The following is a 72,089-nucleotide window of genomic DNA, read 5'->3' on the forward strand; positions in this document are numbered from 1 at the left end:
AAACAGACAAGCCCATAATAAAATGTTAAGGCAGACAAAGCGTCGCATAGGGGAGGATGTAAGGCTACATATCTCAATCACTTTTACGATTATAATTTGTGGAATTATTTACTCGATTCCAGGGGAAAGTGCCTTATTTTCCCCCTTTCTGTGGACGTCCATGACCACATTATTAAATGTTTATCCATGTATGAAAGTTTTGAGAGTGCATAGTGCATATGCGCTCATCTGAATTGGTCCAATGCAATTAATTGAAGGATAACCTTTGAATACTTGTGCGTAGAGTGGGGGAACAATCTGTTTGCTTTAGGATTGATTAGAAAACAACAATGAAGGAGAATGCTATATTTGGTTGGTATATTTGAATACTCAAAGACAAAAATAACTGAGCAATCATTCTCACATAAGACAGGTGAGAATAGGAAATGAAAGGAAAGAATAAGTGTGAGTAGAAATACTTTCATTAATGGCAAACGATTTATTAATAATTAACGTTTATGATATGTATGTTCTATAAGTTCCTGGGTAGAGTGAATAGCACAATCCTATAAGGGCAAGACGTGAATAAGTGAATTTATGATGGCATAATTAAAATTTAAAAAAAAACTTACAAAGAGATGGAGAATATGGCAGGAATAAATATGGTTTGATGGAGCAGCAAATCATGTTGTAAAATTTGTTGCACATGTTAGGTGTATTTCTCTGTTTGTGTATATTTTGCTGCATTTTCTAAGATTTTTCTTTTGTTTACTGAGACTCAATATACATAACATCTGATCATTATCGGAATTATCCATACTTTCGGGAATCCTACATTGATTAGTTTTTTTTTTCTAGTATCAGCAGTTTTTCTGTCTTATGAATGTCACATATGCTCGTATTTTGTTGTAGATCAACAACGTCTTATAATACACAGAAGTATTCATTTATATTCAGGAATAGATATTTTTACTGTTGTTTTGAAGGCTAGAATAAAAATGTCTCTATATCTTAAAACACGTTGCAATCTTAACAGATGCTATACTGCAAAAGAAAGAGAAACCTTAAATTTTTTCTGCTAACATCCATTTTCAAATTTTCAGTTCTAGAAAACTTGTGTAACAGCTGTTTGTAATACAGCCATTGGATACAGAGAGTGCTCAACTCATGACAAGTGACAACATTCAATGGATTTTGTGACACAATAACCAATCACAGCCTCTATGTTCTATTGTCTCTGAGCTCACCCAGCCTCGCCATCTGAGCTGTTTAAAAATATTAGAACGCTAAGAATTTGACTAGCTGCGCCCTCTTTACATCTTTTCAAAGGGCTCAAAGGTGTATGCATGTTGAAGGCACACTGGAGCTATTAACGCGAATGTGACGAATTCTTTATGCATCGAAACGTGTCCTCCTCATGAAGCACTAATGCTTCATTATCCTCGTGAACAGGGCAATGAAACATTAGTATACTGTATTTAATTTTAGGAATCACGCGAAGTCTGCAAACAATTAAACGAGCCTTTATCGGGAATAAATGCAAAAATACAATGTCGGTGATACTGATATGTCATGGATGAGACCAGACACCTAGCACACACGGAATATTTGCCCATGGTAACAACAGAGATACATATCGCATAACAAGATCCTGCAACAACACTTTACATCCCTAGAACCTTCAACAACTCATAAGGTTCTTTTTTGAGATCACATCTGATACCCATGCTACTCAACAACCTACCATGAAATTTAAAACATAGAAATCTACAGAACACTAAAACACGAATTCTGGAAACTATACTAACACAGTTAAAATAGCATTAACACTTATGTACACATGACAAATCACCAGCATCCAACGCTTATATTCCATCCATATACAGTACCAAAGAAAATAAATAGTAAAGGCTAATCCTACTCTGTTCATAAAAGCTAACCCTAGTTTCAAAGTAGGGGGAATTAGACAGACTCATTCAACTAATCCTCATAATCATAGTCTGCAAATTATTGTAATGTACAATATATGTCAATACCATTTATAATAATAAATGATGATACTGATATGAAAAAAATGTGTATTCATATTTAAATAAAATATATTAAAAAGAAATAAGGTACTTTAATCTGCATACAGAATTTTGTACAGAGCAGAAAATGTAACATGTCTTAATTTTACATATATAAATACTCTGTATCACGATAACAGAAAAAAATTATTAAAAATATTATAGAGTAATACTCTCTATAGTTATTGTATATATGGAGTGTGAAATGCAAAAAAAATCTGTAATGATCATCATTGTTACTATTACAATAATATACGTTGTGTAATCAATTAATATTGTTATTATTATTTATTATTTTAAAAAAATATCATGACCGTGCAGGTATCTGTTATGCATAATTGTGTTCATGTAATTTATTATATATATATATATATATATATATATACGTTTGTTTGGAACTCAAGCTTGGATTTTGTTTTCAAACACACTATTGTCTTTTTGTACTTGTTCTGTTATTACAATTTTAATTGTCTGTAATTCTTTATATATTTCTTTGATTGTGATACCTGAAGGTGTTGATCTATTCAACGAAACTTGTTAACTAGTAGTATCTTTTTAAATATACCATGTCATCTTTTTATCTCTCGATAGCAGTCATTAAAGCTTTTTGAATATATATATATATGTGTATGTATGTGTGTGTGTGTGATAATCGGGTTTTACTCGGTTGTTGTGATACATTTTAAAAATTTATATATATATATATATATATATATATTGTTACTATTACAATCATTGTTACTATTACAATCAAAATTTATTGTTAAAATAAATTAATTTTGTTGAAATACAACTTCTTCAGGTATCATGGGCGAAGAATTATTGAATCTAAAGAAATATCGCTTGATTCGTCTCATATTAATAACAGCCTTAGCTAATATATTTCTGATGTGCACATTGCCGTCCAATACTGGCGCACTAATACCAGCTCACGCACGTAGTCAACTTCAGTTGAAACTCTAGCACGCATTCTTCTTTTTTTAAATGCATGTTTTATACTAGATCTGTTAATGTATTTTTTCATGTGTCTGTTATTTTTTATTTTATTCTTTACCTGTGATACCTGAAGAAGTTGTATTTCAACGAAACTAATTGTATATTAACAATAATTATATATATATATAATTATTGTTGTAGGTATACATGTAATTTATTTGAGAAATAATAAATGTTAAATATTAACAAAAAGAACAGCTACTAGGAGATTATAATATAAGATTAATCAATTTAAGGAATATATAAAAATTGATATTATTATCTAGACTCTCATGGTAATGCTATGAAACATTATTAATATGTTTCATTGCAGTTCCAGCAACACTTTTCTCAGTTTTAGGTATTAATATGTATAAGGTATAATATTTGTTTCGTTCAGAACATAACTGGCTAGAGATTGATTGTCAGCACAGCGTTTCCAGTTTTTTTAATCATATTCCAGTATATCAATGTGGGATTATTGCTCCTAAGACTACTTTGATGTCTTGCTTTTGGTTGCATGAGAAATCATCCTGTTTTCAAGATGTAATTGTAAACTCATCGTGATAGAGAGGCCCCTATCTCATTAAGTGCAAGTTTTCACGGCTTGATCTTCTTGGAACGTCAAACTATGGTGTATATGTATTATTTCATTTAAATAAGTTTTTAGCTAGTTGGCAGTGGGGGTCTACTAATAGCTTGCAGTCTGTAATTATCAAGTAGATTGACCGCGTTTTTAAGATGAGATTAGATTTTGAGAAATAACATTGATTTGCAGTGCTGTTATTCCAAGTGTGAATCAATGATATATACTTTCTAGCTGGCAGAATGCGTTGATACATACTTCCGCATACGCTGTGGAGAAGAAGAATGAATTGCATACAGAATAAAGATGAAACTCAGTAGAAATTCCATCACCTATTTCGGAAAACTTGTCTCTGGTAGAGAACTGCAGGCTTTTGTAAAACTGTTAAAGTTGCAGTGAAATTGCATTAGGTCCTCTTTGATGCTTCCTCCCTTTGGTATTAGGACAGACAATTTGATGGTTGCTTGCTTTCTGATGTCTTCATAACGAGAGAAATATTTTGCAGATGCATCAGTGAAGTGATATTTACGATCCTGGTAGAGATGTCGTTCATGTCCCTCTTACAGAATATTCAAAATATGAAACGATCCGCTTTCTGAAGGGTATTTCCTGTCATAAGTAATCACACGAACGCTCATGTTCTGAATTAGTTTTGGAAGAACATCTTTGGAAACCTGGACATGTAAGTTGACCACAGACTGTGATCGATTGCGATGTAGGCATGTTTATATGCGATATTCGAAGCTGCACTAGTCTGTATCCTGTAACAAGCTGTATTTTTAGAGATTCATCGCGCTTTTTCTGAATGTTGAATGTGATCAGTAATGGAATATTGATGAGAACAAACCCACGGTCTATTGTCGCAATGGTTGTTGTATGCATTGAAGAAATTGTATGCTTGCTTGTGAAATACATACCCAAACTTTCCTGATATGTTTATGATGAAACACAAGCTCTTCAGAAGGTGAAAAAAGATAAAGATGTTTTCATGTGGGTGTTTTTTCTTCACATCATTAAATGTTGAACTAATTAAAACGTATTCTTAGTATTGGCGCCGCTTGATGTTAGCGACGGGGTACATGCAGGGGTAAGATTTTTCTTCTCTTCAGACAGAAGGCTTGTACAGTTGTTAGTGTGGCCTTCCACAATAGGAAAAATATGTCGTTATTATTATCATTAATTTTTCACTCAAAAACTGAAGAAGCAGATTCGCCTCAATCCTTTCTACAAAGATAAATATTTTATATGTGCTGCTATAGACGAGGTGATGGAATAGATGGTGGAGAAAGTATGCATAAACAAATTGATGAAATGAGTGGAAGGAGGGTAATTATTATGGAGGATTTCAACTATGGTAACATTGATTGGAAGGAGGAGAGGACACGTGTGAGGAAGAAAATGGATTTTATTCAATTATTAAGGGATACCTATCTGAGACAGCATGTAATTGAAAACACTAGGGGTTTGAGAGTGCTTGACCTGGTAATAGCATCTGAGAATTTGACTATAATGAATATGACCATGTTGCCACATTTTGGTGAGAGTGACATAAGATCTTTATCAGGGAGGTGGCTAAAGGTGTGGAATTTTCGATTAAGACAGGGTATATATGGAATTACCGTGCTGGCAAGTATGACAAGCTTAGGAGATTGATTTGATAAGTGCCATGGCATGTAAAACTACAAGGACTGGATGTCGATAGTGCATGGGAAGTGGTCAATGAGCATTTACAGGCTGTTATAGCTGATTGTGTAAATAGGGTCCGAATAGTAAAACAAGTAGGGGTTAAATGGATGAATAACACCATTAAGCTTGAGCTGCAAAAAAAGAAACAACTGTGGAGGGAATTTAAAAAGAAAGGTGACCTGCAGGCACACGAACAGTATAAAGCGCAGGCTAGAAGCGTAACGAGTGTGGTAAAAACAAAAACAAAAGCGGATTATGAAAGAAAACTAGCTGTGCAAGCTAAAGAGAATCCCAAACAGTTCTTTCAATATGCTGCAAGCAAAAAAAAAAAAAAACTGTACACGGCAGAATGATTTTAAAGAATGACGATGGTAAGGAGGTCACCGAATCAGTCGATAAAGTGGAATTACTGAGCGAGCACTTTGTAAGAGTGTGTTATCCAGGTGGTGACATTGAAAAAATGAAGGAACCATTAGTTTATACGGGGATTGTGATGAATGAAGTGGAGGTGAATAGTCTGTCACAGAACCTTAATGTGAATAGATCTGTGGGATTGAATGGTATACCGGCACATGTCTGACGTGAAGCGGCTAAAGAATTCTCAGTGCCCTTGACCATGTTGTTTAATCTGAATCTCGGGTCTGGTTTAGTCCCGAAGGTATGGAAAGAGGGGAAAATAGTTTTACTGCATAAAGGAATTGATCAGCATATCAGGAGTTGTTGTCAAGGTCTTGGAGAAAGTAGTCAAGGGAAAAATACAGGAATGGATTGATGAAAATGAGATAGTGTACGGGGGACAGCATGGCTTTGTGAAGGATAGATCATGCCTCAGTTACTTGCTCAAGTTTTATAACACAGTGACAGCTGAACTGGATAAGGGTAATGGGTTTACAGTGATACTGCTGGACATGGCTAAGTCATTTGACAGGATACCACATGGAATTCTAATCCGTAAGCTACAACATATGGGAATGGATATAAGGTTGGTGAGATGGATAGGTGGGTGGTTGATGGAGAGTAGTTTATTCAGGGGTAGAGTCCAAAAGACGGCCTGTGACTAGTGGTGTGCCGCGGGGTTCTGTTCTTGGACCACTGCTGTTTAATTTGTTCATTAACGCTATAGGAAAGGATCTAAGAGGAACAGTTCATTTTTTCTCTGATGATGCAAAATTGGGTAGGGCAATAGTGAATGCAGAAGATATCAAAATCTTGCAGGATGACTTGGATATATTGGAGTTCTGGGCTATGGAGAATGGATATCAATTTAGTGTGACAAAATGTAAGGAAGGTTATGCATTTTGGGGTGAAAAAAATAACCAGCAGTATACCACATTGGTGGAACTGTACTTCAGGAGATTGATGTGGCCAGGGACTTGGGAGTACTGGTGTATAGGAAGGTGAAGTTTAGGGGGGCACATTGCAAAAGTGGCTGAATCAGCCCATCAACTCACTTGGTTGTTGAAAAATACTTTGACGAGCAGAGATAAGCAAGTTATTGTACCTTTGTACCGAGTCTTGATAAGACCTCATCTCGACTACTGTGCCCAGATTTGGTCACCTCGGTTCCTTCTTGATGGGGAGGAGGTGGAGAGGATCCGGAGACGAGTGACCAAGATGATAACAGGTCTATGGAATGAACCTTATGAGAACAGGTTCAAGATTTGTGGGTTGCAGAAATGTTGATAGGCGGAAAAAGGGAGATATGATTGAGACATTCAAATTACTAAAGGATTTCTATAGGATTAATTTAGAGGATATATTTGAGATCAGGACTGGTGGTGGGAGAACTATGGGACACCTATGGAAGCTGTGCAAGAGTGTGGTGAGCAAGGGTGTTAGAACTGTGTACTTTAGTTTTAGAGTTGTAAATGAGTGGAATAAGCTGCCAGAGTCTGTTGTAGGTGCTATGACGGTGAGTAAGTTCAAGGCAAGGCAAGGTATGGTAGATACTGTGAGAATGTCGTATAGGTGTGTGGACATGGTGTTTAGGGCCTCCCTCGATGAGTCTAAGGACTCCCTGGAGTCGACCGTAATAATAATAATAATAATAATAATAATATCATTATTATCATTAATATTCTCACTGCCTTTCGTACTGTGTTCTAATGAATTTGTTCTTCGCCTTTTCTTGAGAGAGAGAGAGAGATTGCCAAATATCAAATTACTTTTTTATGTCATTCTAATATGATTACGATATGCAAACATTGCTTTTCGCTCATTTTCTAATTCAACACTGAGTTATATTTTTGACAAAATGAACGAAGAGAGAAAAGAATTAAGAAAATCAAAGACAGTATTTCCAAACTTAGATGTCATCGAAATGTCTGCGTTAGATCACCAGTTTTAGGGTAACGCAAGAAAGTATTGCATCAAACTTTCCCATACATATATTGCAGCAGATAGTGAACATTCGAAGCGGAATAGCTAATTTTAGAGCTCTTTTTCCATTTGACTGAAGTTTAGTGGCATTGCAATATCTTAACAATTCTGTGACGTGCGGCGAGAAACGGTTAATGCTTTCACCGGGTTAAATGCGTATTTCTTTCTATGGAGAAATTAGTGTATAATGAGAAGGTCTAAAATTGTAAGACTAGTTAAAATAATACAGTTATGAAAATATCTTAAATCAAGTTATCATTGAATTAATGAAAAATAAAAAAAAATGCTTCTTTCGTAATGTTCTTAAACATCTAATCATCCGTTATTTCAATCACTATATCTCAATTGCAATGAAAACCGGTATGCTAGGTGTTTGTCATGTTCTCATGTGATACGTTTTTTGGGCAATACTTAGGGGACAGAATCTTCCTTCTGGATATAGAAATTTTCATTCCTCAAAGCAAGAAAACCGGATTGTGATCCTCACTTATTAGCAGCACCACCACTATAGCTGCTTTTGATTCCTAAATAACTTTTGCATCCTCATGTATTCCGAGTTGACCAATATAAAATACATATTGCATTGAAATACGTATATAAAATATGAAATATGAAAGCACGTATATATTGTAGGTTCACGATAATGCAATACACATTATGGTGCTTATTTGTAATAAAGTGAGACTGATTATAAACATGAATGTATATAAATTTCTATATTCTTTTAGAAACGCCTTCTGTGTTTACAAGATTTCTAAGATGATAATTATATAAATTTATCAACACTGAAATCGATTTCACTTTCAGAACGAGTTACTCAAACATATTGAATTAAAAGCGATGTGCAATGCTGCCACGTAGGGAGTATTTTATGAAACACCTGGATAGCACACATTTTAGTACTTCAATATCGTAACCGGCTTTGTTTTCCTCATGATATATTTGAAGGTGGTGTCACACAGAAAGTGAATTATTAAATTTATATAAAGCAAATAAATTCCTTCTTCAGTAGTAATAATCTCAATATTAATCATTAATCAGACAACTACATTTCTTTTTCGGATAGTTTAATAACTATACGAAAATTTTTTTTTTCTTTCCTGTAGTCAAAATTATTCATCTTTATATCCTCATCGTTAACAGCAAGTAGATGTTACCAGAAGTTTAATAACCAAGCATATCCAATCATTAAATTGGACTGTCTTTTGTTAGAAAAAGTAAACAAAACCACTCTGATTGATTTGGATATGACTAAGCCTACTTTCAAAGAATCTTTGATAGCAGTCATCTCGGAAACAGATTGCAGTCTGTTTCCGATAATTTGTTATGACCTTTTTTATTATGGCCAGATTATTCAGTTAAAGAGTTCACTTAGAGGAGAAACAAGGTATAATTGAATTTTCCAAGTATTGAGGTGCTGATATAATGCAAACTTGACATATGTAATGATTCCTCAAAATTAATTAGATTTTTGTATTTTTACTCAGCTCAGGTCACCACACGCACGCACTCACATTTTTATGATCGTATATCAATTGAATTTGCTGCTCTGCATCAGCCCTTCCAGAGAATTGAAGACAGTTTCTGGATAATGTTATATAAAAAATAAACAAGAAATCTGAAATATGAAATGCAAAATTCATTTCTTTTATTATCTGCATACAGGAAATGTAGAACAGAGACTATAATTCTGAACTTAAAATTATTCCATAAAACCTAATACATTTGGTATTGAACCTACTCTAATAAAATACTAATATTTGTTGGCATAAAACCGTCAAAAGCAACCAGAATTCTACATTTATGGGAGACACTTTCCTCTTCTAATCTGTTCTCTACAGGTCCGTGGAAAATTGTTTTACCATTGGCCGATCGCAAGTTTACTTCCATGAAAATGACCGAAATCTGAAAAAAAAAAAGAAAAAGAAAAAATAAATAGAACAGATTTAACAGTATGACAAAAAATCTTCAACTGTAACTATCATCGTTCTTAATTGAAATATTGTCTGGGCGGTTAGCTTAGTGGCTATGCGCTTCGCAACCATATGTCTGGGGGAAGGAGTGTCCTAGGTTCGATTCCTGTCGACGACGTGAAGAGCTCAAGAATCTTCTTCAGTCATAGCCAAGTTAGCCGGTCTTGGGCATGGACAGCAGGGTTTTTCTCCTGAGTTTAGCTTGGGATTTTTCAACCCGAAAACAGGCAAAACCGGCAACATGAACACGCGAGGATACAGTCAGGAATACCTAAGACCATCCCTCTAGCCATTGGTCTAAATTGTCAGCTATGCCGGTCCCAAGCCCGGTTAAAAATATGGGGGATTGAGGTGGTGCCTTACTTTAAAAGGAGCTCAAGGCCGTCGAATCACCATGTGAAATAAAATAAAATTGAAATATTTAGGAAATAAGGGAAAATTCTGAAATATTCCTGAATATCTATTATTTGGTTAGTATGGTTATGGAACGTATGCATATATCATTACTACAGATTTTCAGAGATACATATTGCAAGAAGGAATTTAAATTAATACCTTCTATAAACACAATATTTTAAAGGTTGTGTAGCCACCATAAAACTTGCGAATTGACGACGATTCCTATAGCATAATATTAATTCAGTCTGTCTGCGAAACTCCTCCCATACTTCTTTTAAGACAGTTTCTGCTTATTACGTGTGATAATATCATGTCATTCAGGAAAAGACACTCCATCTTGGAAGCTTATCTCAGTCTCTCACTATCCTATAGTCAAGCTACCGATGACTTTCAGAAAGGTTACTAAAGATTACCTGGGAGATCTACAAGCCAGGAATAATATGAATGAACTGCTGATTATTATAATGTATATAAGTTGATTTCTATTCCACCGATATTTAAATCTCGCAGTCACAAACTCTTTTCCAGAGGACAAACTATCTTACTCCAGTCCTGAAGATATTTTCAGGCACAAACTTTGTTTGCTTACACTTGGATAAAGGATTAAACTAAATTTATTAATGACAAACACCTAACTTTTTTACAATTCCTTCAGCCTCCAATAAGCATAAGAACTAACCACGGGGGTCTGCAAGAACATTGCTGCCAAATTAGCATAGAATATCATGTTGTACATTTATCCGCCATCAGGAAAATATCCGAAACGATATTGTGCCAACGTCGAAGTGAACGTCATTCAGGAATGGTTATTAACAAATAATATTTCTTTAACCTAACATCTGTTATTTCAATTACTGTATCTTAGTTGCATTGAAAAACCGGTACACTTGGTGTTTATCGTGTTCTCATGTGGCACTTTTTTGGGAAATATTGAGGGGGATAGAATCTCCCGCCGGGATATGGGAATTTTCATTCCTCAAACCAAGAAAACCGGATTGTGATCGTCAGTTATTAGCAGCAGCACCGCTACAGCTGCTTCAGATTCCAAAATAACTTTTACTTCCTCATGTATTCCGATTTGGCCAATATAAAATATATATTGTAGGTTCACGATAATACAATACACATTATGGTGCTTATTTGCAATAAAGTGAGACTGACTATAAACATGAATGTGTATAAATTAAAAAGAATTTTCTATACTCGTCACGACTGAAATTATAAACTCATTAAATAACCTTGCAAAAGAAATGAAGCAAATGAGAAGAACAGCAGTTTGTATATGCGGTTCCGTAAAAAAGAATGGATTTGTATAGTGATTGCAGAGACAGAGATAGCTGTTTGAAAATTTACTGCTTAACATTTATAGATAAAGGAAAAAGGAGAAAAGAAGGTTGTCTCTCCAAAATATATCGGCTCTCATTAGGAAAAATATATAGATCAATTAATTAAATAGAAATAAATTAACTGTATACCATTCCCTCTTAATTTCAAAATGTACTTTTTTGCACCATTTTATTGGTTAACGTATACTAACTTGGTCTCATAATAGGATTTTTTACAGAACATAAGATAAGTGCATAATAAGAATAACAAAATACTTACCTGTTCTGATTTATCCAGTTCAGCGTTTACCTAGTAATCCTAGTAGACCACCTACTAGACCACCTATCCCACCTATGGGACCAGGTGGTTTGGTTACGCCACCAATACCTCCTCCACCAATTGTGCTTGGTACAATTGAATTCACAATGCATAGCTGAAAAGAACATCAAAAGTTAATGACCAGAATTAAACGTTTTATAAACATTAAAATTTTACATTCCGTGGAACTAAGTTTTCGATTTCTTCGTACATATTACGGTGTGAGATAATTATTTGTTTAGATATAAAGAGATTGGATTTAGATTTCCAACAGGGAATATTAAAATTCAGATGAAAGTGAATGCCAACAGATAGGTTTTGGAATGTTTTAATTATATACAGTAGGTCATACAAATTACGCAGTGAAAAAAATTCTAAGATTATGAGAACACTTGTAAGTATACCTTGAGAGCAAAGTGTTCTTTCAATCACAGTATGCATGCATATAAAGTATCTTGAATTACTCATAATGCTTAAATAATTTTAAATTGTCTTAATATTTCGTACCAGTGTGATGTCATTATCTTAAAAGAAAAGAATGAAATAACTAGAATATAAGGAAAATTGTTAGGAAATATATTAAATTTACTTTTTTTGCTTAACGTTCAAACAATGAGCTTCTTTCACTATGAAGTATTTTACAAAAGCTGTTAAGAGATAAAGTTGTCTTACCCTGAAGAAAAGTAATATACATAGTATATGACATAATTATGCCTTTAACCAAACTCATAAACAGTTTAATCTAACATAAAATTTCGAACATGGATTCATATATGACTCAATTTCTGGATCATTCTTCTGATTGTTCTTGTTAGTTATTTATATAGCATAATAACAGATCTGAGTGCATGCAAAATAATCCCATTTTCCAAGCGATAGAAAACAAGCATAATTATGATATAGCACAAAGTCAAATTATGAGACCAAATTTCGGATCTCATCAAACAACTTTTCTTTACCACTTCCTCCTACCTCCAGTTGACAATGCTCATCATTTATGCAAGAATCTGAACATTCATCAAGTTATCAGTCTTGCAAACATCTTGCACAAAATTGAGTTTAATTTATATGATATCAGAAAATTGTCAGTGTTAACTCCAATTATTAAGAAATGAATGGAACACCTATTAACTGAAATAATTTCTTCTACAACTCAATAGACAGTCATCTTAGTAGCAAAGCGCATCATGTGAGCTTTACTCTGAAAAAACTGACCGTTCAGCTTCCAATAATCAGAAATATCACTGAATGCTTTATCGTGCTTCTTTAGGAACAAATGTATTTCTTAAAATTTCCCGCATATTGCAGAATTATTAATCTGACATTGCTCGTCTGCACAAGAATTTTCTAGCAGATATCTTCTCGAGTGCTTTATCTCATATCTCACGTGAGGAACATTTTTTTTTCTTTCAAAAATTAAGTTGTTATATACCAAAGTAAATTTGATGCATAATCATCAGTGGGGAAATGGAAATTAGTGTCCGTTGGGAGGCTTATTGGTTATCTCTTATTCAAACCTTAAAGACTACCAAATATGGTTCGTATTCAGTCCATTCCTGGCTTACTAGAAGTCATGCGTTGGAGATCCGAGCATTAAGGTGCATGCGATGGTTAAAACTCATTATTAGGTTTAATGGAATGAATAGAGCACAGAGAAATAAATAAGCACAATTCTAATAGGTCTATCTTTCGTATCAGTCACAAAGACATTATCGGGAATAAAATGATAAAATTGTAAAAGCGAACAAGACACATAAAACAATAAATCTTAAAGACTATAAGCATAAAATCTTGTTAGGTATACCCTCTGTCGGTGCTACAGGGCAAAAGGCCTAAGAATTAAAGTTTACAAAATCTTGAAAAGTTTACAGAAACTATTTGTGTCTATTTTTACCTATTTTACCTTCTTTACTACTTTTAACCTATTTTAAGATGACGTTATTTTTTTTTTACATCTGCTGCTGATTTTACCTTTTTCGATTTTCCATTTGTTGCGGTGAAGTATAGAATTTTCAAATTTGATTCTGTGCAGAGTATATAAGTCATGGTCCTCCATACCTAACTAAACAGGTATGGATAACTATGCATCCATACTGTAGATATACTTCTGTCACCACCACCACCAGTTATGGCTGCAGAAATATTTCTTGTGTTCTTCTAGGCGTGTGTTGGAAGATCTCCAAGTTTGACAATAATAGGATAAGATGCAAGACAAAGGAACCTTGTAGACATGTGGAACAGAGACGGGGAGGAAGTGGATCCTGAGGGAGCAGATAAGGGAGGTTAGCTTTAGCTAAGGTTTAAAAGTAGTGCAGAAATTACATTTCTTTAGAGTCTTCCCTAATTACTCCGAGGAGCTCCGAATATAGTGAAGAGTAAATAGCATTTCCGTAGTCTATGTATTGGGAGGGATTTGAGAAGATGGGAGGAACAAGTAATTTTTTAATCTTTTTTTTTTGCACTGTATCCATTTTCCAGGAAAAACGAATAAAGGAGAGTTCCGCAGAAAGTGAATCCAGAGTTAAACTGAAATTAGCGGATCTGTTGACAAGGATTTTGATAACGTTGGGAGGGAGAAGATGTTTGGAAAGCTCTTGTGCATATCTATTGCTGTGGATGGATTTTCTCTGAGAACCTTTGGGAAGAGGCATGATTAAAGTATATAGAAAACGCAGGCTATTATTATGTTAGATACTAAACATATTCTGGGGGTGATGGCTGTTGAGGAGGAGTTGCAAGGAATCTAATGTATGTGAGAAACTATCATCACTCCCAACGCCTGCTAGAAGAACACAAGAAATATATCCACGGTGTAACTGTGGTCAGTCAGCTAAAGATTACTACGCCTTGAATAACGTAAATAGAATCGAAAGGGAAAAAATATACTTCCTCAAACAAATGCAAACTGGAAAGGCTTTTGAATTAGCAAGAGATTCAAAAAAAAAAAAAAAAACTAATCTGAAATCTTCTAACCAATCTGGGAAAAATTTATTTCCTAGGCCTTCAGCCGAACACCTAAGGCTAGCTAACATCACCAATAGACAGCGTCCCTCATTGGACATTACCTGCATTAGCATTCTAATCTAATTATTTAATTTACTGCTTTGTTTGTTTTTTCCTTTTAAAATGTCAAGATTCTATTTCCGATGATATCTCTGTAACTGGGTGGATGAAATGAGACTAAATATAGAATCCATTAAAAGTGTATTTATTTATTTCTCTGTGCTGCATTCATTCCAGTTAATATGATAACAAGTGCGATTGAGAGCAAATATGCTACCTATTTGAATAGCTATTCCAGAGGGACTCATTTTAAAACAGGTGCCCGCAAATAGCGTAAATAATTGTGAAAACATCTGAATAACTAAAATATGTCTATAAGGTCCGCTTCGAAGTGGAAGAGCATAAATTATCGAGTAAATGCGGTTATCATGGAAAAGAAATTGTGTACATGTGTTCGAACAATGATCGAACACTTTCTAACGGGATGTTTCCCTTGCGTACATTTAGTCTTACGTTGGGATTTTTGTCTTCAACATAGCTTCCTTTATTTTCTGTTATTAAAACTGTTAAGATGACGGGACTGTTACCTATTAATAATTCGAAATATATAATAAAAATTCGGAACTTATTTAATATCTAAATATATCTAATATATCTTAATATCTAAATAGATATTAAGAACTAGCTGCGGCATTGCGTATAGTAATTCTTTGAGAAAATATCATGCTCTTAAATGTTATTATTAATTACATTTAACTATTAAGAATGATTTAATTTATTTTATTCATTTTTGCAATTATAGCAATTATATTCAACACTGAATTAATTGAGAATAAAGCTAAAGAGCACAGGTATACTATTACACTCATTATCGATTATGAGGTAGAAATTATGAAATTACGACATAAATCTATCACAACAGTTTTTCAATGTTGTTCAATGCCGAATTTCATGCTTTGTTGTTGTCTATTTTGAAAAGAAACCTCTGCAACTATGTCATCCAAACAAATTCTCCTTTACTGGAAAAGTAATTGTAGTTGCAAAATATACAGAGAAGAAGGCTTCAGTTTTGTATGATTAAATATATATAATGAGAGTATTAAATATCCTTCGTCCTTTTAAAATGAAATAAATAAAATCGAAAGATATTGACTATTACTTTTAGGTAATAAAACAATTACTGAAGGTTGGTTTTCGAAAATTAGGGGTTTATGACAATAAACTTGGAATATGTGTTACTTTAGTCTTCAGTAATTAAAAGACGCGTACCTTTTCAAAATAGTCGGTAAATTCACCTTTCATTAATACAGTGAGTACCTTTAACTGGACTAAGACAGCTAACTTGAATTACTGGCCTTCATTGGAGGTCAGCAGGGCAGAGAGTTGAATTCTTCATAAATAAATTCTTTCCAGGTGCATAAATATAATAAGCTATACAGCCTAAAATGCTTCAATTTAACAAAATTAAGAAAAGATAATGAGGAAATTAAGTATAGTTCATCATTTTAATAATAAATAAGTGAAACACGAAAGTTTTGAATTTTAACAGAGTTCCTACGAATAAACTTTCAGGCATGGGAATTTTGCCTTCACTTGAACTATATAAACGACACAGACTGTGGTTTCGCCTTTTATTAGTGAATAGATTAATTCCCACTTGTCTGGCAGTTTTTTAAAACTATAATGTTATAAATCTAAGAGGTCGAAACCACCTTCTTTTCAGTACACAGCAATCTAATGTCAAACAGCTGCATTCATCATGAGGCTCTTAGGCTCTGTATTTTGGAATTATAGTTGTTACCAGCTATATCCAAGCAAAAGGCATTATCACTTGCAAAACAGAAGATTCTTGATTAATTTGAAATACGTTCAATTCAAAGTAGTTAATTATTAAATGGTTTAAATATATTTTAGTTAACTTTTTAACAATTCACCTAAGAGAGAGAAAATTAATTTTTACTTACCAGTAGGTCCAGAACTGCACAAATGAGAGCATTGATAGGTTTTAGAAGGTCCTTTATATAAAATGAGAGAAACTATTAGAATTTTTGTATCACTTTCAGATATACATTATTAAATCACAAATAAAGAGATAATAAATCCGCTAAAGAATTTTATCTCCATATAGGGAATCTAACATTTAGAGACCGAGGGGAAAATTCGATACTATACATATAGTAGAACCGTGCTGCAGAGAAGCCAACAGACACCATAGTGTGAGGAAAAATAGCCATGGAAAACATCTCGATAAAATCTAGAATCTGCTGTCGTTGCGATGATTGCAGATGGGAATATTTTCCAAACGCGATCAATGAGAACTTTCCACCATTCTTCATGTAGACGTGTAATGAGGTCTTGGACTGTTGTGGGGGTTGACGTCATATGACTTTAGCCGGTAATCCAGTCCAATTCATCCCACAGACATTCCATAGGGGATGATATCAAGGTTGTGGGGCAGCTAGTCAAGTGCGTTAACGTTCATGTCCACAAACCACAAAGTTACTACAGGAAATTTATGGCATGGTGCATTACCTTGCTAAAAGATACAATGGACAGTTGCGTAGAAAAGCTACAAAGTAAGAAGCACTGCATTGTCACAAATGTTCAGATAACTGTCGGAGTTCAATATTTGTGGCAGCTGAAACAGAGGTCAGAAGCAAAACCAGGAATTCAGTGCCATATCATCACACTGCCACATCCGAATTTCATAGTTGGGGGATATACACTCTGGTAAGAGACTTTCAGAGGGTAATCCTCCACACCCATCCATGTGCTCGGTATAGGACGTATCGTGATTCTTCGCTGCATAACACGGCTTTCCGAGCTTCCATGTCCCACTGTACACGCTTTTTTTTATTCCACTGAAGACCAGGCTGCATGTTGATTCGGCTAATACATGACTTGCATACTGCGGTCATTCCATGGATACCTGTGAGTCTCGGGCCTCAAAGTTTTTGTACAGATTTGTGTTCCAGCATATGTCCATATTCAATGTGTCGGCCGAAGAATGGCGTTTTTATGTATCGGTCGAGGCACCCGATGGTCACGTTCGGTGAGTGTGGTGGGTGGTCCAATGCGGTTAGCATTTTCAGTTGACACCCTCCGCTTCCATCTCAGCATTGTGTGCTACTGATTCCCACGGAGGAAGCGATGCATCTTTCCTATAGGAGTGTCTGTTGAATTCTTTAAAAGCAGTGTATATTCAAAAATGGAATAAAATTACGGTGAATTCTGTTCAACGTACTAATCATTTTAATAAGATGACTAATGATTTTATAGTCATCTTAATTCTGAAATAATCATTAACAGCTTTTATTCTCTAAAGGGGAAATGCAAGGTTTTGAGTAAGTTTTTAAAGATGGAGTGCTCACCATCTTAAAAATATGGTCGTTGTCAGCTGGTCCAAAGCTATCAAGGATTTTCTAGGCATGAGGCAATGAATGGAGTATGCCAGAAAACTACAATTCTGTATAAAGGAAGTGAGATAACACACTCTCTATTATTGCTGAAAAAAGTGTGTCTAGTGATTTTCTTGAGTTGTGGAGTGCAAAACTCGAGTTTCCTTTAGAAAATCATATATTCCTGCCAAAATAGAAATTATTCGTGATCCGTGGAAAAACGAAAACGACCTAAATCGTATGCTTGCGCGCGTTATTTCTGAGATATGAAACTCTTATTATTGTTGCGTGTTCGTGGTGAGGGTAAACTATTTTTTGTAAATCTTATTTTATTTTGTTAAAAGAACATATAATTATTTATTTATTATAGATACAAGGCTGAACTATGACGAGTGTCCCTGTTTGAAAATATGAAAAGAATTTATATTTTAAATTACCGTTACACAAAACAAATGCACTGCGATCTAACGCAGTATCAGAATTATCGCATTCGGCCAAATGCAGCTTGACTCGCCAATATTCATCTGCGCTTGTCATTGCACGTTACAAGTGATTCCGACACTGCTCGTTTACGCAGTATTGCTTATTTCTGTGAGATACGAAAATTTTATTATGTATTTGTTCGTGGTCAGGATGAAATATTTTTAATAAAGCAATTTTTTAATATGTAAATTTATTTATTAATAAATTGGTTACTGATTAGGAAAAAAAGAATTTTTTTATTATTATTATTAATATTATTATTATTTTTATTTTGTATATGCAGCACCCCCACTTAAAATTTTCACACGACTTACATAACTAATCATTAACAAAGAAGCAATAAAATATAATATACTCACATCTTGCATGCCAGAATTCGATGAATTACAAACACAATTTAGCGCCTGAAAAAAACAAAAAATAAAACCTGAAATACTAACCTTCACTTTAAAATATTTTTATGTTTATGATTAATCTTAGGCCTATCCTTTTATGTTATATTAAAACTAATAAAGGTTTCATAATTTCACAGATTAAAATGATTCATCCAGCATATCTTTAGAACTTGGTTACAACATATTATGAAGAGTATTTTTAACTGGAGTTAAAATTTACATAAATACTGATATTACATAAAAAAAGAATAAATTCAGTACAACCAATAGGTTGATACAAATGTTTTGCAGTTTCTAGACAGTCCTACAGTTAAGACAAATATAAACGGGGTTCCTGTGCGTTAAAAGAAAAAACAAAAAAAGAAAAATATAATTTAAATTATACTAGATGTTGAAATTTGAAGTCAGGTGTTGAAAATTTTATTTTTTCTGTTGATTATTTAATTTGCCTTTTCGAGATTTCTGTAAACTGCGGGATTAAAATGACACATCATTTGCTGAACCATTTTCATAAGGGATGCAAACTCGAGCCATTATTAATATTATTGGCTCTATATAAGTATATGGTTTCACCAAGTTTCTTAAAACTATGATAAGGAACTGTGCTGCAAATATGTCCTATTATCAGGGTTCTTATTCGTGCAGAAATTATTTGATATGATAACGAAATATTTTGTCTATTTCATCATAGAAAATTTGTGAACAAGAACTTGTTTAATACACGATAATCGATGTTTTTATAAGTTATGTTTTAAGGCATTTTAGCTTTGTAAGTATTGCCAAGTTAAAAGATGTGAGTAGTACTACTTTCCGACATTTAAAAAGCTGTAATTAGATATTGAAATTTATTAGGTGTATTTCACTGTTCTTTCATCGATATACGATAATAAACAGAGGTTCATTTAAAAATTGGGGTAATGCAGCTTTCAACCGTTTAGTTAGTAATATTGCTTTGACGCACGAAGAAAGTTGTTACTGAAATGAGATAATTGTATAACTAAGCACAGTCAAGCATTTTTAGAATAATTTTACTATCCAAGCCTCAGAGGTTAGAGAATGTTACGGTGATCTCATTAACCTCCTTCAGAATAATGATCTGTTCACATAGACGCTTAGATCTTTAAACCTTTACTTTCAAAGAAATTTACATCTATTTATGGATACCGGAAATCCATTAATATCATGCAAGGTAGGCGTGATAAAATAAATCATATCTCCTGAAATAGGGGAGGTTTATTTCCATTAGTGCGATTAGTTTATTCGCCAGTTTATTGCTCCTGCTAATGGCTCCTGATTGAAATATAGCAGGAACAATGGGTTCATCAGGGTAATAACACTGCGAGAAGAAATTATACAAATCTTTGTGTGATTTATTTATCTGAGTTAAATTTCAAACTATCGGTTAACATAGTTTCTATTCAATAGGCTAGTGAAACAGTCATTATTTTATAACACTCACTGATTCCAATACCCCCAATTAAAGTACAAAGTGACAATTTAATTTAGCTTCAGAAGCAAGTGGCTTCGAATTTGCTTTCCTGAGAGTTTTAAATATCTTAGAGCTGTTGGATTTCCATAGCACCTCTTTCACTGCAGCCTCATCTATTCTGAAAAAGAGGATATTTTCCAACGAATGCTTTCCACTGTGGTTTAAATTTTGGATTAAATATTAACTTTAAGGATTACGATTGGTAATAAACTTAATTCCATTGTACTCTACTATCTTGAGCAGACTCAATGTCATGACTTAAGGAATGGATAATATTAAAGGACCTTCATTATTGATAAAAGTTTTCGTTTAAACTATTGCCAGCAGTCTTGTCGATAATACTGTAATATGAGTTAATTATATAGAATTTGTCCCGTTCGTTATTTTAGAACAAAATACAACAAACCAATGAGTAATATTCAAAATTATAGTTTCTATTGTGTAATTATCTAGGCCGCGACATCTGACTAAAGTTTTTGACTGCTATTTATTTACAATACATGTTGAAAAAACATGTAATATTAATGCTCTGCATGATAATATTATAGTATTTTCACTGGACTATATAAAATGCACTTACAGTAGTATTAGTGGTACCACATGGCATGTTTGTCATCGTCTGAAATAAAAAAATAATGATGCATTTATATTATTTTAGCAATAAGCTTAAAACTTTAATTTTATAAAATGTAAAAAGTAAATATTAATTGCACATTACTTTGGTATTATTATTATTATTATTATTATTATTATTATTATTATTATTATTATGTGTGTACACACAGATCTTTGTGTGCTGCACACAAACATTACACACAAAACCTTGTTAAGGAAACTAACACATATCGGAAGCGAAGGTCGTCTACTCCAGTGGTTTAAAAAATACATGAAAAAACAGGAAGCACATCATACGCATAGGATCAGCGTACAGCAAATAGGTACTGCTAACCTCTGGAGTACCACAAGGAGCTGTTTTCTCTCTCTTCCATTCTATTTAACATGTACACACAAGACATAAGCCATCTTCCCCTAAAAAGTAAATTCTTGCAATACGCAGACGACACGGCCATGGTATCCATTCACAACAACGCAAATATCGCTTACATAAATATGCAACACGACATCAATCAAATCACTAACTGGTTAACCGTAAATGGCATTTATATAAACCCTGGAAAAACAAAGCTAATTATATTCAAAAACCCCCAAACCCTATTCATAGAAACTAAATATCTCACTCTCCGATATCCATCCTCCTATACACAAAGCACCGATCCTAAAACCACAACCATCATACAGGTGGAAACAACACGCTATCTCGGACTTCACTCTTCGATGCTGATCAAAATTGGAATAGCCACATAAATTACCCTCACAACAAACTCAGGATAATAACAAACAAACTATATCGATTAAAAGACATTGCCCCGACACACACAAAATACTAATCTAAAGCATTATATGAAAACATTTTAAGGTACAATTACATCATACGCATTTTGCGCCGACTATAGACTTAACAGGTTACAATGGTTGCAAAACAAAATGGTAAAACTGATATTCTTTGAACAACCCACTCTTATGCGGGCAGCATGAACAGAACACAAAATATTTAATGTGAAACACTTATGCCACTACACAGTCATGTTAAAACATTACTTCAGTACAATCTCTAGAGTAACCAGAACGACATATCAGATAACAAGACCACAATCAACAAAGTACATAATATATAAATACAATAATGACAATGGCAAAGCCACCCGTAACTTCTAGGTAGCTGACATGATAAACAAACTGCCGTTCGACGACAGAAACCTAGGGACCTACAGAGAGCTAAAACAGGCGCTATATAAATATTATAGCGAGAATGAAAATAAGAGAAATCTCTCTCTCTCTCTCTCTCTCTCTCACACACACATACACACAAACAAAGAAAAAACCTATAACAAACCAGCCCCTCGCAAAAATCACCATTACAAGGACACAAACACATCGTATCCAAATTTGCAGAAAAAGTTACACCACGGGCAAGCAGTAGTAGTAGTATTCCAATCATCTAGCTACAAACAGTGAAATCAACGCCTTGCTATCGACGGGTATAGAAATAAAAACACGAACCCACCGCCATCTATTGTCTTCTCCAGGTAAGCTCTGCAAAGCTTTGAGGAAGAAATCAGAAATGCAAGCCAAATAAACAAGTAAATATTATATTCCATTTAATAAAAAGTGAATGATTCTAAATTTAAATGAATCATTGTAAATACGTATGTGAAGAAAGATGTAAAACACATTGTCACTATCATTATTTATTCAATTTAAATAAGATATTTTCCTAGCATTCTATACTGAAAAAATATATATATAGATAGATAGATAGATAGGTAATCGTGTAATCTCTATCCTGTGTAAATGAACTATAATTGATTGTAAACTATTACATATTGAATTATCTATTAAATTACATGCAATTATATTAAATTGTATGTATTATATAAATATGTGTATTATATGTGCTACATAAGTTGAATGTATAATTAAATTGTAAGTATATGTATGCAATTTAACTGACAGATAATAAAGTAATAAAGAATATATGGTAATCCCGTTGGACTAAGGTAGTGCAAAGTACGATGATTAGTTCTCGCATTCAGAAATGGGTTGGCAGAGAATCTCTGCTTTGCAACGAACAGCATGGATTTACTAACGGAAGGCCATGTTTTAGCAACTTGCTCACATTCTATATTAATGTTACCATTAAGCTTGACAAGGGGAAATGGATACACCATGATACTTTTGGATTTTGCTAACGTTTTTGATAGAATACAGCCCGAAAAACTGTTGCATAAACTGAAGAATTTGGGACTGGATTAAAATCTCTTGGGATGGATAAGAGGATGGCTGATTGACAAATATCAGCAAGTGGTATGTAAAGAGGTGTGTGAGTCTGCAAGATGCAAAGTAACGAGTTGTGTGCCTATTAATGATGTTTGACATGCGACATAAGGAAATCGGTTGATATGCAGTACTTATAGAATGATTTAAATATGCTGGAATTGTGGGCATGGGAACATGGCTATCAGTTCAATGTTAATAAATGTAAGATCATGCAGTTTGATGTGATTACATATCCAGTGTCGTATTATATTGATGTAGTTATGTTTAGAAGAAACTGATCAGGCTAAGGATCTTGGAGTGTTAGTAGACGACAGGTTGAAGTTCAGGGGCCATGTAGCAAAGATTCCAAATACAACTCTAAAGAAAATGTCAATGCTGAAACGAACTTTCACTTGTAAGGATAGGGATATCATTTTGCCTCTTTACAAAGCCTTGATAAGACCTCATTTGGATTATTGTGCGCGAGTCTGGTTTGCGCTGTGATTCTGATACAGTAGAAAGAGTACAAAGGAGAGTATTAAAATGATATTAGGATGGTGGAATATTGATTATGAAAAAAGATTGAGAATTTGTAGACTGCAGGAGAAAGAGGGGAGATATCATTGAGACGTACAAACTTCTGAAAGGGTTATACAGCATTTCAGTAGATGGAAGTTTTAATTTTATGCAAGGTAGGAAAAGGATGTGAGGCCATCCATGGAAGTTGCGAATGAATGCTGTCAAGAAGATGGTCAGGGCTAGATTTTTCTCTCATAGAGCGGTGCTTGATTGGAATGGATTACCGTCTGGGCAAGTACCGTGAATGAATTGAAGAACAGGTTTGAAGGCGGGTGCAAATAGTATGGCCTATCTGGATGAGTTCCGACTCCCGGATGTTTCTATTTATAATGATAATAATAATAATAATAATAATAATAATAATAATGAATTAGTATAATGTACAGAGCATCAAGTGTAATATTCGTTAATTGTAAATATGTAAATACTCTGTACGATGAAAATAGAAAACTTGTAATTTTGTACATAATGTATAAACATGCAAAAAATATCTGTAATAATCATATCTATGTAATTTATATAAGACTTTATCATATTATTATTATTATTATTATTCTCCATTATTCAAAAATTTCGTGTAATCTTCATTGTTAATATTAGAAGAACGTGTGTGTAAATATAGATGCAAAAAAGTATTAACATCAAAATTTTAATTAAAATGCAATGTAGAAAATGAATCATATATGCAGGTGCTGAATTTTGTAAAAATTACAAATTGGAATTTCACTAAAGATGATTATTGTAATTGTGTAAAAAAGATTTCCGAAATCAATGTAATTTTATAATCTTTAAATTTTGTAATCTCTCTCTAATTTATAATGTAATTATTATATGTATGCAAACGAAATAGAGTGTTTTTAATATATATATATATTATAATACATTCATAATTTAAATTTATCCGCAGTGTTGTGATTCATTAATAAATAAATTCTGTAACGCTTTTCATTTCCTAAAGAATGTAAGAGGAGCCCCTTTAACCCTAACTTCTTAATTTTTATATTGTTGAATATTTTTAATTTTAAAGATAGACACAATGCTTCAAATTACTCACCAGACTGTTAATCAGGCAATTCAGAATTCCACCCAATCCATCGTTAACTTGGTACAAAAGGCCTAGAAAGGTAAATAAATCAGAAAATTATTAGACAAGTTGCAGATGGTCAAAAAACAGAAAAATGCATGTGATGTTGAATATCTTATATAAACTTCAGGAAAGAAATCATCCGGAAGATTATTTATAAAGATGCATTTTCTAATAACATTCTTGTACGGCGATAGCGTTCGCTTTAATAGCGATGGACTCTAGAACCATTTCATTTGCATGTGCTTTGGGAAAATTTTTTTTTTTACTGTTTCGAACCATTCCGAAGTCGCATAAAACTACTCCCTTTAATTCAGATATTACATTACTCGCGAATTAATAAATTATTATTATTATTTTATTTGTGTATTCTATTTTTGTGTGTGAATCTCTCCTAAGACATATTTTGTGCTACTACTAGTACTGCACATCGAGAAATAAGGGCTGAATAATCCCGAAAATCTGGCTGTAGAGAAATCACCGAAGCTTTTCGAAGTCACTTCACTCTTCCGTTAAGCAAGATGATCGTTTTAAAAAAGAGTGATGCAACGCTTCCACCATCTGAAGTCATTCAGAAACATATGCAACCGCAGTGAGTTTGGGAGGTTAGCTTGTTGGTACTAGAATGAAAGGACTGCTACTCGCTCAACTATGTTGACAATTGTTAATAATGCTACACACGTTGAAAAAATATATTCTAAAAATGTTACCCAATTCTCCGTATTTAGATGTTACATGCATGTAAGATGAGTAGAAATAATTCATTTCCCGAAAGAGAAAACATTTCTCATTTTGAGTTCTACCACAATTGTTCTAACGTAATCAATATGAACGGAAGTTAAAAATACTTCGATACTTGTGTTATCAAAGCTTATTAGACAGCATTCATGGAAATATTGTCAGTTCATGTGTGAAAAGAAAAAAAAATATATATATACACACACATACACACACATTATATATATATATACACACATTATTTGTCTGTTTGCTTAATTGGGAAAATTGAGTAAAACCAGGTTTAAAATAGCTTGGTATCTTTAACATTTATTATTCCCAAGGTAAAATACTTTCTGCATTTATATCTCCTCCTGAGATTTTTATTTAATAAGGTTAAAACACCTTATGGTAACTTGTTCGGGTAAAATATTTATATGCTCTGTATTACTAAAATCTTGATATTTCTAGCCTGGCTCCCACTGATGAGACCTCAATAAAGGTCGAAACCGATCTGGGTAGTGGCCCCTAGCCTTTAATACAAAGCATCATACATGTCATCCAGGAGATGTGCTTTGCATTAAGGATAAATATTAAGATTAGTGATCAGAGCTTATTCTACTTTTACCATGAGTTGCCTTGGTCTTGCACTACGTGCAGGATCAGCTAGACTTGCAACACGTGTAGGCGCAAACTTGACTTGTTTGTCTGTTTGCTTACTTGGGAAGATGGAGTAAAACCAGGTTTAAAATAGCTTGGTATCTTTAACACATTATATATATATACTAAGGCAAGCATGTATTGGGAGTTATATACCCCGTTTTGGGAGTGTATAATGCAATGTATAATGGGAATCTTCACTATTCAAACCAGATGAAACATTTATTGAAGTCTCATAATCAATGGGAGCCAGACCCGGGAGAAATAACAAACTTGAAGTAATGCAGAACTAATATATCTCATATACAAATAGAAAAAGGTGCTGGAACACTTATTAATAAAAATCTCTGGATGAGAGAAAGTTGTACAGAGTTTTTTACCTTGGGTATATTATACGTTCAAGATACCATCAACTTTTTAAATAAGGTCAAGCACTTTTTGTGAGTGGCTTTAACTGATGAGAACCTTCAATAAAAGTCGAAACCGGTCTGGATAGTGACCCTTCACATTATTTATTGCATTATAAACGCCCGAATGGGGGTATGCTTTTGCATTTTGGGATACATACTAAGGCAAGTGATAGAAAGTCATTAGCTTCTATATACAAGTAGCTCCGACATGAATATATTTCATGCGCAAAACTGACCGGTCCCCCCCCCTCCTGTTGCTGCAGTTAACCGGAAATGAGATGGTTTGCAAAATGTTCCTAACATCTAAATAATAATGCTAGCAGTAAATTTAGATTTCTCTAATTTTTCTGGAGATCTGGAATGCGAAAGGTCAGGATGCAAAATATGTGCAAGTGGAGTACAGGAATAATTTCTGATTTGTGTAGGGAGAATTCGTAGACCAAACGAATCCAATCGGTTGTAAAGAACTTTGGAAAACTGAATGACTACGTTAACTATATTAAGGAGTAATGAGCACTTGCCGGAGATTTTCATCTCGCAAGTAGGCAGACCGGGGCCCCTTGAATACATAGGCTACAATCATAGGATACAGTACTTAATCCCTAATCATGAGGGCTCAACCTGTCCTAAGGGGTGTCAAGGAACGGGAGCAACCACCACACGAATAAATAAATAAAAGTATGACATTTTCCAGCATGAATCATTGAATTCTCAATCGAAGTGATTTCACTGTAAGAGATATAATATGAAAGCACGTTACTTACTTTACAATGGCAGCCAAATATCAAAATTAGAAAAGTACCGTTTCATAGCACTGGTATTATTACATCGACATCATGTTAAGTGTTGTACGTAATATTTCAGGCTCTTTGGAAGATTAGTGTCACTCTTCCAAGAGTAAAATATGAAAAGTTCCATTTTAATGTTTCAAAAATATTGATAAGCAGAAGCAATCATTTCTTAGAAAACAAACAAACTCCATAATGATAACTTTCTAGACTATATACAGAAAATAATCTTTTAAAACTAAAATAATTTGTAGCAATTTGAAGAATGTATAAAACGAATTAAAATTTAGTAACCAGTTTACATTAGTGCTACCATCGCGTACAAACTAAAACTTCCTAATTTTATCATTTACTTCCAGCTTCCTTCTTCTACATTTTGATTGGAGTGTAGCTCAGTGGAACTGACAGCCATAAGTGCAGTAAAAGCACATAATAAATCATACCTCGGATACGTAGTTGCTTTACTACAAAAGTGCCTTCCTGACAAAGTCATTAGCTCTCTTCCTTCGATCAAAAACAGACCAGCAAGAATAGTCACTGAAATGGCTGAAAGATAACCGATTATAGAAGAAAATTACAGCATTCAGAAGCTACTACATATCAAGAAGCATACTACATACCAAATCAAGAGCAATATGTGAAAAGCTATCTAGAACCAATTTCCCAATACCCTCGGCATCGAGAACAAAAAAAGAGGAGAGATCAAACTAAGCTCAGCTTTAAATAATATATTTCGTCTTCCAATAAGTCCGTTCTATAAAACACTTTTATTTCAAGTTCATCATGCATGATTGCCAACCAAAATGTAACTTGTGGCAAAAGGAATACCGTTGGATGGACTTGCAACCTATCAATTCTGTAAACAGCTTAAACTGCAACCACATTACTACATGATGATTTATTGAACAAAAGTAGAAATCTGGAGTCTTGTGAAACGATGGATGCTACAGCATGAAATAATAAATGCAATCTAATATTTTGGCTAAACGAGAAAAAAGTTAAGCAGAGTAGGACGAGCCCTAAGGATGAACACTATTTCTGAAGATTTGTATAGCAATTTGTATAGCTGGTAATTTGGAGTACAAATCGGATACACCTTCATATTTTCGAACTGGACACAAAATGATCACGTGGCAGCACTCAACAGGACAAACGGCTAACGGCTGAATTGAGCGAATTCTGTTTAAAGGAAGAGCTTATCGTGAAGGAATAAAGTTGAAAACTTAGATATCGTTTGATCACTCAAAGAGACTTCATCTACAGTAGATGATTTCACTCGCGGAAAATTATTTCAATTATTTGAAAGCTTGAAGAAGGCAGTAGAATTACTGATATTTTCTGAGAGCTTGGAATCTCATATAGAATTGTACCTGGGCTCTGGGAAGCGTTTGAAACAAAGCCAATGTGTTCTAGATGTTGACTCGGAGTATTTAGACAGATTCTTGGTTATAAGAGCAAAAATTAAAACTGTGGTTAGGCATCTGCGACAAGTAGACCTATACGCCAGAAGGCATATAATCTGCACACTCGTTTATCCACAGCTCATCATAGAGGGCGTTTTCAGTGGTGTTGCATCCATAAAAATAGGCAAAGTCATCATGAGCTAATGTACTCTTTACAAATGAGAGTGTTTTTAGTCTTTGCTCAATTCTAGACGATACATGATCTGACGTGAAAGTGGCACCTGCTTACCATCGTGAGAATGTTCTTGAAAGGAATAGATACGGGAGTGAGCTCTGGTCATGGTGTGAGGAGGCATTTTGCTTAATGGACGAACAGTGCTACATGTGCTTGTAAATGGAACTAGTGAAACATATTACAACAAAGTTAATCAATCTCGTGTTCGACTGTTCCGTGGTGCAGTAGGCAAAGAATTTACCTCCATATTTAGCATTACGTAGTCATGAAAATGTTTTCATATTCTGATAAAATATAGTTCGTCATTAGCTTTTGGACACAAGTATATTAGATTATTCGCAAACCCTTTGCAAAGACTAAAATGATATGATTATTCAAGGCACACCAACTTCTGCTGAGCACAATTTATGTTATCCTGCATCATCTACACCTAAACCCGATAGTTTATGATTCGTTTGCTAGGAGGCGTATCCTTCGGTCACCTAATTTTTGGATGCCTGGGCTATTTTCCACTGGACGACTTATACGGATAGTCGTTAGATAATTTGGAACTTTCATCAAAAACAATGTACAAACAGATTTAAATTGTAACATATCTAATAGTCATACATTGAAACCGACTGATATGAATAGAAATATGTATAGAAAATAATAAATTATAGGTATGAAATATAAATTATTTAAAAAGAAATACTACTCACCTTCCAGAATGTTTAGGAGACTTGGTAAACTACCAAAATTACCCTGACCGAGTAATCCCAGAAGAATGTCGAGAAGAGGAATCTGCGGTACGAGTGGGAGACTCTGTGCATGCACTTGAGAAGTGCACAAAAGCAGTTGTGCTACAACACAGAATAGAACTGCCTTGTTGGGATTCATTTTGCTAGTGACTGAGGAATGTAAGATGATACGAACTCGACTTCACATTTATATGTTCCGCATTTTCTCGATTTCATGCAGCATCACGATGCTACTTACACATTTCACACAATGCATTAATAAGAAGGAGATAAAATGTGACTGAGAATAATTATTCTCTTCTATTGCAAGAATTCTTACATTAATAAATATGAGAGTATCTCAGAAAATATGCCAGTAAACGTTCATTAAATGACGAAATTAAACTAATCAGTGTTCGCGAGAATGTTTGAGTATTAGAGCTCGAGATGAACAACTAATCAATTCAGCGTTGACTTTTTATAGCACATTTGCACTGCCCTCTTCTAGTGGTGCATTGCATTTCTTCAATGCATTGCGTAATTATTTCATTATAAAAATTAATAACAAGATTTAACTACATCTGATGCGTGCAAAACTGAAATAGAGCACTTTACTTTTTCCGTCACGACTGAGTGAAAAAAAATCAAAATAATAAAAATTTATTTTAATAGGTAATATAAATTTATTATTATAATTTTTCATTATGATTCTTCTTTGCAAATTAAAGAAATATATACGCATCATATAAATATCTACAGGATTAGATAAGAATTCTTCTGACGAAAATTCACCATCTGGGTTGGTAATTTAAAAGTGAATTAAAAGAATGTTTTCATTCTGTTTTTCTTTTTTACTCGCTTTGTAACTACATAAAATTGCCAACAAAAGTGAAAGAATATCTTAAGGTGAGTACATACGCATTAGAAATAGACAATAAATAATAAAAAGATACATCAGGTGAATCGATTAATTTTATTTACAGATGCAAGATGCCCTAAAAATTTAATGAGAGTTTCGCTTCATTCAGTGGTTTTCTTAGGTAGCTTTGAGATGCCGCTCAGAAAAACTATGAGAAGCTGTCCTTAAAGTACAAATAAATGAATATTGCATTGGATAGACACGATATTCTTACCTCGTAACTATAATTATTGCCATATTTATAAACATTAACAAAATTATATATATATATATATATATATATATATATAAATGAATTTTTAACTTAGGATATTGTATATTAGGTTAACCAAGCAATTTTATAAGCTTGGTTATTTTTAATCCTAATCCAAAGTATGCAAACAATTAAGTTTGCGCCTGAAACATAGTTCAAGTCTAAAGATGGTACAACACCAGGGCAACTCATTGTAAAGGTGGCTAACAGGTCTGGGTAGTGACCTCACCCATAATGCATTGCAGTATACATCTTTTAGTGAGATGTGCTTTATATTATGGGAAAATACTAAGAATAGTGATCAGAGCTTTTCCCACCTTTACCATGAGTTGCCCTGGTGTTGTACCATCTTTAGACTTGAACTATGTTTCAGGTGCAAACTTAATTGTTTGCATACTTGGGATTAGGAGTAAAAATAACCAAGCTTATAAAATTGCTTGGTTATCCTAATATATATATATATATTATTACTATTATTACCACCATTACAATAACCACTACGGAAAGGACATACGAAACTTCTACATCCAAGACATGATAAACAAATTACCTTTTGAACACAGAAACCTTACAAACTACAGTAGCCTGAAAAGAGCTCTAAGGACATACTATGAACAAGAAACACGCACCCAAAATACCATACAAACTTAATGAAACACAATATATTCGTTCAGGCTTCAAGTTCAGTGACGCATCAATACATTGCAAGTTATTGTGCGTGCGTGCGCGCGCGCGTGTGTGTGTGTGTGGGGGGTATGTGTGGGTGGGTGGGTGGGTGTGGGTGTGGGTGGGTGGGTGTGCGCGAATTTCTCAATCATAGATTTCGTAGCTTCCCAACACAGCAAAAAAAAACAATAAATAAATAACAAACTGGTGTCATCCTCAGATAAGCTTACATATTAGCTTCGAGGATGAAAGCAGAGAAATTAGTTCTCATCCAAGATGTATCATATGTAACCAAATGCATGTAATGTACGTATCACATGTAAACCAATGTATGTAATGTATGTATTACATGTAAACAAATGTATCTAATGTAAGTATCATATGTAAAGAAATGTAAGTAATGTATCATATGTAATCAAATGTATGTAATAACTGTAACAAAAGTGTGCAATATAGAGTGAATATATCCATTGATATTGTATATATAGAGTGTAAAAATTGCAAAGAAAAAATCTGTAATAATCACCATTATGTATACGTATAATAATATACGTTGTAAACAGTTATTGTTATTATTATTATTTTAAAAAACTTTATGTAAGAGAAAATATTTGTTATGCATAATTGTGATCATATAATGTATGTAATTTATCTGAGAAATAATAATAAAAAAAATTTTTTTAAATTAAAAAAAAAGATTATTATTATTACGAGTAACTCCAAGGAGTCCTTAGACTCATCGAGGGAGGCCATAAACATCATGACAAAAACAACTATTCAACATCCACACAGTATCTATCATACTTTTCCTTGAACTCATTCACAGCCATGGCACCCACAACAGAGTCTGGCAACTTATTCCACTCATTCACCACTCTCCAAATAAAAAACCCAGTTTTAACACCCTTGCTAACTATACTCTTGCCCAGTTTCCATGGATGGCCCCTAGTCCTCCCACCACCAGTCCTGTTATGAAAAATATCCTCTAAATTAATCTTATAGAAACTCTTCAGTAATTTGAATATTTCAATCATACACCCCTTTTCTGCCTATCAACTAATTTCTGCAACTCACAAACCTTCAACCAGTTCTTATAAGTTTCATTCCATAGACCTGCTATCATCTTGGTCACTCGCCTCTGGATCTTCTCCACCTCCTCCTCATCAAGAAGTAACCCTGGCCTTCAGATCTGGGCACAGTAGTCAATATGGGGTATTATCAAGGCTCGATTCAGAGGAACAATAACTTCCTTGTCTCTGCTCGTCTAGGTATTCTTTAGTAACCAAGTGATTTGATGAGATGATTTAGCCACTTTTGCAATGTTCCCCCTAAACTTCAACTCCTTATCCACCAATACTCCCAAATCCCTTGCCTTGTCAATCTCCTGGAGTACAGTTCCACCAATGTGATATACTGCTGCTAATCGTTTCACCCCAAAATGGATAACCTTACATTTTGCCACATTGAATGGACATCCACTCCCCATAGCCCAATCCTCCAATCTATCCAAATCATCATGCAAAATTTTGACATCATGTGCATTCACTATTGCTCTACCCAACTTTGCATCATCAGCAAACAAATGAATAGTTCCACTCAGATCCTTTCCTATGTCGTTAATGAACAAATTAAATAGTAGTGGTCCAAGAACAGAACTCTGCAGCATACCGCTAGTCGCAGGTCGTCTTTTGGACTCTACTCCTATATAAACTACTCTCTGATATCTCTCCAACAACCACCCTCCTATCCATCTCACCAACCCTACATCCCCATATGCTGCACTGTACTGATCAGAATTCCATGTGGTGTCCTTTAAAAGACCTTAGAATGGTTCAGGAGTATCACTGTATACCCATTACCCTTATCCATTTCAGCCGTCACTGTGTTATAAAACGTAAGCAAGTTAGTGAGGCATGATCTACCCTTCACAAAACCATGCGGTCCCAAATACAGTATCTCATTTTCATCTATCTGTTCCTGTATTTTTCTCTTGACTACTTTCTACTAAACCTCGACAACGAAACCTTTGATATGTTGATCGAGCGGTAATTTGCAACAGCAGTCTTGGAACCTCCTTCATGCAGTGAAAATATTTTCCCCTCTTTCCACCCCTCGGGACTAACCCGGACCCGAGACTCAAATTAAACAAAATGGTCAAGGGCACTGAGAATTCTTTAGCCGCTTCACGTAAAACGCGAGCTGGTATACCATGTAATCCCACAGATGTATTTACATTAAAGTTTTGTAATATACTATTCACCTCAATTTCATTCACCTCAATTCCCGTATAAGTAATTGGTTCCTTCATTCCTGCAATATCACCACCTGGATGATATATTCTTGCAAAGTGTTCGCTCAGTAATTCCACTATATCAACTGATTCAGTTACCTCCCTACCATCGGCATTCCTTAAAATCATTCTGCTGTATACATTTTTTCTTTTACTTGCAACTTATCGAAAAAGCTGTTTGGGATTCTCTTTAGCTTGCATGGCTAATTCCCTTTCATAATCCTCTTTTGCTTTTCCTACCACACTCGTTACCCTTCTGGGCAGAGATTTATACCGTTCGTGTGCCTGCAAGTCACCTTTCTCCTTAAATTCCCTCCACAGTTGTTTCTTTGTTTTGCAGCTCACGCTTAATGGTGTTATTCATCCATTTATCCTCTACTTGATTTACTATCCGGACTCCACGTATACAGTCAGCCATTACCGCCTTCAAACGCTCCTTCACCGCTTCCCATGCACTATCAACTTCCAGCTCTTGCAGTTTTACATGCCATGGCACTGAAGCAAGCAATCTCCTAAGCTTGTCATATTTACCAGCCTGGTAATTCCACATATACCCTTTCTTAATTGAAAATTACACACATTTAGCCATCTCCCAGGTCAAGACATTATAATCACTCTCACCAATTGGTGGCAACATGGTCATATTCATTATCAAATTCTCAGATGCAATTACTAGGTCAAGCACTCTCGAACCCGTAGCATATTTCATTACATGCTGTTTCAGGTAGGGATCCCTTAATAACTGCATAAAATCCAATTCCTTCCTCCCATGTCTCCCCTCCTCCTTCCAATCAATGTTACCATAGCTGAAATCTCCCATAATAATTATCCTCCTTCCACTCATTGAATCTATTTGTCTATGCTTACTATCTCCACCATCTATTCCATCACCTGGTCTATAGCTGAATCCAACTGTATATTTTTCCACCAGTCTCAGTCTCACACCAAATAGCTTCAAATGTGCTCTCTTCACTATCCTGCAGTTGAACGTCAATTCTCCTTGGATGCAGTTCATCAGCTATCATCAATAACACTCCTTCCCCCCATTCTTTTCTCTCTGTCCTTCCTAAACACACTATACCCTTTACATTCTATCTCAATAGCTATATCATCTTCTGTCATCCATTTGTCACTAATGTCAATAACCTGTGGCCTGGAACAGCCAACAAAGGCCAAAAATTCTTCCTTGTTGTCCCTAATACTTCTGGCATTAGTATACATGAAGTGCAGAAGCCCATTTGTCCCATCCCTATTTTGATGCCTTATACTAACTATCCCATTCTGATTTGTTGTCCTTCGTACTAGCTCAGGCATATTATGCACATTCTTACGCTCAACTGCCTCCCTGATGTCTGCATATCCTCCTCCCCCCATAGCTGTAGTTTCCCTGATTCTGCACATCCACTTTCACTTCATTCAGCATCACTTTTTCCAGTCTCAGCACACCAAATCCATTCAGATGGAAATCATCCATCTTATATAAGTCCTTTCGCCCTTCAAACTCACTCCATACGTCCACAAACTTCACACCACTCACACCTGCATAACCTGCGCATAAGGCCATTTGCAATTATACTCCTCCTTCTCAACTCTTCTCTGTCATATCATGGTAAAAGATTTGGGATTAAATTAGTACCAAATTCGCAGCGATTAATAACCTCAGTACTATTTACACTTGACTCTATCACCTGTCCAGTAGCAAATCCCGATTCCCTGTTTTTTGACCATTTACTCTATCCTTTATCAATAAATGTTCTAAACGCCAAGCGTTCAATCCATTTAAGTGCAAACCATCTCTCTTAAAATACTCCTTCCTTTTATAAAACCCATCCCAGACATTTATTAAATGAATATTCAGTTTCATTTCATTTCAGAAAATTTTACGCAATCTTGATATCATTCCATTTACTATAATTGCTCTTCTGTTTAATTCATCTCTATCAAATCTTGGTAGAACACTCATTATCTTTCCACTCTCGCTCTTTGCATTCATTGCTATCATTAAATCCTTCAAATCCTGTCTCACAGAAAACCTTTCGTTACCTAGATCATTCGTCCCTATAACTACAATAATCTCACTCGCTCTATCTTTCTACAATTTCACAGCCTCAGTTATATCCTTAATCTTTGACCCAGGATAACACTTTAATTACTTTACCATTCTTCACACCCGTAGTTATAGAATACCCATATAGCACATCTTTTCTGCTCCTTTTTAATACGTTCATTGCGAAGCTGAAAATTGGAATTTCGTGTGGTGGGCAAATTTTTTTTTATTTGTTTATTTAGTTAGCGACGTCCACGCGATAACGCGTGATCGACCAACAGGTGAGAACTCGCACCACGCGATGTCGCGTGATTGGCAATGAACGTGTTAACTTGACATCCTTTACCCTCACCGATGCTAGTTTTTTTCCTGATCATCTCCCACATTCTTTTATATATCGCTCAGCAATCTCCGTGTATGTATTTCTGCACTATTTATTCCATGCACACACTTTTTTATCCGTTACTAAATAATCTGTCATTCCATGTCATTCTTAATCCCCCCATACTTTCCATTCCATAAAAAACATTAGAACATATTGGAATGCTGAAATATAGACTATACAATTTGGTCAGATCAAAATTATAAAATATATTACAGTCATTTAAAAATATTAGTTCTTTTGTCTCAGGAGAACTTGCACAACACAGTTTACTCCACATGCTTCTATCAGTTACATTGGGATATAGCTATATAAAAAAGGAATGTTTCCTATGAGACTGATGGCACCTAACTGCGAAGTCTTGATGATCACTTAAACTTGGGACATTACACAAACCAAATGTATCATCATATATTACACTAAAACTACGGTGTTTATTCGAGTCAATTAATACAGGCAAAACAGTTGATACATTAAAAGATGTGAAATGGACTGCATTATCTTTCATATCTATCTTGACATCAGATTCAAGAAATGATACCATAGACACACAAGATGATAAAGATGTTAAGTAATCTGGATTGACATCCCTAGCAACTACAGAAGAAATGGTTGACTCAGATGACATATCAAAATTAGAAAATAAACGATTGATTCATCACTACCTGTGATTTTGATTGGCAGTTGAGAATTAAATGCAGCATCAGAAACTGAATGGGACAATACACTGGTATGCACACATTCGTCTGAATTGATGACAGGATTTTCATCACTACCCAAGATTTTGATTGGTAAGTGAGAATTAACTGAAGAATCAGAAACTGATAGGGACACTACACTGGTGTATATATATACCTTCACCTGACAGTTGGCCTTCATCATCCAGATCAAGGCCACTTGAATGTTGATTTAGATGACCATACTCATTTGGTAAGTCTAACTCCTTATCCTTTTATGATACCAAGTCATCTATAACAGTGTCACTTGAGTTGTCAGATGTTGTTTTAAAATATTTACCCAGTTTAATTTTATTAAGTGGAATAGAAACCATCGTTTCAAGATGTTTAATATCTGATAACGGCTGCTTTACATTACTTATATCAGATTTTGGCCATTTGATTCATTGTAACGTTCAGATCTAAGTCCATCATAGGACTTTTTGACGATTCCCCTTGTTGACTCTTACTTATCTGTGTTTCCTTCTTTGAATGCCATTTTCTTTGGCCGGACACAATATGACTATGCATGCTCGGTTTCTCTGCTTCCTGACGTTCATTACCTGAAGCTTCCTGCTGTGTGCCTTCCACAGAATCATAGTGCTTATTAGCAACTTCCAAACAAATCTTTCAATTTTAGCAACTCCAGAGCTTTTAACAATGACGGAAGCATATTCTGTGATATATTAATTTCTCCATGGTACCAAAATGGACCATCAACTTTAAGTCATTAAAGTTTATATCACTTAATGTCACAACAGGATGATTACTTGAGTTCTCTAAAAATAAGCTGTATAAAAGAGAGCTGCTTGCAGATAGAACTACTTTGTGATCCTTAAGGGTAATTCTCACACGATAATGTTACATCCACCAAACATTCTGATTGTGCTCTTTCAAGCAAATTTTCTGTGATCTTGTTGTAATATTGAGTTCCGAACTAGCATTAAAATAATAAATTCATATTAGGATGCTTTAACCAGAGAATTTGGATTCTTTAGAGTACCATGCCCCTAACTACTTAAAAATCTGCAGGAGTTGCCAAAATGCTTCATCAAGCACATCATGACACAGACAACATTAAACAACAAAAATACGTTGCTTCAAATAACCATCTCAGTATTTTACACTTATAATCAATAGTTTTCAATTTAACACCAGGTACACATGCTCAGAGAATGATAAGATTAGGCTTAACAACCACCACGCGATCATAATAGCAATATTAGGCTTAATAACATCGCTACCACAATAGTAACATTAGGCTTAACGGCAAAGATTCTATACTCATACAATACAATCTGATGTCAAATACAAACCAATTATATCAAATAAAAGTTCCTCACACAAAAATATAAAAATTATAAACGCAGACTGGCGACTGTGTCATTTAGTTAGAAAAATCATTGGTTAGAATCCTGTCTAGAATGCGAGGGAGCTCTCAGCTGAAGCTGAATCACCTATCTCTCTTATTGATGGATTTTTCTCTCTGAAAACTTGGGTTCTCACCTTCAACAAAGCCAATGAACTCCAAACATTATCATTCTCAAAGAGAAAGAGGAATACCGACTAAAATGTGAGTGGATTATTCCATGTTTGAAGAATTGAGAACTGATAGAGTGTTAGAAGTTGTGGAATAGGTGTATTTTATGTTTTTGATCAGAAAAGTACTCCTAATGTATAGGAAGCTGGAGACGTATGGTTAGGATGTGTTAATAGGAAATGCCAGATAAGTAAGTCAAAACAAAAGAAAAATCATGCTTGTTGAGCAAAGTGTTATATAAAGTGAAGGAATGTGATCAAAGATGAAGTACGGTTTGGTAGCACTGAAGCATACAAGATTCTTCTTATCCCATTGAAAAGTAGCAAGGCGAAGAGGCATTAGGACATTTTAATCGCCGACGTCCATAAAATATTTCTAATAAGTGGGCATTACACTGGTTGTGAAATGAGGAAGAAATATCGAGTGCAGTCTCATAAATAAGTCTAGATGTAAGATCGCAAATCAATAAGAGATCATTCATGTATAGGATGAAAAGCATGGATAAGATTTGTTGATAGGCGGTAAATGGCGTTAGGGCAGTTGTGGTTAATTGTATTTGGTGAATTGAGTGGTGGAGACAGAGAGCTGTAGAGTAGGGAAGGGCCTCTCCCAAGAATAGATAAGATTACACAACTCTGGAGTATTAAAGTATTGGATGGGAAATCAGAGGAGAGGAAACCATCTATAATGGAATGAATTGATTAAACGATTAGTAATGGAAGGTCTTGTGATTTATTTAATAATTCGTTTTGTTAAACGAGGAACAAAAACGTGGACTGTCACGAATCAGGCTATGAAGGAGCCGAAATCAATCAGTGAGATATAAGATATATATATATATATACAGTATATATATATATATATATATATATATATATATATATATATATATATATATATATATATATATATATATATATATATATATATATATATATATATAGTACATAGTACATATATATATATATGTACAGAAAGAAATGAGTGGATAACAGAATGGCCCCTTTGGAGACTGCTGGATTGTTGGGGAGGGTTAGAAGACGAATTCGTTTACCATGATATGTACTAAGTTGCCAGACAGAAATCTAGTAATCCCAAAAATTATAATTTTTAAAGAGAAAGAGGAATGCCGACTAATGCTGGATTTCTTGTAGCTACATTTCATGGAAATGTAGCTACAAGCTAGTGGATTTTCCATCTATTTCATCGTCTGTGTTCATATGTAGGTGGGGAAGGCAAGCTAAGGTATAGATTTCGAATAAGAGAATCTATATTGCTGGTTACTAATTGGCTAGAGGGCCTACAATTCGTACACAATATGGATGTTTCCTATTATGTTGCTTGCTTTTAAAAGTGAAAATATTTGATCTCTGTATGATAAAAAATGATATTTTTTGAATGATATATATTACGAAATATCTAAATCTTTATGTTATTTATTATGATTACTTTTTTTAATAAAGGGTACGAGGTTAATTCTTTTTAATGATCTCTATATTAAGCGCACGTATGTGGGTTTTCGAATTAATTTATACTGACATTTAGTGTTTTTTATTAGTAGTGTTTTTTCTAGTCTTTGTGGCGGTACATCGTTATGTTTTAAACGTCGAGATATGTTACTAAAATTCATAAAACATTATCACGTAGTAATTAGTATGTGTGAATTATTATGTTATGTAGCATAAGTCATTAGCGTTATGCTACTTAAGAGTAGCTTACAGCACTCAATAATGGGATATAATAATGAGTAACGTAAGATCTGTGCTTGCCATGATTATGTATATGGTAATAATAGGCTACAATGCTCTAACAGACATTATCATTAAGCACGTTTTATACTCAGACTCATACGAAGGTCTTTCAAAGAGCCTGTAATGAATTATTCTGATATATGAATTAATGAATTCATTATGTCATCATTGATGCATAAATGCTAAGAGTTTTCTCCATTTCTTTTTGTCATGATCTTAACCTTGGCATACTAACATTTCTTACATCTAAAGACTAAACTAATTATTCTTATTTTAACTCTCTAACATCTTCGCTGAACTGAACTTCGCTGAACATATTTAGCAGCTCGTATTACGACTAATTATCCTTTATTATTATTATTATTTTTTTAATTTAAACACCTTTGTATTTTACTCCGCTATTATTAATAATATATGCCCTGTACTATACATTTAGGTAAGTTTATAAGGCAGAATAAACGCTGTTTTAAGGAACATTTCAATAAACTTTTTCCTGAAAAATTCTAAGATGAAATCTATTCACAATAAAAGTTGCACCTGTAGTACGTTAGTGTGATAACTGTTTTCATTTGTGCTAAGAATTAGTTCCACATGGAAACTAGCAGAAGTCGATTGAGTGTCAAATTCTTTCATCTATTTCATATATGCATTAGAAAGATTTATCTCATAAATTTCAATAAGCGGATGGATCAGTTCTCTCCCAAAAAGATTAAATTTATCTGTCTCCTAAAGATGTTCAAAATAGCCTTGCCAGAGTGCAACTCAAATCTACTGCCAGCCATTTAACTGGAGAGAAAACCGGAGCTGTCCTCTGACCAACATATTTAAAAATCTCAACTCTTCTAAAAATTTACTGAAGAGGCTTTATTTTGAATCATTTCTTCTAGCAATGTTTTCACCTGCATAATAAGAATATTTATGCATATTGAGGATCTTTGCATATTTAGAAGATAACTTAACTTTGCATTTCTATTAAGTAAGTCGGGTGTTTGCTTCTAATTAATCTTAAGTTTCAGCTATACCAAAAATAATTGACCTTCGCAAGCGAGTCGGTATCAGTGATGCCTGTTCGTTGAACACAGAAATCGACAGTGTATAAAACATGTGCAGTTCATGAGGATCCTTTATAAGTGCTTTTCCGTTGAAAGTGTCTATTCCACTCTCAAGTGAAGGTGGCGGAATGTTCCTCCCACAAAATCGCAATTTCGTAAAACATGCCTTTGAATTGGAATATCAGACTGTTTACAGACGTAATGAGACTGATAAATTAACCTAGGGTGCGCTGTCAGTAATTCATAATAAAATGAATAACAGTTACTCATATGCCAGAACATGGTCTTGAAAATAAACTTCGATTTCTTAAATATGTGCCAAAATGTAGCATAAAAATTAAGTGATTTTTGTGCTGAATATTAAACAAAGTTCTTTCTCGCAGGGGGATACCATACTTATCATAAGAATCAATAACTTTCCCATGCAGAACAAAATTATCTGTAATTATTACTTACTGTTGGACAAAGTAATTACCCATAGCTCCCATAGACTAAGTCTAAAAACAAACAAACAAACGAAGAAGAGTTTATTTGTTTGTTTGTTAATCATATTAAGATTACACAGAATGTTTTTATACGAAAAACTATCCAATAATTAGCTTCTAATTTTCAAACAATTATAATTATATATATTTCGTAATAGAACTAGAAAAGGATTTATTTAAGCCACACAACCCAAAACCTATAAAGTAATAAAATACATGGATAAAGAAATAAAAGAAAAGATAAAAATACAAACAATAGATTTAGAAAAATGGGTGACCTATTTCCAAAATCTCTGTACAAATGAGAACAATAAAATAAAATTTTATAAGACAAAGAATGACCTAATAGAAAATATCACAATGTTAGAACTGAAAAATATAATAAAGAAGATGAAAAATAGGAAAACGCCAGGAGAAGACAATATAAATATAGAACTATACAAAAATGCTGGTGAAAAATTTAATGAAAGACTTCTGAAATTTTTTAATATGGTTTGGATGTCCGGAAAAACCCCTAACTCTTGGAAAAAAGCACTGGTTATCCCAATCCATAAAAAAGGAAATAAAGACAATTGCAATAATTATAGGGGAATTAGCCTGCTGGATACAGGATATAAAATATATGCAGGAATATTAAAAGAGAAACTAAGCGGCATTGTAGAAAACAAATTACTAGAAGAACAAAATGGCTTCCGAGAAGGCCGATCCTGCATAGATCCAATTTTTACTTTAAAATTATTAATAGAAAAGAGAATAGAATTTCAAAAAGAAACACATGTGGCGTTTATTGATTATGAAAAAGCGTTTGACAAAATTAGTAGACAAAAATTGTTTAAAATATTAACCGATTTAAACATACCAAACCAACTTTTACAATCTATTCAAGAAATATATACAGGAAATAAAATAGCAGTTAAATTAGGACACACACACCTCAGAATGGAAAGATATATCAAGAGGGGTACGACAAGGATGTACCCTCTCACCTCTGCTTTTCAATATATATATAAATGAAATATTAACAATCTGGAAACAGCATAACCCATTTGGTATACAAATGACCCCGTAAATGAAGATAGATATACTACTATTTGCAGATGATCAAATAGTATTAGCTACATCAGAAGATGACTTACAAAGATCATTAAAATCATTAAATGATATCTCAAAGCAATATAATATGACAATATCCAAAGAAAAAACAAAAATAATGGCATTCAAAGGAGAAAACCCAATAAGAAGTAAAATAGTGATAGATAATAAAATTCTAGACAAGTATACACTTTCAGATACTTGGGATGTGATCTATCATACGAAGAAGAAAAAGACATAGACACTAAAATATCAAATTTTGTCAAAGTAAATGGGATAATAAATAATATATTTAAGCCATCCCTGGTACAAAAACACACTAGAATCAGACTATATAATGTCTCGTCAAAACCAACTCTACTATACGGAAGCGAAACATGGACCATGAAAAGGAAAGATGAAAAACTAATTCAAACAGCAGAAATGAAGTTCCTCAGAAAAACAGCTGGATATACCAAGTGGGACCACAAAACAAATGAAGAAATCTTACAATCCTTGAAAATAAAACCAATTGATCACTACATAAGACAGTATAAACAAAAATGGCTAGAACATTTAAATCGAATGGACAACAGCTATCTACCAAAAATATTATGCAGATACAAAATAAGTGGAAAAAGAAGAATCGGAAGATTAAGAAAAAGATGGCATGAGACCGGAACAGGCTACATGGCCTAAATTCCATGTTAGGAAGAAGAAGAAGAATATATATATATATATATATATATATATATATATATTTTAGCGAAATTACAAAATTATATGGGATTAATGTGTTATTGGACTTTTTAAATGTCAATTTAAATGCAAAGTGTAAGGTTATGCATTTTGGAATGAATAGATTACCATCTGTGTAGCATATTTATGGAACTGTAGTCCAGGAACATGAAGCTATTGATTTGGGAGTGTTAGTGGAATGGGAATGGAAATTCAGAGGACTTGAATAAATAGGTGATCCTATGAGCTAAAACAGCTCATAGAATCACCTATTTATTGAGGGATACCCGATATGCAGAGATATGAGAAGTATATTCCACTTTATAAAGCTGTCATGTTTTCTAATGAGTATATATTTATGTTTTTTTTGCAAAATACAGATTATATTTTTGGAGTACGAAACAGATTATAGAAAATGACCTGTACTAAGGTAAATAAATTTTCACTTGAAGTTTTTATTTAAACCTGTAAGAATAAATCAAATGCTAGAATAGCGTTTATAATAAAGTAATGGTTGGGAAAACAGACCATTTATTTACCCATATATTGTTTTCATTTTTACGATGTATTCATTAACCTGAAGTTCTCACCAAAATCTTCTTTATGCACTCATAATTTATGCTCCTTTTTCGTATTGTATTGTATTACACATTTTATGAAATTGTCGTTTTGATGTTTTTTTTTAATTAGAAGGAAATCAAGCTCTCTGCCTTATTTGTTATCAGGATTGTAGTTTATTTATTTATTTATAAAGTACGTGATGTTCAATTCTCTTATTTATCCGTATATTAAGTGTTCGTGGATGGGTTGTGGAAGTAAACTGATACTGGTATTTATATCTTTAATTGTTATCGGTATTTTTCCAAACTGCGTTAATGTTATAACTGCGTTATATTTTAAACGTCATTCGAGAATTCTTTCTAATATTCCTAACATTCTAATCCAGATTATAATTACTGTATGCAAATTACTATCGAGTGGCGTAATTACTATCTTACCTAGCATAAGGCATTAGCTTTATGCTATCTAAGATAGTAACATATTTCATTCGTATCACGCATGGAAGTCTTTCATGAACCATGGTACGAATTATCGATAAGTGCTTGATCACTTTCTATCATCGCTGAAACATGACGAAACAACAGTCTACGTTATTACCTTCCTGATCTTCACCTTGACATACTAACTTATGGTACATTTAATCAGTACTTCGATTGGTCTTAAATTCTATTCTCGAGACACAACCACACTGAATTAATCAAAAGAAATGACAAGGACGATTCTTCTTATTGTTGTTGAGCTGAAGTTTAATGCATATTCATCACCTCTTTTCTACACATTTTCCTTTCTTTCTCCCTACAGTGCTGTACTAGGTCACCCTTATTAAATGCGCATTGTATCTTCTATACATATAATTAAGTATTCTTTTATATAGACTAAGCAGTAGCAACTGTTCAATATACATTCGATTAAATACGTTTGGAATAATTATAAGGTGAAATAATGATAAAAAAAGATTTTGATCTCTTATATATTTTGCATGATAGATTGGCTAAGGTTAGCTAAGAATTAGGTAATTATGCTTCCCAGATGGTTAAATTAACCATGGTGCTTCATTCATTCATCTATTTCAGATATTTATTTAATAAGGAGGTGAGTTTCATTTCATTTATCTTAAAATTCGTATGAATGTCATCGCTCAGCCAGAGCGATGAAATTGATCTGACTCATAAAGATAGTATCTTTGCCAATGTTATTGAGATCCACTCCGAGTTGACTGAAGAACAAAAAGTAGACGATATTCCATTAGCCAAACTCGCGGTATTTAGGAATTCTCATATACATCGTGAACTTCTTTAGCTGGTAAAAACATCGTATTGAATCTCTTGCAGGAAGTCCAGCAATAACTTCTTTATCATATATTTGCAATGTCTCAGAACTTTTCGAAGAGAGAGTAAGTAGGTGAACTAAAACAAAAGTAAGATGTACCTCGCAGCTCAGTCGGTGTTTGAAATCTTTGTTTGAAAAAAGCAAATCCCGGCTTGAAATTCCCTGTAGGATTTGAGGAATCTTTAGAACTAGTTTTCAGGCGATGTGTGAACGAATCTTTCTATGAAGATAACAGCGCAGTGGTGCGTTGTCATAATTTACAAACATGTTCATTGCCATGGGAATGTTATACTGTCCCAATCAAAAAGGGAAAAAATGACAACAGAGAATTTATCCAGTATGATTCCTTCAATCATAATGGTACACAGGTAAGACTGACTGAGCTTATAGACTGCAATCTTTCCTTGCTAAGAAATGCTATTATTGCTTGTTAGCAGTACAGAATAAAAAATAGAATTTGGGTAATAACAATGAATATTATGCTTTCAGAAATATTCTCACAATTATAAAGGATGCAACTTTTATAATTGTTTCCAGATCTTTCCACAAATCTGAATTTCGCGCGAATCCACGCAAAATTTAGATTTGTGGGAAGCCGATATTTTTTTCCAAATATGAACAATTTATATGAAAACGTAGTGAGTGAAAAATGGAAAAATCAAGGCTTAATTACAAATTCCAACTATAAATAAAAAAAGAACTACAAATACAATGTAATATAACAAAGTTTCAAAAATAATGCACAAGACAAATGAATAACGTCAACACACAAAAAAAAAATTATCCGCATTCATGTAACCAGCATGCATGAGGCATACGACTCATACACGGGTTGGTTGGTTGATTCGGAGTTTATATGAGTACAGAAATTATTATACTGCACCAAACCAAAGACTACAGCTATACTTAAGGTACACGGTGCGTATGAAAGTAATGTTTCCAACTAATTAGAGACATTATTTCTTTTAAACCTAATTAGTCATCTAAAAAACCACTGTACACTCTTAAATTATCGAAAGAAATATCCTTCCAAAAAAAGAATGCACACGTGATTTTTGTGCATTCTTCAGAGGTAGTATACAAACAGTACCGAAGTACAATTCCTACCTCAGAATAATGGACATGTTGTATTCTACATCATACATTAGGGAAATCGTCTTCAACTTTTGTGTATTAAGAACCGAGGTAAACGGTTCAGCATGGCTTTAACAAAAGCCATGCTGTTCTCTTTCAGTGATTATGAATCTCGTTTTCTCTAGTCTGGATAGAGATCATCGAGATTTTTCCTTAGTGACTCTAGTGTTTACAACTGAAAATAATAATAATAGTAGTAGTAATAATAATAATATATATATATATATTTTTTTTTATATAATAATAATAATAATAATTTTTTTATTGTTCTTTCAAATATTTACATATGTACAATGCTCATCTATTCAGTATATTATTTTACAAGGTTCAGCACTTTGTGCTACATATAATGAGATTTAACTAGTAATGATGATAACAGTTATATATATATATATATAACAATCATAATAATAATTTACAATTATATTGTTCAGAGTTACATAAGTTGTATAATTTAACATGTTGTGGTTTACTATTTTTTTTTCAAGTTTGAAAAGGTCTGATTATACAACAGTATTTATACATATGCAATCTAAATATTATGTTTCCTTATTTTCACAAACATACGGTGTAAACTCATGATATACTTTTAAAAGAATTTTTTTTTTTTTTACATTGCATACATTTGTAACAATTACTATATACATTACATTCATTTGCTTTACGTATGATACATTACTTTCATTTGTTTACATGTGATATTTACATTACGTACATTGGTTTACATATAACACATACATTGGTTTTCATGTGATACGTACTTTACATGCATTTTGTTACATATGATACATCTTGGATGAGAACTAATTTCTTTGTTTTCATCCTCGAAGCTTATATGTAAGCTTATCTGAGGATGACACCATTTGGTTATTATTTATTGTTTTTTTTGTTTTATTTTTTCTGTGTTAGGATGCTACGAAATCTGTGATTGAGAAATTCGCTCGCGAGCACGCACGCACGCACGCACGCACGCACGCACGCACGCACGCACGCACGCACGCACGCACGCACGCACGCACGCACGCACGCACGCACGCACGCACGCACGCACGCACGCACACACACACACACACACACACACACACACACACACACACACACACACACACACACACACACACACACACACACACACACACACACACACACACACACACACACACACACACACACACACACACACACACACACACACACACACAACAACTTGGAATGTATTGATGCGTCGCTGAACTGGAAGCTTGAACGAATATATTGTGTTTCATTAAGTTTGTATGGTATTTTGGGTGCGTGTTTTTTGTTCATAGTATGTCCTTAGAGCTCTTTTCAGGCTATTGTAGCTTGTAAGGTAATTTGTTCAAAAGGTAATTTGTTTATCATGTCTAGGATGTAGAAGTTTCGCGTGGCCTTTCCGTAGGTTATTATTGTATTTATATTGTATTTATATTGTTGTGTTTATATGTGATATAATTAGTAGTCTGAGGTCTTGTTATACGGTATGTATTTCTAACTGTCCTGTAGTTGGCATCGAAATAATGTTTTAGCACGGCTGCATAGTGGCATAAATGTTTTGCTGTCAGTAATTTGTATTCTGACATTGCAATGTTTATAAGGTCGTGATTTTGTCTTTGTTCCCATCTGTGTGTTTTTTATGTTGGAAAGTGGATGTTGGATGGTTATATATTTGTTATCAACTGGTCGAGTCAGTGGATTTCTGAATATCATCAATTTTGTATTTTCTGAGTTTAGGAGTATGGAGTTTTTCGTGAGCCAGTCTATGATCAGATTTATGTCATGTTGCATATTTGTTTGGGCTATGCTTGCGTTATTATGGATGGATATTATTGCTGTATCGTCTGCGTATTGGAATATCGTACCTTTGAGTGGTAACTGATTAATATCGTGCGTGTAAATGTTGAATAGAGTTGGGGAGAGTACTGCTCCCTGTGGCACTCCACAGGTTACTGGTAGCTCTCTGCTTCGGTTTGACCCAATACGTGTGATATGCTTTCTATTTTGGAGGTAGTTTGTAAACCACCTGTGAAGAGGCCCGTCTGTTCCAACATGCCTCACCTTTTCTAACAAGGTTTGATGTGTAAGTGTATCGAATGCTTTAGTTAGATCAATAAAGACTACCATGGCAATTTTGTTTTTGACTAAGGCGGTATTAATTACGTCTGTAAAATCTTCCAAGAGAGATGTTGTTCCCTTATTTTCCTGAAAGCCATATTGTGTTTTGGGAATAATATGAAAGGTCTCTGTGTATGCTGTGAGTTTCTTCAGTATGATCCGCTCCATAATTTGATTGATAATTGGTAGTGTTGCTATGGGTCTGTAATTGCTGATTAAATTTCATTTTACTTGTTTGTATATGGGTGTGATTATAGCGGTCTTTAGCATACTTGGTATCTGTCCTGTGTTAAATAGTTTATTTATTAATTTTAGTAGGATAGGGCTTGAAATAGTTGCATGTTGCTTTATATCTTTAGGTCTGATACCATCTATTCCTGGACCTTTGTTTGGTTTGATTTGATGTATTGCTGAGAGAAGTTCTGCTTCTTTTATGGTTGGGAACCATAATGACCGTTTTGATTGTGGTCCAAGTGGTGGGTCTCGTTTTATGATTCGGGGAATATTTTTGTGCAGTTCTTGGATAGAGTCTGCAAAGTGTTGGTTAAAGTCATTTGCTAGTTGTTGGATAGGTTTTGCGTCTTTCATGAAGCTGTGTTTTATGGTTTCGGAGGCGGTAGTGTTGGGAATACAATCTAGCATCTCATTGATCAGATGGCAGGTTTGTTTCATTTTGTTTTGTGCAGAGGTTAGTTTGTCTCTGTAGTAGCTTCTTTTTGCATTTCTGATTTGTGTTGTAAGGCGATTCCTTGTTATCTTATATTCAGTTTTTGATGCTGTGTTATTTGGATATCGCTTTAATTCTTTCCAAAAAGCGTCCTTTCTGTGTATTTCTAGAATTAAGTTTTGTGTTATCCAAGGATTTTGTGTTGTTTTTGAGCGAATTCGGAATTTCTTTGTAGCTTTCTTATATATTTCCTCCAATGTGAGTTTAATGTTGTTGTATAAGATATCTGCTGAATCTTCTCTGCTTAAATAATGTGAATTTAATGTTGTTGTATAAGATATCTGCTGAATCTGATGCCAGGTGTTCCCAGTCTGTTTTTGTTATTTCCTGGTTGACTATTTCTTCGTCTATTATTGTTTTCTGTCGCTTTTCTTCTGTGGGACGTTGCATGGGCATTGTCTTGGTGTTCAGGTTTAGATCGGTGAAGTAATGGTCTGCTGCTTTGCACTTTATGACTGATGCAGTGTAACTATTTGGTGGTGCTCGGACGTTTATATGATCTAAACAGGAGGCAGTGATAGTATTTGCGAATATTTCTTCTCTAGTACATGATTTATTGTTGGTATTAGATTATACATGGATAGTATGTCTAGGTATTGTACAGTGTTGTTCTGGTTTTCATTTGCAATATTTATGTTTATGTATTAATAATAATAATAATAATAATAATAATAATAATAATAATAATAATAATAATAATAATAATAATAATAATAATAATAATAATAATAATAATTGTTGTAACATTTTATTATGTCTCAGATAAATTACATACATAGATACAATAGTAGTTATATATATATATATATATATATATATATATATATAATACATAAATTATGTATTATAACTAACAGTAAGTTCTATATATTTCACATTTTTTTGCTTTTTAATGTTTTTGACCGCTGTAACTACAGCACTTCGATGTAATAATAACTGTTTTTTTTTCTTGTTTTTGATCTCGGTTGAGAAGTAATCTGCTTGCATCCTCGAACCTCTTTTTAACGAGGTTATCTCAGGATGACTCCAGTTAGATACATGTAATTTCTATTTTTTTTTATTTGAATGCTGTGTTGGAGTAGGTTGATGTTTGATAACAAGACAGGTCAAATGAATGATCTGTCTTTGTGGTTCACGTTCATTTTTATATTTATTGTGGTCGTCTTTTTGAACTAATTAGGAGGCTTTTTTTCACTGTGGCAGCCTTTCTGTGTCTTCTGAGCTTTTAATTTGTATCGGTTTTGAAGTTTGTGACTTCCTCATGAATATCTTGGCATCTCTGATCCACAAAAATTGGTAATTTTTTCTTTTTTTGCTTGGTACAACAGATTCTGGTTGATGATGTTAAATATTCGGATAGGAAGCTTGGTGTGTTGCCTTGCAATGCGTTCAAGTCCTTGGCAACTGGTTTTTTCTGTCTGCTGACTTTTATGAGATTGTCTCTTGTGGACTTGCTTGTAAGACGAACTATGACTGGTGCAGGTCGTGGTAAGCCTTGTTTTTTGCACTTCTTAGGAATCCGATTTACGGTCTGAATATCGTTAAGCTATAGTGGATTTCAATTGCATGGCCTAATTTTAAAACTACGTCTCTGAGGTTTTCTGTAGGTACAGTTTCAGGAAGACCGATTATGATAAGATTTTCTTTATGTTGTTGTTGATTTAAACGTTCGTATTTTAGTTTTAACGAATGAAGTTCTTGACGGAGCTCGGATGTTTCTTTCATCAGATTGTGTTTCCTGTCATTTAGTGCTTTAATGCTAATTTTGATGTCTTTTACCGTTGCAACACTTCTATCACTGCTAAATTGTTATGTTTGACCAAATCTTCAAATTAGCTAGATTTATTTATTTGTTCGTTCTGTTTGTCAAAGAGTTTTTGCACAAGATCTACTAAGCTGGCTTTTATAGTCTCCAGACCGTTTTCTATTAGTATATTTAAAGACTTGAAATTATAGGACTCACCTGCATTTTTTTGTCTGTTCAGTGCGTCATCTGATTTTGCCTCCGGTATAATCGGCTGCATCGTAGGTGGCTACCTTAAGTGATTTTCTTTCTTCCTCCTACAGATTACACAATTCCATTCCTCGCCAGTTTGCCAAGTTGTTTCTGAAAAGTTGTTTCTGGCATATTTAAAGTGTAGAATCCTACTGCATTTCATACAGGTTATTTGATTTTCTTATTACAATAAATCCTCCAGGCATTTGATACACCTCATGACTCATCTTTCTTCCCTTGAGCAGTTGTTTCGTGATTGTAAAGATGGCTGTTTGTTCTTTGGACGTTGTTGACCGCCATCCTCTCTGTTCACTTTTCAACACTTCCAAATTTGTTTTTCTTAGCCGATTTCGGTGAATTTTTATAGCACTGTCTTCGGCGTGACTTGTAGAGTTACTTGGGAACACTTTCAATTAAAAACAGGAATTGGAACCACTTCAAAACTATAAAAAACGGGGGCAGCGATATCACCGTGCGCCCGTTCGTATGCCTAAGCAGCGCCCTCCTCTTATAATAATAATAATAATAATAATAATAATAATAATAATAATAATAATAATAATAATAATAATAATAATAATAATAATAATAATCTTCTTCTTCTTCTGCCTATCATGGAATATAGGCCATGTTGCCTGTTCCGGTCTCATGCCATCTCTTTCTTGGTCTTCCGATTCTTCTTTTCCCACTTATTTTGTATCTGTATACTATTTTTGGTAGTCTGCTGTTGTCCATTCGATTTAAATGTTCTAGCCATTTTTGTTTATACTGTCTTATGTAGTAATTAATTGGTTTGATTTTTAGGGATTGTAAGATTTCTTCATTTGTTTTGTGGTCCCACTTGGTATATCCAGCTGTTTTTCTGAAAAACTTCATTTCTGCTGTTTGAATATGTTTTCCATCCTTCCTTTTTATGGTCCATGTTTCGCTTCCGTATAGTAGAGTTGGTTTTGACAAGACATTATATAGTCTGATTCTAGTGTGTTTTTGTACCAGGGATGGCTTAAATATACTATTTATTATGCCATTTACTTTGACAAAGTTTGATATTTTAGTGTCTATGTCTTTTTCTTCTTCGTATGATAGATCACATCCCAAGTATCTGAAAGTGTTTACTTATTCTAGTATTTTATTATCTATCACTATTTTACTTCTTATTGGGTTTTCTCCTTTGAATGCCATTATTTTTGTTTTTTTTTTGTATATTGTCATATTATATTGCTTTGAGATATCATTTAATGATTTTAATGATCTTTGTAAGTCATCTTCTGATGTAGCTAATACTATTTGATCATCTGCAAATAGTAGTGTATCTATCTTCATTTGCGGGGTCATTTGTATACCAAATGGGTTATGCTGTTTCCAGATTATTAATATTTCATTTATATATATATTGAAAAGCAGAGGTGAGAGAGTACATCCTTGTCGTACTCCTCTTGATATATCTTTCCATTCCGAGGTGTGTTCTAATTTAACTGCTATTTTATTTCCTGTATATATTTCTTGAATAGATTGTAAAAGTTGGTTTGGTATGTTTAAATCGGTTAATATTTTAAACAATTTTTGTCTACTAATTTTGTCAAACGCTTTTTCATAATCAATAAACGCCACATGTGTTTCTTTTTGAAATTCTCTTCTCTTTTCTATTAATAATTTTAAAGGAAAAATTGGATCTATGCAGGATCGGCCTTTTCGGAAGCCATTTTGTTCTTCTAATAATTTGTTTTCTACAATGCTGCTTAGTTCCTCTTTTAATATTCCTGCATATATTTTATATCCTGTATTCAGCAGGCTAATTCCCCTATAATTATTGCAATTGTCTTTATTTCCTTTTTTATAGATTGGGATGACCAGTGCTTTTTTCCAAGAGTTAGGGGTTTTTCCGGTCATCCAAACCATATTAAAAAATTTCAAAAGTCTTTCATTAAATTTTTCACCTGCATTTTTGTATAGTTCTATATTTATATTGTCTTCTCCTGGCGTTTTCCTATTTTTCATCTTCTTTATTATATTTTTCAGTTCTAACATTGTGATATTTTCTATTAGGTCATTCTTTGTCTTATAGAATTTTAATTCATTGTTCTCATCTGTCCAGAGATTTTGGAAATAGGTCACCCATGTTTCTAAATCTATTGTTTGTATTTTTATCTTTTCTTTTATTTCTTTATTCATGTATTTTATTACTTTATAGGTTTTGGGTTGTGGCTTAAATAAATCCTTTTCTAGTTCTGTTACTAAATTGTTCCATCTTTCTCTATGTGTTTTCCTTACTTTTCGTTTTGCAATTGCACTATTTCTTTTATAGTCTATTTCTGCTTCTATTGTTTTGGAATTTAGCCATTTCTGGTAACTGTCCTTTTTGGGTTTTATTATATTTTCCATTTCTTTGTTCCAGTCTCGTAGTCCTCTTTTTCTAATCCATTTGTGCTTTATTCCTAATGTTTCTTTTGCTGCTTTTGTGAGAATTTGTTTCAAATTTTCCCATTCATCTTCTATGACTTGATTCATGTGTGGTTTCTGTTTTTAAGTTTGTGCATTTTTGATATTGTAGTCTAACTTGAGGATCCTGTAATGAAGAAGTTTTGTAGCTCGGCTGGTAAGAATTTTCAATTCTATGTGTTTTTAGCCACTTTGGTTTAAAACGAATTTTTGCTGATACCATATAATGATCAGAGTTTAATTCAAAACCTCGATATGCTCTTACGTCTAAAATTAACCCCGCTAATTTAAAATTTGTGATAACGTAGTCAATTACTGATTTGTATCCTCTGGCTGACCAAGTATATTTATGTATTTCCTTGTGTTAAACATTGAATTCATTATTCTCATATTATTGTAAATGACAAAATCGCGTAATCTGCGACCATTTTGATTACATGTATTTTTTGTTTCCTATTCTGGCATTTAAATCTCCTGCTAGCAGTAAATAGTCAGTTTTGTTTGTTTTATCTATGTCTTTCTGTAATTCTTTATAAAATATATTACTGTCTTCTTCTTTTCCCTCTTCTGGTGCATATGCAACAATTATTGTTATGTGGCCTCTTAATGTCTTGAGTCTAATTTCTATTAGTCTTTCATTCAAATAGTTGTAATATACAATATTGTTCTTTAGGGATTTATGTACCATAATCATTATACCTGCTTTTGCTCTTTCTTCTTTTTTTACCCCACTGTAGATTTGTATATAGTTGTTTGTTTCTTTTGTACCTTTTTGTTTTTTCTTTGTTTCTGTTACTATACATATCTTTATGTTAGCTTGGTTTAGTTGTTTATCAAGTTCTTCTTCTTTGTGTGCAATGCCTCTCACATTCCATGTTGCAATCTTCATTATGTGTTCCTTTTTCCAATTTCGTTTACCGTTTCCTGGGTTGTGGTCTTTTCCCTGGCAGTCCGTCCGGCTTTTCTTCGCATGAAACTTGAAAGTATTTTGAATTTCCCCAGGACAGGTTACTAACCTGTCGCTGGGTAAGTCCAGTGGTAGGGCTGCTACCTAACGCCTCTGGACAGGCAGATGTAACAGCATTTACTCTGTTAGGGTGTTAAGGTTATACTGCCCATACTCGGTCGCCAGTGCCTCGTTTGTACTTTTAGAACAGGATGGACCACGGGAAGGTGAGGTAGACATTTGAGTGGGAGAGGCTATGTATTGCGCTTCACCACCCCAATAATAATAATAATAATAATAATAATAATAATAATAATAATAATAATAATAATAATAATAATACTTTTTTCTCAGATAAATTACATACATTATAGGAACACAATTATGCATAACAAATACTTTCTCGCACGTAAAGTTTTCTAAATAATAATAATAACAATAACTGTTTACAACGTATATTATTATAATATTCATAATAATGATTATTACAGATGTTTCTTTGCAATTTTACACTCTATATATACAATATCAATGGATATAATCACTCTATATTGCATACTTGTGTTACATGTATTACATACATTACATACATTTGATTACATATGATACATTACTTACATTTGTTTACATATGATACATACATTGCATTATTGGTTTACATGTAATATGTACATTACATGCATTTGGTTACATATGATACAACTTGGATGAGAACTAATTTCTCTGTTTTCATCCTCGAAGCTTATATAAGTTTATCTGAGAATGACACCAGTTGGTTATTATTTATTTATTTATTTTTTTGCTGTGTTGGGAAGTTACGAAATCTATGATTGAGAAATTTGCGCGCGCGCACGCACGCACGCACGCACGCACACACACACACACACACACACACACACACACACACACACACACACACACACACACACACACACACACACACACACACACACACACACACACACACACACACACACACACACACACACACACACACACACACACACAAATTCAAATACTCGTATATCTTTCCCATTTTTCAAATGATATATCTTTTCAAAACTTTGTAAAAAATCTTAAAACGAAATGTTTCATATGCATTAATGAAGGCAAACAACTTTCCAGAGAAAATTATTAATGGAACGTTTTTTTATACTCAAACCACCACGAAGTTCAAGGCACAGGGGAACTATTTCACCGCTTGTGTGCTGGTACATTTAACCGATTTGTCATGATAAAAAAAAAAAAAAAACTAAGACTACTTCTAAACCCATGGCGTTGTAATCTTTTTAAAGCTACCTGATGCTATTTACAGCTGTAATATTTTCTGAACTATACTCAGCAAGAGTAAATACTCTAGTATGCAATACAGCTGGTGAATGAAATAAATTTGTGAAAGATTTCATTCTAATTTCTTCTCATTCTCTTATTTTTCTTCAAGTACTCCACATAAATATGTTGAGTATACAGAAAAACAAAAGACAAAATTAAGTTCACCATTTATTAAAAGTTATATATTACAAAATCGAGTTAATTACACACAACACACTTTTAATATGCAAAGTGAAAAAGTCAAGCAAAAAAATACATATAGTAATACAATTGCAAGAGGCATTTTTTATTTATGAATAAAGTGCAGGATGTCTAAAATTAAAAAAGAAATTCTACAGTTATTAACTTTTGTTTACAATTCCTTAACCACGCTACCGGCCAGGATGTACATATACGTCCAAGTTTCAATGGATGCGAAGTGCAGATTAAAATTGTAATGTCATTGATATTACATTGAAATATATGATGGATACGAAGCGTATGAGGATGCGTATTTGATCCATAATATTTTTTTTAAATGGTTAATCATGAAGACGAATTCAGAATCGCTGTCAAAGATCAGTTCATTTTCTAGAAACGAAACACCGATATTAACAATTTAGTACTTTAGTAATTGATGTTAATATTAAATGGTATTTTTAGTTAGAAACCAGTTGAACATGAAATTATAAGGAGGGAATTTCGTTATAATAATACTATTGCAATTTACGCACATATTTCAAAGGTTACTACTTTGATTAGCAAACGATTGCAGCCATTTTCAATTAATACAATCGAATATATCATATACCAGTCAAGTGGAAGATTCAAGGAGTTGATCCACTTGCGTGATTTTAAAATAAATTTAGTTTAATGTTATGAAGAGAAGATTGACGACCAATTCGTTGCTGCTTCGCTTCGGTAACACATTTATTTATTTTTTCTCATTACCGTTAGACATTTTGGAGAAGTCTGTACAAGTAAAGATCCGCAATATTGATTAAAGATTTCTCCTTTCAGTGAAAAGACATTTCAGTTGATTGAAAGCCAAAGTTATCTCTGATGTAAATGAGTATCATGAAAGTTTAGAATTAAAAACGAATAATAACCAATTATAATTATAACTTACTCTTCGATGAAGAGACCAAGATGCAAAAGTGTTGCAAAGCTAGCTTGAAAAATAAAATCTCCAGAAAAGTCTGTGAACAAGTAAAAGATAACAGAACAGATGAACTGAGAATAATACATAATCAAGAAGAATAGGAACTCTGTAGATCCACCTGGATCTGAAGAAATCAAAGCTTGAAGGTTGTGAGCGATTGAAGATGTTCAAAAAATAGGAGAATAGAGAATGGCTAAACAAGCATTCAAGATATGAAGTGTCCTGTTGGCTAAGTGGATAGCACACCCTCTCTCCAACCAACATATGTTTGGTTCGAGTTCCACTGTTGGCAAGGGGTTTTTGTAAAAGCTTTCTCATCTAGAGCAGGTTTTTACAAACTGTGCAGCTCCAGAGCTGTGAGGAGAATCCACGACTGAAATAAAATAGCTCAATACAGAAAGGAATGGAAGTAGATGGTACATGTAGCAAAGAACCTTAAAGATTCAGCAAGTCATGGAAGAAGAAGAAGAAGGGAAAAAAAAGAGATTGCTATGCTCATTCGGTAATTCGCGAGCTTGTGTATTTTTAAAAACTTTTCGATATTATGTTATTTTATTTTATATTTTTTCAGGGAAAAATCACGATTTGATTTGTCTGTCATATAGATTCGTTCTATGACTCAAAATCACCAAAATACTAAAAGATAAACTGTTTCATGTCATACACAGATACGCACTCACAACCAATCGTGAGTCAATTAGTTCAATTCGGGAAATCTCTAGTGGCCTACTCAAGATCAATAAAAAAGAAGAATCCGGAAACAATTCTCGATTCCCTGAATTGAGAACTGCATTCCGCTGGAATTCTTCGTTGGGTGGAAGAACTTCCAATTTTGTCATAGCCAACAAAATTCAGTATTTTATTACTGACAGAACTACACAGACTGTTCCATTGTGAAAAGAAAATTTATTCTTTGGTACTTGGGTTTGCTATTCAGTTTTATATGTTGAAGCACCTTTAGTAATACAGCGTTATATAATTATTCTTTTTTAAAATGTAATATATTTATCTGATTATTATTTTGCATCGTCGGAGTTATTCTTAAGTGATTTTCCTTCTCTAAATTGTAAGTAAAACTATGTAAGTTGAAAAAATAAGAAAATAAGCAAAACAAGAAGAAGAAGGGAGGGAGAGAGAGAGAGAGAGAGAGAGAGAGAGAGAGAGAGAGAGAGAGAGAGAGAGCTGATTAAGAACTAATATGAGCGAGATGTTTCCCATAAAAGGAACAGTTTAATTATATTGGTAACAAATTGAATTTCATGCTAATTGAAACGCGTTCAGTAATGTTTGAAATTCTGTGGTATCCTTTAATGTTACATTAGTGACGTTAGCCAGTCAATAACATAACGGGAAAGAGATTTATATAAAATGTTTAATAACTTCCAGTCTGATTTACGAAAATATTTTGTTTAAAAATTATGTAATTGGAATCTATTTTAGTAAGCACTTTATATTTAAGAGTACCATGAACAAATTAGGGAGCATCCAAAATTATTTGTTTATTAACTTGATGTAACGCAAATTCCTTTAACTGATACTTATGTACTTTTCTGCAGAAAGGTTGGAGCATGAAGTTATTGAATTATTCGGCTGTTGAAGCTTTTACCTCGTAAACTGAACGTTCCTTCTGATAATAAGAATACATGAAAACGATGGACCACTTAAAGGAAAGCTGATATCTTCTATTAATTTCAGGACACGTTTGTTTAGAAGATGCGAGTTTTCTGATTTGATCCTTTTGAAATTATATTTCTTGACAGGTTTTTAGTTGATGCTTACTTCAATTTAAATGGAAAGTATAGGGACACTTTTTTTGTAACCGAAGAGAAATATCACAAATTAGGTAAAAAAGTATGTTGGTCTGAATGATAAGAAACATAATTTCGTTAAATATTATTTCAGCAATTGATTAAAAGAATAACTTGCATCATGAGGGTAAAAAGAGTGATCATGCCACTCAAACGATGATGAAAAATTTCTGGTTTACTTGTAAACCATTTATCCGGTTTTCAAGTTATTATAGAGCCAAATTAGGGAGATCGCAAAACAATATGTTTTTCCGTACAGTCAACAAGGAAAGATTTTGTTGATCTGAGTGAGATAAATTTGGGTAACTGGATTGAAGAGAATAATGCATCTGGAATAATAGAACACCTGTGAAATCAAAATAATTTACAAAGTTTTTGAAAAATGCAGACAGATGAATATTTTGAAAAAAAAATGGAAGAAACATTTTGAATATAGAAGGGAAAAATAGCTAATTTTATCTTCCCTGCCACGATAAGCAGAATTCCAATGTTGCTCAGAAGCAACAATTACGACTCACGAAATCGAACAGTTCTGGTTTACTCATTGATTTATTTATTCATTTTAGGAGGGATAGACGTTTTTGCTTCGTATGGTTCTGATGTGGCAATTTCTTATCACACAATGAATTTTGTTAACTTGCATTGTTAACTAACCGGGGACCGCTAGTGGCTTTGCGCTTCGCAACCATATGCCTGGGGAAGGAGTGTCCCAGGTTCGATTCCCGTTGTAGACGCGAGGAATTTGAGGATATTCCTCAGGCATAGCCAAGTTAGCCGGTCTTGGGAGCGGTCAGTAAGGTTTTTTCCGCCAGTTTATCTGGCGTTTTTCATCCCGCAAACAGGCAAACCGGCCCCGTGAACATACACCTCTACGGTCAAAAATATATCTCCCCCCAGCGGCAGACCAGACGACGGGTCGGTTGGGAGTACTACTAACAAGTAGTCGCATCTAAGTAACAGGCGGACCCTGCATAGGAAGCGGGAATAACGCGAAGAAGAAGAAGTTATCACTGCGTTGGCGAATAGTAATATAAGGAGGCATATACCATTAAATACTGAATTATACAGTTAGTCTGTGCCCACAAGACTAAGATTGTTAGTTGCAAATATAACTAGATCCTTAATTTGTGAACGTCACATTTTACGTCACACGTGCATGTCTCAACTGATAAATTAAAAATTTACGCAACTAATATAATTAAACATGAAATTTCATTCAAGTAGCATTCACCATATTGATTGTAATATTTATATGAAAACAAAAAGACCTCTTCGAGATTGTAATAGTATGTACATACAGAACAGACTCTGAAATAAGATAAATTCAGCGTTTAGAACATATTACTCTAATATAATTACACTAATACAATTTATCAACAGGAGAATCACTAGGTCTTTGAAATTGGCTTCTCAATAACAGACCATCAGGTCGAATTAAAGTGGTCCTAAAACGCGAACCACTCTACTTGATCCCAGATTATTTTTCACCCATTGGATGACTTGACTGAGAATACGTTTTATCCAGAAATTAATTTTTTTCAAAATATAGAACAAGTTTTTCTCCCACATCATCGCCAATTTTTCACGCTAATTTAATCTTAAATGTGGCATTAGTCTGATTGTTTAAAAATGTGTTGAAGTTTATTTTTTCTTCTGTTTTTCATGTCATCAAATTTTATTTCCAACAGTACTTCAGGACAGCAATGCCCCAAAATTAGTAAATTCGAACGTCTACGGAACGTGCTCGTCATTCACAGAGCCGAAGCGCCAAAGTTTTCTCCATGCAAATTGCTGTGCGCGGATCCGAATTATCAGCAGAACTCGTATTATATTCATTATCCTGTAGCTGTGGTAAGTATACATCCATTTCTCCGGTAATATAAATGCTTAGGTTTGAGATTATCCGTCGTTAATTAGTATATGTATAAGCCAATTATAGTCATTGTCTGCCATCATATCCAGCAATCAAACACCATTTATAGGTGATCAGAATTTTAAATAAATTCGAAGCGTTTTGAAGTATTTTATTTATTTATTTGGAGATATCATATCGATCTGTTTTCACCCATCAAGAAGTCTTGAAATAAGTTTAAGTTTCATTATATTATATTATATTAGATATTTAATAGATATAAAATTAAAAAAAATAAACACAAAGAACTAATATAATATTAATATAATTTACTTATGTTTATTTATTTATAGATTATACAATTTGTATTATTATCATTATTATTATTAGGAACCACTAGAAACCTCGATGAGTCCAAATATCACACACACACACACACACACACACACACACACACACACACACACACACACACACACACACACACACACACACCAGGTTTCATACTTATTCTTCAATTCATTCAAACTGCTTGCAACATTCAATGACAATCCATTCCAATCCAATCAACACCACCCTATGAGAGAAAAATCTAGCTCTCGCCCCTTCTAAGTGGCACCATTCTCAGCTTTTAAAGATGCTCTCTTTTCCTTTCTCCACCATCTATAAAATGAAAAATTGCATTAACTGAAATCCTGTATGACCCTTTCAAAAGTTTTTAAGTCTTAATTATAGCACCTCTTTTTCTCCTGTTTACTAGTGTCTGCACTCTACAAATCCTCAATCCGTCTTCATAATAAGCATTTCACAATCTTGTCATTTTTAACAACCTCCTTTGTATTCTCTCTCCAATATATCAGAATCACAACGTAAACCAGGAGACCAGATCCACACACAATCGTACAAGTGGGGTCTTATCAAGGCCTTGTAAAATGGCAAAATGACTTCCGTATCTCTGCATGTGAAAGTTAGTTTCAGCATTGCAATTATCTTTTGAGTTGTATTTTCAATATCTTTGCTACATACACCCTGAACTTAAACTTTCTATCTACTAACAATGAAAGATATCTAGCCGGATCAGTTTCTTTTAGCATAATTCGAACATTGTAATATGATACAGGATATCTAATCTGACCGAAGTGCATGATTTTACTTTTACAAACATTGAATTGACAGCCATTTTCACATGCCCACAATTCCAGCCTATTCAAATCATTCTGCACGTACTGCATATCAGCCGCATTCCTGATTACTCTTATCAGCAAATTACTGTATGTCGCATGTAAAAATCCTTCCCAAAATCATTACTGTACAGATTGAATAACAGTGGACCAAGGACTGATCCTTGTGGTACACCACTGGTCAGTGCCGGAACGAGCAAATTTTTGAGTGTGGGCAAGATTTTATATATATATATATATATATATAAGAAATTAGAAATTATAGTGAATAAATAAATGATGATAATAATAAATAAATGACTATTTTTGGGTTTATTATATAATGAGTACATAATTTTAACACAATTTATAAATATTACATAAATCACATTAAATGTGACAAAACAAATATGAAAATTTCTAAATTAAGAATTAACAATTTTAATTATTTAAAAAAATCTTTCTAGCCTTAATTTCAGCAAAAGACTTTACTACTTCTTGATCTAATGTCTCGGCTATGTCACTTTCAATAGATTTTGTGGCTAAGCCATCTAATCTCTCTTGGGACATTGTGGACCTCAAATAATTTTTAATAAATCTCACTTTAGAAAAACTGAGCTCTGAACTTGCAACTGTAGTTGGGATTGTTAAAAGAATTCGCAGTGATGTGTACACATTGTAAAAATGACTTATGCAGTTATTTGCACAAATATAATTTAATACTTCTTTGGGAGAATAATTATTTGATATCCTCCGAGACAATATTTTTAATTCATCAAATAAATCCATTGCTGATATCTCTTTTTGAATCACCATTAGACAGAACAATTTCTAAGTCGAAACAAGCTTTTTACTATATCATTATCAAATTTTAAGTTACCAATGTTAAAGAGAAACCCCCAAATTGGTTCATATTTATTTATCTGTTCAAATCTTTCAGTAATTGATGTTATTGCTGAATCAAGAATTACATTAAAAAATTAATTTGAAACTGTCGCTCAAAATTAGTAATTGATTCCTCAGGACATTCATAATCGCATTGAGTTTCTACATGTCCAGTTGATGTGCTGTCGTTAGTTGGGAAATCAGCATTTAACCCAATATTTAGAGCAAAGTTATGGGCTTGGTGCTTAACTTTCAAAAAATTATTTTCGCTTCTGAATGACGTCACGAATTTCTTCGTGACATCTTATGATTTCAAGACTTCCATAATATTGCAAGATATATTTTGCAATTGTTTGCTAGATGCATTGACTTCACTTAGAATGTCATACCAAACAAATGTGCCAAATATAACTCGCTTCCAATTTTGCTTTAATGCCTTGTTGCCCAATCAAGCTGTCATCTTCTGTGATGAAAATTAAAGCTTCATGTATTACTTTTACTTGATTTCGTATTGATTTTACAGCTTCAACGCGACTTTCCCATCTCGTCGTGCATAAAAGTTTTAAAGAAAAAGCTTGGATGTGGTTTAGAAGAACTTCCCATCGATGAATCGATGAAGAAAATAAATTATAGATTGACTGAATAATGTCAAAAAATAAAACCGTATCTACATTGCAGTTTGCTGCATTGCTCAGTACCTAGTTCAAGGAATGCGTACAACACGGAACAAAAAATACACTAGGATTTTTGTTCCTTAAAAGTGCTTATAACCCTACATTCTACTCGTTGTAATATCCCTGACAACGGATAATTTATTTATTTAATTAAGAAAAAAAACTTAATATTTAAGTTTTTTTCTTGTAATAATTTTAAAATTACTTCAGACATACATATAATACAATAATATAATATATATACAATATAATAATACACTTCCTGTTGTATTATTAATTTTAATAAAATCTAGAAATCTTTCCTCTATTTGTATAATATATTGAGTTTCTTCATTTTTTTTTTCTTTTATAGAAACATATCTTATAATTAAGACCATTTGCCCTTCCGCGAAATATCAGTGGTGCAATCAACAATTATTTAAAAATACTTAGCATTCATTATTTTAGATACATTTTTTTAAAAATTTCATTACTCAATATATTAATAATTTCATTGTTTTTTATGCGTTCTACATGTTTTTGTAATACGCTGTCAAATTCTGCGAAAATTCAATCAGTTTCAAAACGTTTCCATTATTATTTGTATATAGAGTATCTGAACTTCCTCTGAACGTTGTTTCTTTTGCAAGATATTTAGTAACCGTTTTACAACATGCATCCAGTGTTCTTGTTCTTTTTTGAGTAATTTTAGCGGATGAATTGTAATTTCATTGTCATTTTTTAAACGCTTTTCCAAAGCAATCCATTTTACAAAATTATTAAAATGTTCTTGAGATTTTTTGTGGTGCTGAAGAACTTGGGACATATTTTTTCGATCCTTATTTTCTTCCGAAATTAAGTTCATAGCTCGAATATTAGTAAATAATTTGCAACAAAAAAAAATACTGCTTTTGAACTTGAGTAAATTAACCAAAATCCAAAATCCGTTACTCAAAAGCCTATTAGCCTAAAAGCCTATATCACATTATTGTGATATATGAAAACTTCCATTATGTTCATCGCATGGAAAAAAGTCTGTTTTGATTCAGCAGGAGGACCTCGTTTTACTAATATATCAGTTATTGAATTGGACAAGTTTGGCCAAAAAGCTCGTAATTTAGTGTTGAGATATTTGTACTTGAAGTCGAAACTATTGGATGTTTCTCAAGAGCCTGATTATCATCTAAACGCAAATTCGAATTTTCAGACTCACTGTCAGTGGGGAACACTGAGGAACCACAGGAACGTCGCTTTCATTGACTCTCATTTCTGATAATTTCAAAAAATTCCGTAATTGATTTTCTTGCTGAGCTAGAATAACTTCTCGTTCTGCTCGTCTTTTTCTGTATTGATGACCAGAAAGGGTTTTTATTTTTCCTCTAGTCTGCTTTCCATTTTTCTCTCTTCCTGAAATAATAAAAAAAGTTTATTTTTAATTTTTTTCAATAAAGCGTGGGCCCAAAACAACGCAAAAAATTTAGAATTGAATCGTTATTTGCCAAGTTTCGCTCATTTATACAATCATTTTTATTTGATTTTGCTGCATTAAAAAAACGAATAAATTAGCAAAGTAAAATTAAAAATTACCTTGTTTAATATTAACGTAAAACTCGGTAGCAGTCAATATGCAAAATTTTAAATATATGCAAGAGTTCGTAAAATAAAATATCGTTAAATAGAATAAATAAGTTAAAAACAACTAAGGCTATAGATAAAAAGAAAATGAAATTAATCATTTATTTAAAAATAAAATCATTACTAAAATAAATCACATATTTAACTACAAACTTACTTTCATAATTACGAGGTAACAAAATTCATTCAGCAAGCTAATAATATAATACATACTAATACAGGGATAGTGAACTGGCATGTAAGAAAAATTTGCTGATATGTGAACGATTTATAATAACAATAATAATAATAATAATTATTATTATTATAAAAACCTCCATGGAGTCAAAGACTCATCGTGGGTGGTCCACTATTATACACATAGTTTATCATACCGCGCCTTAAATATATTTACTGTCTCTGCGCTCACCACACTCTCGGGCAATGCATTCCAATCACTCACCACTCTCCATGCAAAAAACCTGCTCCTCACTCCCTTGCTCACACCTTGCTTACGCAAATTCCAAATCTCCTTATGTTGCTTACTGCTTTCTTTACTTACTCTTCCTTTTCTCTTTCGAATTACTGATCTAAATGACAATAAATTTCGTATTGATAAATTATTCTTTTTCTATTAATTATTAATTTTGAGTTAATTTATTTATTATCTTTAAGAGTTTTAAAACCATTAAATCTTATTTAAAAAATCGATTTAAAACAGTTGCCTTCTACGGATTTTTATTATAAATAATTAAGTTATACAATAATTTGAAAATTTGGTAATTAAAGTTTAACTATAATTATTGAGGGCAAGTAAGACATAAGCAAGTAAGTATGCTGCCCAACAAGCGATTTTGGTATTTTAGCAAAATGCGCCTGTGATTAATATGTTTATAATTTATAAACTATTATCTTTAAATTTTTATTTGTCTATCAAAATCCAAAATAAGTACACAATTAAAATCAAAATCAAAAATTGTCCAAAGTCTATTAAATACAGAATAAACAATACACTCAATATGTTTCACATTCAAAATTGAAATGACACTGAAAAAAATGTAAGTGCATTATCACGCTGTTTCGTCTATCCAAATACGAAGCGGAATTTAAAAATAATGAACAATGTGATAAACACCTATGTTTCAGACTAAATATTTGGATAGATCAGTGTTTCTGAACCTTCAGATATCCGTGTACCCCTTCTTTAATTTTTATTATTACCAAGTACCTTATCAAAATAATAATAATAATAATAATAATAAATAAAAAAATATATATCATTGTAAATGTCGGCTTTATTTTAATTTAGATGTACATTTAAACAAAAAAATAGGATTTATTTTTAATATAATACAACAAAATTTATAAAGATCCTATACATTTTTACTTAATATAAATAATTAATCATCAATGAGAGGATTGAAATTGCTTATTTCTATGTCTGCTATATTGCTCTCTTTTGTGCGTTTTATAAATCCAGTCTTTAACCAATGATCCATACTTCAGAATTTGAAAGCTAAAAAAATTACCGTATTTACTTGAATATAACTCGCACTATTTTTCCAAAAGTAAAGCTAAAAAATCGTGGTGTGAGATATATGCCTGGATTTTCGGAAACTAAAGTTTTCAGAAGAAAAACAACAACAACTGAAAATAGTTATGACTTACCAAGAGGCTTCTATTCTCGATCACTTCTTTTGTCTTCAAGAGGGGTTTCCTTGTATGAAACATCAAATTTATCTACCCAAATAGAGTCATCCTCTTTCCCATTATATCGAGCAAACATTATCAGTAATTAAAGACTTGAGATACATAATGAACAATTCTTGACAAATTACTAATGAGAAGTGAAAGATGTACGCGATTGTAGGCCAGTAGAGAAAGAGCAGCTATTAAGAAATGCATATGATTGGTGAGGTATTAACAAAAGATCGCGCGACCCAAACAAAAAGCAAGCTGACAATTAAATGGAAATGCTAATTCTCTTAAAACCGATTTCCATAATATATGAAATACATTCATTATATATTACTTAGTTTTAACACATTCATGACGAGGTAGTGTCAAGCAAAACCACATGTTGCACCAACAACATGTGGTTTTATTTGAGTCTGTACAGTAGTTTCTGTTGAAGGGGAGATGTGTTTCATTAGTTAGTATTTATATTCTCAGTTGTCTCTAATTGCACTATTTGTTGAGAAATATATTACACAGTCTGCAGATATCTGTGAACCTTATTCAGTGACATGATAAAACTAATTGTTTTTCGTGTTTTTCTGCAGTATAGTTGCTATTGTGGAAGGCGTATTGTTTACTGCAGGGAGCTATTTTCACATTGGAGTCACATTGGAATTTCACTAGTTTCACATTGGAGCTATCGTTCCAATGTGAAACTAGTGAAAAACTAGGGGTGATAGTGACTCGCAATTTGAGTAGGAGAATTCATGCATAATATATATATATATATATATATAGACTATAAAGGTTTATGAAATTCACATCGTATGATACTTTATGGGTTGTTTCCTTAAGTATCTCATAAGTGGGTTCTAAAATGTTTAGTTTTAGTATTTGGGACTATAATTTTTTTATTGATAAAATATAATAAGCACATATTTAACTGTCAATGGGAAATGATACCTTTTTTTTATTTGATAAACTAAATGCTGTATTTTTGTAAAATATCTTGTTGCCATAATACGGCTGAACGAGCCCCCTTATTAAGCAGCGCCGTGAGGCAGACTGCCTCTAAGCTACACCCTGTTGATGGTACTGGTAGTAATAGACGTGTAAATCAGACCTAAATAGACGCATATACGAAAATCCAATCAACGAAAAACCAACCACATTACTGACTATACACAGCACATTAATGACTTCATTTATCATACGCATGTATTATCACACATATACCATCAATATAATTGAAGTTCGGCACCAACTAATAATGTAAACAAGAGAACTGATAATTTTCCGACATTAACTAATATGCCACCTGCGTGAAATTTTAGATAATTTTACTTGTAGATAATAACATCTTATACGACTATAATACATTTTTTTAAAAATTATTTATTTTTTTCAAACAGTTTCATAGTTATATTATTTATTAATATATCAAATTTTTTGTATTAAAGTATTAAATTACTAAATACAAATTTCCAATTAATTTTGTTTCTTAAATAAAAATATTCTATTTATAAGAGAATCACATTTTCTAAATGAAATTGGATCTAAATGTTTCTCTCCCAGGGATTATCAATATAAAAATAATTATTTAGAGCCTACATAATTAGAATAAAATATAGTTATCCTTATAAATATGTATATATAAATTTAATATTTTTTAAATATATGATATATCCAATTTATTTTTTTTTTAATTTTTTTCTGCGTCCAGTATAATTGTAACATAAACTCTATAAGTTTTCCCCTTTTACTTTTCCGCTTGTGGAATTTGTCCATTCCGCCCCTGCCTCCCGGGCTTGACAACGAAGCAGTATGTACACTTACATGAAATGTATAAAATGCAAAATAGTAATTATTACGTTTCATTGATCACTTCCATATGTTATCTGTATCTTGATAATGTTAGGTAATGTTACCGAACGCTTTTAAACAGTAGTTTGCAAGAAAAATGACTTTTCGATGAATTATGAAAGAATTCATCGAAAAATATTCTGTGAATTGTTTTTTAGATGAATTGCATTTTCGACGAATTGTCATTCGATGAATCGTTCATTCGATGAATTGCCTTTTCGACGAATTTCCATTCGATAAATTGTCGTTCGATGAATTGTTTATTCGGCGAATTGCTTTTTCGATGAATTGTCGTTCGATTAATTGCATTCTATAAATTGTATTTCGATGAATTGTTTTTTCTGTCAACTTTCAATGTAACCTGAGGTTATTTTAGCCTAGGGCAATTTTCAGTATTCGATACACAGTCCTCACTAAATGTAATCATTTTAACCTTAGTCTGTAATGCAGTAGGTTTACATAGTTTTTATTTTTCACTCGAAGCAACAGTATCGTTACTTTGAATTTTACCTCCGATTATTAACAACAATAACATAAAGTAATCGTTATAAACAGATCACAATTCGCAGCGAAATTCCAAAATATAGATCGATGTGGCGCTGTAAACAAACAGTTCACAAAAACTCATCATCAGTTGATTCAGGAGAGAGTAAAGTCGCGAATGCAGTGTCGTATGAGCGGATTGTCGTAAAGCGAAGCTTCTTGTGGTGGGATATTACTATGTGTGCGCATATACGAGGATTTCCGAAGTAAATTAAGACGGCTTATTTTTTAATAGTAGTAAAACGGAATGAGATAAAATGCGCTGGACAGATAAATAAGTTAATAACGTTCAAAAAAGATCAACATTGCAGTGTGGCACTACTGTCACCTCCCAGCTAATTCCTGTTGCAATATGGCGGTAAAAGTGCGGTCCAAAACAGTGAAGTTCTTCGTTCTTTGCAAGCAAAAGGGGCTTCACCAAGTGACATTCACCTTGAACTCGTTGTTGTTGTGTATAGCAAAAAGGTTACAGAAAACAAGCTAGTGTTTTGGATGCAATGAATTTAAAGCGGGCCCTGCTGGCATTGAAGATCGATATCGGACGTGCGGATAGGGCTTCATGGACAGATGACAACATTTCCCGCATAAAGAGCATTGTTCTTGGAGAGCGGCCTCCGAGCGAAACTGCACAAGTGGTGAACTTGAGTAAGTGCACTGTTAAAGAATTGTTAACATCTCCTTGGCTTTTAAAAGATGTGCTCTTGCTGGATTCCCCGACAATTGTCAGAAGAGCACAAGGCAACACGCATGGGAATATATAACCTGTTGTTCTAGTAATGACCCTTGTACTTAGCTATTATTCTAATGTCTATGTTAAATGGACTTTTAGTGAAATGGCAAAAAATCTCCTCTTGGAGTCATTTGGAGGAACCTGTGAAGTCGTTACGTAAAAATTTTAAATAGAATGTATGTGCAAACTGGATATTACATCGGATACGTTCAACTGATGATAAATTGTTATTTAATTCTATGGCGTCTTCAAAATAAGCATTTTCTTTCTCAATTCCTTGATTAAAATCTTTCTAGCGAGAAGAACCATCAGAGCATTTCACTTAAATGTTAGTTAGCTGTATGTAAATCTGTATTTCCTTTTCTCGCATTTCTTTCATAAAATTCTACAGCCATCTTGTTATAAGTGGTATAGAATATTTTCCGTTTTTGCGTCTTTTTAATTTCATAGGAATCTAATTTTATTTAACGAAGCAGCCCATTTAATCTTGATAGGAACTGATAATAATTCGTGTTTTGATATGCCTTATTCTAGAATACATTGGAAGCTAGGACAATATGTTTATGAAACCGAATGTGTTTTCCAGATAGAAATTCAGTTTTACGAAAAAAAAAACCCTCGAAGGTTTGGAAGGAAAAGTATGCCCCTGTCATATCAAACCACCAATTTGATTTATATTTTCTCAGCTCACACATAACTCGAACCCAAATATGTATTCAAAGGGCACATGCCTAGTTGATGTCTATAAGGGTGCGCCGTGGAGCCATTAACTACCTATTGTTTATGTATTGCTTCAACACCAAGTCACATTCAGTAAACTGCAATGGTATGGTATGGTCTAATTGCTACCAAGGGTTGCTGGCGTGTTTTCTCCCCGTATATTATATGTGATCGTGAATGGATCTTTAACATAAGACTGTGCAACAAATGCTGAAGTATAGAAGTGCTCTAATTCACCTATATATCAGTGACTATCATCATTTGACCGCGAATCCAGCGGTCAAATGATGATGGTCACAGATATCGTATCGATGAATAGAGGTTTCTAAATGCAGAAAATAATTTTCTTGCGATAACTAGAGAGTCCAAATCGTCCAATAAACTGCTTTTACACTCTCATTGAATTAAAGCATTTCTCTGAATATGTATTATTCAATGTTATTTCAATATCAGTGAAAAATAAATCCATCTGGTTAATGTTGTCCTGATTTTTAGTAGCGACACTTAAGTGATTCCTAGAATTTCTATAAATCCTGTATCAGTGCTGATTGGAACGATTATTGTGGTCGAGGTCTTATCTATCTCCAATTCATTTAAATATTCCATTTAATATAATTTCAACATTTCCGCTTTGCATTTTCTATGTTTGCCTGTCACTAATAATCAGAATTGGCTGCTTCAATTCCGCCTTCGTCTTGTACCCACATTAAACGAAACGCAGCCGTTTAAGTTCATCTTTCAATTCCAAATAAATGAGAAGTAATTTTTCGTTTTATTCTTTCAGTTTCCCTTCCTGCAAATGTCTTTTTAAACTGCTTATAGTATTATTGTGTATTCCATAAAATAATGCAATGCTCCCATTCAAATCCATATTAAAATCTCACAGTTTGTCTGCTAATTTACTCCGTAGTTACGGAATTAGATTAGCAGACCACTTTCCGAAGGTTCAAGTCTCACTAAAGAACTAGAATATTTGGGAACCGAATTCGTGTTTGATGGTTTTCTTTGT

The 72,089-nt window shown here is 33.3% G+C and overlaps 1 protein-coding gene across 1 annotated transcript; it reads right to left on the bottom strand.

Annotated features, from left to right (window-relative positions):
• Positions 1 to 9,450: 9,450 nt before the first annotated feature.
• LOC150109284 (uncharacterized) lies at positions 9,451 to 30,090 on the bottom strand. The gene is made up of 7 exons (XM_090402039.1): positions 29,913 to 30,090; positions 24,969 to 25,030; positions 21,039 to 21,077; positions 18,934 to 18,978; positions 16,658 to 16,708; positions 11,652 to 11,805; positions 9,451 to 9,579 (listed from the first exon to the last, which is right to left on the bottom strand). Exons 1-6 carry the CDS (start codon positions 30,088 to 30,090, stop codon positions 11,671 to 11,673), a joined length of 510 nt encoding a protein of 169 aa, XP_090258165.1. The 3' UTR covers positions 9,451 to 9,579; positions 11,652 to 11,670.
• Between the last annotated feature and the right edge of the window lie 41,999 nt (positions 30,091 to 72,089).

Source organism: Typopeltis vanoorti, chromosome 2, assembly GCF_054136105.1.
Source record: "Typopeltis vanoorti isolate ZY-2024b chromosome 2, IOZ_Tvanoo_1.0, whole genome shotgun sequence".
NCBI classification, from domain to species: Eukaryota; Metazoa; Arthropoda; class Arachnida; order Uropygi; family Thelyphonidae; genus Typopeltis; species Typopeltis vanoorti.

What these genes read in the sequence shown, in the direction of transcription:
- LOC150109284 (XM_090402039.1), bottom strand. Translation starts at nt 30,090, where the DNA reads ATGAATCCCAACAAGGCAGTTCTATTCTGTGTTGTAGCACAACTGCTT. An exon ending in ATTGCCTGATTAACAGTCTG is followed by an intron (nt 21,078 to 24,968) that starts GTGAGTAATTTG and finishes TTTTTATTTCAG; the next exon opens with ACGATGACAAACATGCCATG. An exon ending in GTGGTACCACTAATACTACT is followed by an intron (nt 18,979 to 21,038) that starts GTAAGTGCATTT and finishes TGTTTTTTTCAG; the next exon opens with GCGCTAAATTGTGTTTGTAA.